This window comes from Amphiura filiformis, chromosome 20, assembly GCF_039555335.1.
Source record: "Amphiura filiformis chromosome 20, Afil_fr2py, whole genome shotgun sequence".
NCBI lineage: Eukaryota > Metazoa > Echinodermata > Ophiuroidea > Amphilepidida > Amphiuridae > Amphiura > Amphiura filiformis.
Window position 1 is genome coordinate 44,515,084 of NC_092647.1, and position 56,718 is coordinate 44,571,801.

At 35.6% G+C, this 56,718-nt stretch overlaps 3 protein-coding genes across 3 annotated transcripts; all 3 read left to right on the plus strand.

Moving 5' to 3' along the window:
- The first annotated feature begins 5,978 nt into the window (after positions 1 to 5,978).
- On the plus strand, positions 5,979 to 16,468 carry LOC140141788 (leucine-rich repeat-containing protein 72-like). The gene is made up of 7 exons (XM_072163651.1): positions 5,979 to 6,132; positions 10,074 to 10,147; positions 11,448 to 11,574; positions 12,433 to 12,571; positions 13,281 to 13,370; positions 14,858 to 15,056; positions 16,014 to 16,468. The coding sequence occupies exons 1-7, from the start codon at positions 6,097 to 6,099 to the stop codon at positions 16,183 to 16,185; spliced, it is 837 nt and encodes a 278-aa protein (XP_072019752.1). The 5' UTR covers positions 5,979 to 6,096; the 3' UTR covers positions 16,186 to 16,468.
- Positions 16,469 to 23,061: 6,593 nt separating this feature from the next.
- LOC140142343 (uncharacterized) lies at positions 23,062 to 29,642 on the plus strand. Its single transcript, XM_072164313.1, has 5 exons — positions 23,062 to 23,181; positions 23,398 to 23,673; positions 26,582 to 26,656; positions 27,681 to 27,767; positions 29,545 to 29,642. Exons 1-5 carry the CDS (start codon positions 23,142 to 23,144, stop codon positions 29,640 to 29,642), a joined length of 576 nt encoding a protein of 191 aa, XP_072020414.1. The 5' UTR covers positions 23,062 to 23,141.
- Positions 29,643 to 30,404: 762 nt separating this feature from the next.
- Positions 30,405 to 47,011, plus strand: LOC140142004 (lactadherin-like). The gene is made up of 4 exons (XM_072163907.1): positions 30,405 to 30,688; positions 33,171 to 33,270; positions 41,048 to 41,276; positions 46,827 to 47,011. Exons 1-4 carry the CDS (start codon positions 30,478 to 30,480, stop codon positions 46,995 to 46,997), a joined length of 711 nt encoding a protein of 236 aa, XP_072020008.1. The 5' UTR covers positions 30,405 to 30,477; the 3' UTR covers positions 46,998 to 47,011.
- The last annotated feature ends 9,707 nt before the right edge of the window (positions 47,012 to 56,718 follow it).

A 56,718-nucleotide genomic window follows, 5' to 3' on the forward strand; every position in this document is an offset into this window, starting at 1 on the left:
AAAAATAAAAGCTGAATAGATCGGTCACGTTTTTGAGACTAGGGACCGTTCACAAACACATGTTAGGGGGGCCTGATGCAAAAAGGGGCCCTGAAAATGTTGACCCTCCTATCCTATAGGGAGGGCCCTGAAAAAAATGACCACAAATTTTCCTGGGAAAATTGAGTTTATATGCTTTTCTATGGGGGTTGACCCATAATTTTCATGTCAAAAAGGGGGGGCTGAAATTTTCGAGGTCTGTAATTTTTTTTTTGCATCAGCCCCCCCTTACAAGTGTTTGTGAACGGTCCCTTATGCCTATATCACATAAATTATTTTAATGTACGGTATTGTGTTGTTTTCGGTCTAAATTGTTTCAGTTTTAGGCCTATTATTTTGTTTGTCATCAACAAGGAAACTATTTAATATTAGGCCTACTAAGCAGAATTAGGCCTATGTTTTGAATGTCACACACACAACTCTGAACTATATTTTTAGCACGATTTGCTCAAAGTTGACTTTTCAGAGGGGGCGAGGGAAGAAAGCAACTCAAAGGGAAATATTTCATGAAAATGATCCAAAATGGGGACGGTTACAAAAGTACATATTAGTTAATATAATCATGATAATGCATAAAAATGACGGATACGGGGAGCTAGACCGGGTCATGGAAAGAAAAATAAAGGGGGTCATATAATTTTTTCACCAAAATGTATAGGGAGTCACAAGATGACCACAGATAGTGTGTTTATACATAAAGACTGATTTCAATACAATTTTAGCCTGTTTTAGGGGTAAGGTGTCAGGCCCCGTGTTGAAAAATTTTGTTGCCAGAATAGGGGGTCGCAATTTTATTGACGCCCATTTTGTAACTTGATTTGGGACCCTTGATGCATGTCCCCCTCCCCCTCCCTCTCCCTTCCCCCTCTTGGCTAAGCCACTGGGTATTATTTTGATTAACTTTGTTTACAAAGCTATTAAGAGAGATATGGACCCGGTGGGGTCACTCCCTGGCAGGGGGGACACATAGGACCGTTACCAAGTACAAATTACCCCCTTTTGCAGTCAATTTCAAGGACAAATCATGAAATTTTACCCCGTTTTTTACTCTAAAACAAGGACAAAATGGTACTCTGAAACACCCCTATTTTTTAGATTCCGAGGACACATTTGCTATTTTGACCCTATTTCAACATTTCAAGGACGAGGATTTTATGAATAGTTTTTTTCATCACTAAATTCAAGTAGGCCTACATGTAGTACCCCTCGCATATAAATTGGCTATTGCAAAATTTGGGGTGAGTACGAAGTAGGAAACCAAATGTATTCCTTATTTATCTGGCCAGCTATCCACATGATCGGGAGAAAACAATAAGAACCCCTTTTTTTTCAATTTCGTGGACATTTGTGCGATAAAACACCCCTATTTTCCAATTTCACAGATAATTTTGTCCGCGGACAAGCCCTAAAAATTACCCATTTTTCCGCGATTTTGGTAACGATCGTGCGGTCAGTATTGCAAGTTGAGTGACCCCACCGGGGATATGGAAGCCCCCTTGCAAGAGTTGGTGTGTACATGACATTTTGGAAATCCCACCAAGTTGATCAGAAAAACGAATCCAATCATACGTCGTATATCTAATTTTGGATCTTTGGAAATCCCAATTCTCCCTGTAGCTGGAGAAATTCCAGTTACCCAGCAAACACAAAAACGTTTTAAAAACGTTTTAAATAAGTTATATTTTGGCTTTTGGTTTAGGTATAAACGTTTTAATAACATTAAAATGTCGGGTTATATAAAGGTCATGATAACGTTAAAACGTTTTGTATGAAAACACACTACAGCAATATTTTAAAATGTTTTCATTTTTGCCAAATATTGTGTCAATACTTAAATAACATTATGTTGAAATATTTGAACCCAGCAAACACAGAAATGTTCTTAAAATGTTTTTTTTTTTTTTTTTTAATAACATTTAAATGTCGGGTTATATAAAGGTCATGAAAACGTTTTTAAAACGTTATTGAAAATATTTTTGGCAAACATTTTTCGCAAAATATTTTTTAACCCCAAAATAACATGCTGTTTAGAAAGTTTTGTATCAAATTTTCAAGAATGATTTTGGAATGTTATTAAAACGTTTTATACCATTTATATAACCCGACATTTAAACGTTTTCTGTAAAACATTTTTGTTTGCTGAGCAGTAGATTATCAAAAAATGTTTTTTAAGGTTATGAAAACGTTTTATACTTAATATACCCTTTATATAACCCGACATTTAAACGTTTTCTGACAACCTTTTATAACCTTTTTGCGAATGATGTCGAAAACGTTTTGTGTTTGCTGGGTATTTCCTGTTATATAGTGTCCTTTTCTGTCTGCAACACCTCCAATTTACTCTAGGGCTCACATGCCTTCCCTAATTTTAACCAAATTTGATCACAAGCATCAATGCCCGTGACCACACGTGTCACATCACAATCGTGGGGTCAAAAGTCAAATTTGTTTGGTAAAAGTCAAATGTGATTTCAGTTCAAAATGTCCCTTCTCCCACAAATACCGTTGAAGTGTGACGGGATGTACGTATATTTTGACAGAAAATGACCACTATATTTGACACATAAGCACATCAGCCAGTATCTGTTGTTCACTAATTTGGAGTTTCAAGATCATTAAGTAGTAATTTTCGGTCAAACTACCTCTCCCACAAATAACATGCCAGGATGATGCCACTTGCACACTTGTATGTGTCTATATAAATAAATAAACATGCTATGTCACCCAAAGACCCCTTTATTCCTTTAGATTTGTCACCCAAAGACCATTATTTTTCCATTTGAACAGCAACGAGTCATCTATCACTACTTCTTTTAAAATAACAAAGCCGTTTCCCAGCAAACACAAAAAAAATTTAAAACCGTTTAAAATAAGATATATTTTGGCTTTTGGCTTAGGTAAAAACGTTTTTATAACATTAAAATGTCGGGTTATATAAAGGTCATGAAAACGTTTTACAACGTTTTGTATAAAAACACACTACAACAATATTTTAACAATGTTTTCAAAATGCTAACTATTATTGCAAACATTTTTTACCAAATATTTTGTCAACACTTAAATAACATTATGTTAAAATATTTGCACCCAGAAAACACAGAAATGTTCTTAAAATGTTTTTTCAAAACGTTTTAATAACATTTAAATGTCGGGTTATATAAAGGTCATGAAAACGTTTTTAAAACGTTATTGCAAATATTTTGGGCAAACATTCTTCGCAAAATATTTTTTCAACCCCAAAATAACATTCTGTTTTTAGAATGTGTTGTATCAAGTTTTCAAAAATGTTTTTGGAATGTTATTAAAACGTTTTTATCCCCTTTATATAACCCGACATTTAAACGGTTTCTGTAATACATTTTGTGTTTGCTGGGCAGTAGATTATCAAAAAATGTTTTTTAATGTTATGAAAACGTTTTATACCCTTAATATAACCTTTATATAACCCGACATTTAAACGTTTTCTGACAACCTTTTATAACCTTTTGCGAATGATGTCGAAAACGTTTTGTGTTTGCTGGGTAAGTTACCATGCTTTCTGGTAAAGATTTTCTCTTGGCAATTTTTCAAGCGAGTTAGGGCCTATAGGCTCTCTCTATAATGTGTTGGTTATAGTAAAGAGGTGGGCACGTACTGTGATCCAGTGAATCCGATTTTACATAGCCAATAATGTGCTATTATTCCGGCAATGTAATTGAAGGAGATTTTGAGTGCAAAAAAGTGCTCTTCTCTTCCCAAAAGAGGAATATTTCCTTATGATGTCGACTTGATGAAACCGCAACACGTCTGTCAATAGGCCCTAGGTCTGAATGGGAACAGGTGGAGCAACCTTTTATTTGTGGCCTGTTTTCTGAAGCTAGAAAGTGAGCGATTGGTGAAAGCGTGATCGAGCAGATGATTTTGGAGATTGTCATCTGTGCGAGGATGTTATATGCAAAGGATAGATAAATTCAAGCATTTAGTGGACTTCGCTGAACAGTGATCTTCGCATGCAAATACACTCCTCAAAAGAATTTAGGTGGCTGTGTACTCTCAGACATGTATGTAGTAAAAGTGCAATAACTTTGTAATTATTCGCGCAAAACATATAAAAGTATACATTTTTATGAAGGCAAGACATCAATAAATCTTAATATAAATACAGATTTGGGGTAAAAACAACAATTTTGAAGAAAATCATAAAAAGTGAGTTTTTGGCAATATTTGTTAGGTACATCATAACAAAAAACACTCTTTCCAAAATATTTTATTTTGTTTTTAGCTCAATCTTGAGGCTCCATTCCAAAAACGGTTTTTTTATTTTTTTTATATTGCCCTTATTTTTTGAGATATTGACCATATAAGGCATCAAAATGAACTTTTTAAAATTCAAAACGCCTATTTGCACAAAATGATGCCCAAAATTGGAAATAGACCAAAATATAAAAAAATGAGAAAACCGTTTCTTGAGTCGATCATGCTTTTTACGATGATCATATTTGCTTACCTATAGATGCTGTATTTATTGAGTTATCGTGTACCTAAATCGTCATTTTACCGAGAAAATGAACATTGAAATAATGGCCGTTGAAGTTTAAAGTGGTCACATTTTGCACTTTCATCGAATCTCACAGGAGAATGCGACAGTTTTCGTTTTTGTAACTTATATTACGTGAACATCGGGTAAATCCACAGCCCCTTGAGAAGTTTGAGCGAAATCCATTCATAACTTGACATTTAAATCGGGGAAAGAACTTGAAAAAACCCACATTTTATCAGCTAAAACGGAGCCATTTGACCACTAGGTTTTTGTGAAATCAGTGCTTCCGTGGTGTTTCCATAAGATGCGCCACGCATGTAGATAAGCGTCGCGTATTTGTGCGTTAACAAATTGCGCGATACGCAACGCGATGAGTTGTTGCGCGCGTGTACCTTGCTGGTACAACAAATATTTTCTTTCCTTTTCAATTTCAAACACGAGTGGAATAGTGAAATAAAAGCCTTAAAATATTGCAGTTGGAGTTTACAAATCTGGATTTTCATTCCTTGTATTTATAAAAAACATAACAAGGTACAAACATATCATAAAAACTCAATTTTGAGAAAGAAACAATGGCTAGAGTACACAGCCGCGTTAAAGGATCAGTTGAATAATCAGCATTTTTGACAACATTGGATATGATGATGATATTATTAATAATTGTGCTTGATTTCATTATAGGCCTATCACTTGTTCCCTAAGTTGCAGACAAAAATGTTCCCCTCCCCTCAAGATGTGGGTGATAGCGGGTATTTGTAATGAGTGAATTTTGTTTACAACTTAGGGAACAAGTTATGTAATGAAAGATCAAGCACAATTATCAATAATATTATCATCATATCCAATGGTGTGTTTTTTTCAAAAATGCTCATATATTCAACTGATCCTTTAATTCTTTTGAGGAGTGTATATAGTGAATCAGGATTAGTCAATGAGCATGATGAGTGCAACAGAACTTTATATTTTGTAACATTCCTCGATCTTAAGGGGGTACTACACCCCTGTGGTAAATTTGTGACTATTTTTTGCATTTTTTTTGCCTATTAAGGTGCCTGTATAGTAGGGCCTACGGTACATGAGACACAACTCACTTTTTCCTCTTCGACTTTGCCAAAGGTTGGCAATATCCCCCCGTTTTGGTTTGCCAAAAAATTCTTCCCTCCTTGGGCTCCTTTAAAATAAAGTAAATATTGCACAGACGTGTTAAAGTGTGTATTTTCTAGCTTCTTTCCCTCAATTGAGCATGTTGAGTAGAGTTAGAATATCGACTGACTGGTATCAACTGCACCGTCAAAAATTGGTGCACCTGCCCTCTTACGTCGGAGTACTTTGCTAGACTTATGCACACGCTCATTAAAGCTATGGTAAGCGCAATGCAGATCATGCGACTTATAAAGTATAGAGAGCGACTAAGTAATTGATTGTAAATAGAGTCAAAGTTCATATCCTGGGAGATGGACGCCGCCGAGATTTACAAGGCTTGAAAACGGAGTTTCGAATAGAAATTAACCAATTAAAAACCACGTATTTTGGGCACCATGGCCGAAGAAACTGATAAGGAAAGATCTAAACAGGTAGCATTTAATGTTCCGTAAATATAGCAATTCAAAGTGTCGTAATCCAAACAAAAGCTTAAGCTTACAATAGTCTTGGGTTTATAATAAAGCATGCAAAAAGTGCACGATTTCCTGACGTTGCATTTACAAATATTGCAGAATTAACTTCAATTCTTAGCAGGTGGGTCAAAATTTTGGGGCTTTTATTATCTTAAAAATATAAAAGAATAAAAATTCTTATTTTATCATCAATTAATGATAAAATTTCAAGTTTTGTCTCGTCCACATGCATGTGACATGGACGCAAAATACTTCATTAGCCATGTGAACTTGCGTCCAAATTTGTAAAATACGCGTCTGGACGCAATGACGCACACTAACGGGAAGCCTGGCTAGGTGAATTCAAATTTGCCATCAAATTGCATCATTTTATATTAAAGCCCTTGAGTAAACAAAGCCAAAAGTAACTGAAAACCTTTTTTTCATAGCACTTTCCGTAGCAAAGTTACATCTTGTCAAACAAAGATTGACTTTCATCAAAAAGATTCAGCTAGCAAAATTCCCCAAAACGGCATTTCGGGGGTGTTTCTAGATCTTAGTCTCATTATGATAGCAGCTTTTTTTAATGGAACTGCTATCAAAATCCTCTAAAATTCCATGTGCGATTGTCTTATCACCATAAAAAATCATATATTTGGGTCATGTGAAGTATAGAAAACATATTTATGTAGGTTTCCTTCTTCGGCCATTTGTTTTAAATTTCTATGTAAATATGCATTGACATTGTCGGCGAATTTGGCTGACTAGCAATGTGTTAACTAAGGTTTGCCTGGCATACCTACAATATGGATCTACTTCATGCCAGTGAAAATAACCAAGTCCAAGTGCCGGTGAAAACAACTTGCGGAGATCAATCAAAATAAGGGATCATGTCACAAAATGCACGCAAATCTGTGTGCAATTCTGGTGGCAATATTGCACACAGCCTGCAAGCACTGATAAAAATATCCGCGTGCAATTGGGCTTTGTATCAAACCCACTGTAGGCTGCAATTATCTGGCCCAGTATGGTCCTTTTCCCAAAGGTAATCTGGAGTTGGAGGAGGAACTTGACCTTATACTTAACCCTCCCCATAAAAATATATTCCCAGTGCACATTCTCAGATTTGGCTGGCAAAGTTTATAAACAGTTTGCCTATGTTTTACAATAATATTATAGGGTCTATGATTTTACCACAGATGTGATATAATGTTATAATATAAATTTTGTTACAAAATAGAAAATGTGTGAATTATGCATTTTATTCTTTATATTATCCCACCTAAACAGTCTTTTTGAGTTAGGTATTCCTTATATGTATTGCACTTGGACATAAACTATATCTTATTACAATAGCAATGCATTCATTTTAAACATGAATTTGAGAATGATGAAAATTTTCTTTTAATGCACAAGTGATACACAAAAATAAACAAGAGTCTTCCACTCTTCGAAGGTAAGACAATAGTATATATTTGGGTAAATTTTAATGTATCAACCAAATAAGTCTTATAGCTTCTTATTCTTTAAAGTCAACAGAGGCAGCACTTAATTAATTTAAGTTTTTAATTAATAGGTTATAATTATAGAGGCACGGGCACTGAAACATTTCAACATCCCATTATGATTGTCAAGCAATATGTGTTCTCTGTTGATTAATATTTTATTTCAAATACTGACAGCTAACTTACAGTTCCCATGTAAATACAGCCAAATTAAAAAATCGCCATTATAGTTCCATGAGTTTATGGCAAAATGATTTATATAATAATTTTCTATACACTTTCCTTCGAAGGTTGATGCCAAATTTGATATCAAAAGCTTAATCATCGTGAGCATTAGGAACCGTTGGAAATTCGTACAATACCACATTGTCTTCAACATTGACTGGTATTAAAACCATTGCAATACTAATGAATAATAACACAAAATGCTATAAATATAAAGGAAACAATTTCATAAATATAAAATAGGACAAGGTCTATTGTACAGTATAGAGAGCTGTGCAAAAATTCGAGTGTCAAATATTATCCATCATTAGTTTTATTGGTAACTATTGTAGGTCAAGTATGATACTGTATGGAACCAAATTGCTGCCAATTAAAGTACCAATATCTGGACATATCATGGTTTTGGAATAAGTTTAATGCCATTTGTGCCTTATTATTTTAAAATGACTGAACACAAATCAAGAAAAACATTACGAAACTACATTTCAAGTAGTAAAAAACTGTTAACAAAATACCAAAACATTTTTGCCGTTTAGCATTATGTTAATATGTTTCCTCTAGTTTAATCAAAACTTACTCAATATGATTTTTGTTTTCTGGATCAAAATTCAAAGCGGTCAGCGAGGCGCACCAGATAGGACTGGTGGATTTTGTAATGTCAGAGAGGGGTTGTTATGGTCCCATATAGATATGTAATAAAATGGAATGGCAGAAGAAAATTATGAGAATGACAACATCACTACAAGCATGTGTCAAATATCACTGGTTTGTGTTGCACTGACTGTGAACTCCCTGAGGTAATTACTACGCTATTAGCATGGTTAGGGGAGAGACCAGTTCACAGTCATCAACAGGTCAACCTCCTCCAGCGTGCCAGTGCTAGGTCGCAATTTCCAGTGCAAGATGTTATTGCCTGCATGCAAATAGCATTATCAGTGTGTGCAATTTTGCACTCTAGCCAGCAAAATTGCACACAGAAACTGCGTGCATATTGTGACATGACCCCTAAGGTCAAGACAGTGCGCCCACTGCGCATCCAACTGATCGCAAGTATAACACCTGGCGCCAAGTGTGTGCTTGGAATGTTTTGTTTTGAGCTGCAAGTTGCCATGGAAATTTGCTAAAAATATAAACCCAATTCTGCTCTCTCCTATAAGAGGGGAATCAAGCAATTTGTGGCACACATTCTTGGGGCACCTTTTAAATAAAACGCTCTAAAAAGGCTTAGGAAAACAGTACGAAAACGCTTAATTTTCAAATTGTCCTGCTCGCAACACATATCTAGACCATTTTCCTGTTAAAGGTTTGCAAATTGGGATCCCAAAAATTTGGCATGTGCAAAAACTAGGGGGCAACAACTTTTTGGCAGGCCGAGAGGGGGGCAAGCAATTTTTGGCAGGCGAGCAAAAAGTAATTTTTGGCACACCATTCGGGAAAATCTCTGATCAAACTTACTCTATACTCTTGTCGTCTTTTCAATCGTAGCATCAAATTGTTCAATTTCAATAAAATTAATTCTTTAAATGTTAAATGAAAGTATTACCTTAAGTTTTATATGGACTCTCATTTCAATAATACCTTTTATTATCAAAATCATCGCAGATAATGCGCGATCTCAATGTTGTTAAGAAAACATGCTATTTACACAAAAATGCTGACTTCAGCAATAGCTAAGTAAAAGAACGTAAATATCAAGAGTTATGTTTCAAGGTATGACGTCACTGTCCTCACATTGATGTGCCAAGTATCACTCTCCGGTCCATCGCACTACATGACCAAAGATGAGTTTGCTGTCAGAAGTAACTACAAATTTCGAACGTTTGAAGACTTATTCTCAGGTTGTAGGAAGTGCCATAGGGTGTCTCCAGTGTAAACTGTTTTCATTAGTACATGTCGCATAATTGACAAAATGACAATAATTGACAATCTGTTTGACCACCGGTGATCCATATATTCATACATTGCTTACGGTACCTGTGTTTTTATATCATTGTATTTGTGGTGAAAATGATGTGTAATTTGCAATCATTTGGAGGAAAGATTTCCTCATTCCAATGGCTAAAGTACAGATGTGAATGCACACTAAACCGCGGCGACACACAGCACTTCTTGGATCTTCCGGTCAGAGCCGGAAGTTTGCCATACTGCCAATAACTAAACAATTTCTCCCATATAAAATTCTTATTTCAGCTTATTGTAGATCAGATGAAAAGTCAGAGATTGACCAAAGATTTGCAGGTTACGCAATTATTTCTTGCTGAGAGGTAGGTGCCAAAGAACGATACTAAGCAATATTCAGGTGGTGAGCGCCGTGCATTCTCTAAATTCAATACATTTCCGTTGCAACCGTGTAATTGAATGGGATTATTTTTGAAATTTTAAAACGCTTGAAATATCACAAACAAGTAGGCCAGTGTTAATAAATAATATTAATACAAGCTAAAACCATTGGGGTTTGATAATGAACCCCACAAAACTAACCGGGTCCGAGTGTATGGAACATGCCATACGGCTGAGCGGTTTTACTGGTTCTCTCCGACCATTATGCCACTAATATTGGAACATTGCTATTTTTTAAACAAAAAATGTTAGTTTTCACTGTCAGATATGTACCCTTTTAGGAAACAAACAAGGTTCTCCATTTAGGTTGGTCAGTTTGATGTGTTATGAACACATACAGTATGAAGATCTCATACGTGCTAGACTAATATTTCGATTGTACAGTACAGTATGATTTAAAACATGTACTCCATCATCATATCTCAAATACAGCACCTAATAATATTTGCAAGGTACGTATATTAGATTAATTTAGATACATTACAATTGTGTAAAAATCAGAATTCAGAAACTCCATTGTTTAATTATATTGTGAAAATTGTGATTTTAAAAGTAACAAATTTGGTCAGCAATTTGAATAATAAAAGCTATATACTGATGCGGGATTTTCTTATTATTGCAGTTTGACCCACTTCTTTATCAGCAGCTTCACATTGCAATTTTTAATTTATTTCTGACAATAATTGAAAAAAATCTCAAAAACATGAAAAAAAAAGAACTGTGCTCAAGATGCAAATTTGGTTGAATAAAGTACATTGTATGAACCAGTCAAGTCAATTATGCAAGTTGTGTACATGCAGCCCTTTTAACCCCCTGGACACTACTGGTTATCTAACAGCATTTCTGATTGGTTGATAACTTGAAATGCTCATTTCAATTGCCAATTATGACTAGGCTTAAAAACTATTTATGCTCAAACTTACATTTCCAGATGATCTTATTTAATACCCTTCTTGATTGGTTCAAAATTGGATACAATAATATTTATTTTGGCCATTCGGCAGGTAGTTCTCACAGGGTCAAACCGGAAATAATGCACAACAATGATCTGGTACGCCACTCCTGTATGCACCCTCTGACATATTTTAAGAATGGTGCATACTCACAGAATAAAACCAGACTTATTGTAATACGTAGCCTAATAATAATATTCTTGTGCCATTGGAGTGGAAGTGTTCATAAATAACCAAATTCATATCCCTGGTTGGTGTTTTTCTTATTCAGTGGTCTGTGTGATGTTTGTGATCTGGGTCAGTTTCGAGATCTACAGGAGGTATGGGCGAATGGCAACAAACTAAGACGTATTAGTTTCCTGACCATTAATTATCGCATTTCACATCTCTTCCTACAGGTAATTAGGTTTCTTTGTTTGGTTGGTTGATTTTTTTTTGGGGGGGGGGAGGAAAGGGGCAAAAAACAATATATACTCCATATACCTTCCTCGTGTCAGTAAAGTAAAATCAAGTTTTGAGATTTTCTCAAAAACTGTTAATTTTTGCAGGAATCTGTTATGCTAATAATAAAACTTTAAATGTAATGAGTAAAAGTATATGAAAGTATACATTGTCAGAAAGGAAATAAAGCAAAGGAATCCAATAAATTTTATTGGACTCCTTTGCTTTATTTCCTTTCTGACAATGTATACTTTCATATACTTTTACTCATTACATTTAAAGTTACAATCAAAAACAATATCTAAATTACTGACTCAAAAAAGGTTTATCAAGCAGTCATATCTACAGGTGAATTAGGTAATTCTTGACCAAGTTTGAACACTCGGAACATTAGTGGCTCCTCGATAAACACACATACACATAGCGCGGTACAGAAAAAAAACATACACACGCCTTACATTGCGTACACGCTTCGAGCTTGGCCAAAAATTACTTAATTTACCAGTAGTCTACTGCACAGAATCAGTGGATAGTATGCTGCTTGTGGAATCATCCTGAAATAGGGCTAGGTTGGAATTTTGGTATATGCATGGGTCATTTTTTCATGTGTAGCCAAAGTTTCTGAAATTTGCCAAAAATTTTGACAATTTGAATTCAAATTGACGGAACAATCAGACTTTTGGTATGTAGCATTTGGTCCAACTGATGGATGGGGTCCATTTTCAAATTTTTAGCGGCACTGGCATCCCTATCCAAGCCAAATTTGATAAAGCAAAATGCACTACAAATTGTTTTGTTTGTTTCTTTTTTAACAGGATAATGAGCTTGTAGACATTTGTGGTGCATTATCTCATCTGACCAATCTTCAAGTATTGATGTTACAAAGTAACCAGCTTACTAAACTTGAACCTACTATCAAGGAATTCAAAGTAATGCAAGCATTACATACACTCAGTAAGTATGCATGATGTATTTCTCCGCGCAGCGTCATAGCCTGGCAACTTCCAGGGGGCGGGGCAATTTTGACAGAAATGGTCAAAAATATGCTAATAAGTACAAAAAGGCTTAAAAAATCTTTATTATCAGGGCGGTCGGCATCCCATAGGGGGAAACAATTAAAACTGCTCACTGGGAGCAGGGGGTGGCTATAGCACTCCAAAACTCCGGGAGAGTGGGAGCTTAGTGAAAAGGTGGGTATGAGGTGTCCATCAACTTTATGTTGCATTTTCAGACTTTGGTATAATTTTGTGTGCGTTCAATAAAACTGACTTAGCATGCTTAGAGATGGGGTAAATTCTATGTAGATTCTTCATTGTTTTTTGATAAAATGATGTCAAAATTGGGCAAGTGTACCGTTATTGAAACAATTAGCATATTTGGGGATTTCTTTTTCATGTATATTTTTAGGGTATGTTTAAGAATTCTGCACATAATAAACAAATAAAACTGGAACACCCCTAATGCTCAGCCCAGGTTTGTTCATAAGCAATATTAAGTTTGCAAAAAGTTACTGAAAGTAGGTCCAAGATCAATAGCTTTTATTTAGAATCTACCTAAAAATTGAGGTGTAATAGTGAGCATTAAAAAGAAATTAATGTTGACACAAGTCTTCATATATGAATGCCAATCACTAATTAATGATTCTTGTTAACTTTTTTTTCAGATCTATCTAACAATCCTTTAGCACAGGAGTCAGAATATAGACATTATACCATTCATTATATTCCATCTTTAAAACTTCTTGACAGATCAGGTAAGTTTCTACATCTTGTAATTCCCAGTGGCAGCACCAGGGGGCCAGTCAGAGCTCTTGCCCCCCATCAGAATTCTTTTCCCCAGCCCCCCCCAGTAAAAAACAAAAAATACAAAAAAAATCCACCTTTTGCAGCAATTTTGCATAAAATTTGTTGATTGTGCCAACCAAAAATCACTTTACCCCCATCCCCATCTATCAGAATTCTGATGACTTGCTTAATTGGGCTTATCCATTTTAAGTGCGTGCTCCCCCATGTGGAAGATTTTCAAAATATATTTCCACAGGGGGAGTGTAAATTTCAAATGGAATTATGCCATTAACAAATTCTATTTGTAACTCACCCTCCCTCTGTGGAAGATTCAGGTTAAATCTTTCTCCGAAAGTGTAATAAATTCAAATGGAGCTGCCTAATGTGTTCATTCCATTTGGCACCCATACTCCCCTTGAGCAAAATATTTCCAAAATCTTCCACAAGGGGATTGTGGATTTTAGATGGAATAGCCCATGGCATTTGCTGGCATAATGTATGAGAGAAAACAAAAGTGGAAAAAAAAACAGATTTGTTGCAGCGAATTTTGCCAATGCAATTTGCATTTCTATTTATTGAATTTTAGATCACTACTTTATAAAAAAAACCAAAGTGAGTGAGGTCTTCATGTTGTCAGTGTATATTGTGTGTGGTTAGTATATACACATGACATGAAAACATTAAGCTTTTTCAGTTTCACTACATGGTGATGGTGTACACCTTAGTGACCCTTAGGGCCACCGAGAGTAGGCCGGGGGTTAGATAACAATTCAGGGCCTTATTTTTGACATTCGGCCTACTGCAAATGGGCTCAATTTTGGCTTTGTGTCTCTCAGCTATACTGATGATCCTCAGTTCTAACATTTTCATATACTTGTTTTCTAAAAATGTTTAAAAATCAATCATGCTAATGCAAAGGGATTTGCATTCAGGACAGCATTTGAGCTTAAGATACATTCTATATTAATGAATTGTATGCACTGCAGGGTCTTAGCTAGAAATTGAGGTTTGCCCCTCATTTGAATACAAATGCCTGTCAGATGTCCTAATTTGAACTTTAAATCATTTATCAGACCTCTACAGGTCACTGGGGGTTCAAAGTGTTCAAATATGTCTTGCTATGGCCTTGTTTTGCAAAGCTGGTCTACTAAAAAGGTCAACAGCCTTTGTCAATACCTACAGCAGCATCATCTGTACGTCAAAGGCATTTTGCCCGTCCCAAGAGCAAACTCCCCATCTAAAATGACGGCCAGACGGGTGGCTAGCTAAGACACTGATGCAGGGATATATGATCTTGGTATGAAGTGAAAACATGTTTTTTGTCAAGTTGGTAATCTAAACAGGGTACATGAAACGTGATCATGTTTTACCTTCCATGTAACATGCAATTAGTAGGATAGTAAATGCCTAATGTGTGAGTATAAATTGATATTTTTGTAAATTTTTTCCCATCTAGAAATACTAAAAAGTGAGCGTGACACAGCTGGCAGACTATACCAGCAAGACAGACAAGCAGTAAAGGACACTATTGCATTTGGTAGACGATGTACAGATGATAGTGTCCGGGAAGAAGAGAGGTCACCGTCACCACCACCGCCGATGTCAGGACGCAATGTGGAACCTAGTAATAGGCCGGTAGCGGACAACTTTGCAAGGTGTGTTAAAATCATGGTCTTGGCTAGAATTTGACAAGCGCCCATCATTTTTACTAAAATTGCCTGTCCAAAATTTGACCCTGAAAATAACCAGACCTCTGCCCCTTGATTGATTAGTCTACTCTTGTTTTGAGTTCACAGAACTTATTCAGTTTAGCATAACACAAACATTCACTGTGCTTGTCCCATGAGCAGTGGCGTAGCGTCATAGGGGCACGGAGGGCACGTACCCCCCATCGATCTGAATTTTTTAAATCCCATAGGAAAATGGCGAAAAATGGCTTGTGCCCCCCCAATCAGACCCGGTGCCCCCCCCTCAGGCCCGGTTCCCCTAATCGGATGACCCACGCTACGCCACTGCCCATGAGCAAACTACCCGTCCAAAATGACAGGTGGACAGGTGGCTAGACAATACCCTGGTGTGTTTAATCACTCAGTAACTCCAGTCACTTGACTTGAATCAAACTAGAAGCTGTAATTAGGCCATATGACTTGACCTTACCCCCAATCCATCCCATTTACTTCTTCTGTTTACTAAAGGGAGGGGGAAAATGCTTCTTCTTATAGACTGATCCTCTAATTTTGATATTTTGAAGCAACAGGTGCAAGTTACCATCAATGTTCATATTCATCAGAACAATACCAGTGTGGAATGACTATACAAGCAATAGCACACACCATCTGTGGGGTTTTCCAAGCTGCGGTCCTGCCCACTCTCGGGACCATATAACATCCCTGTAGTTTTTATTTGTACATAGATTTTTACATGCACTTAATATAGCATCAATGCACCTGACATCACCCACTACTGTAAAAGTCTACAAGACTTTAGTCTAGCGGCAAAAACTTTTGAAGCTTTAATAATACTGGCATAATAGAATTAATTTAATGTACATAGGGCCTATTTTGATTCTGTCAAATTTTGTGAATTTTCTTATTGCTTGTTTATTTTTTCAGTTCACCAAGAGAGTCACCAGAAGAAGCTGTTGCTGAGCGAGCATTAAAACGTTCTGTTATGCAATACTCTCATTTTGATTGGTCCAAAGTACCCAAAGCTGAGGAGAAGAGACTCAATAAGGATGCAGTACCATCAAATAAATCACAAATTGTTACAGTGCGTTTCAGGTAGAACACTGTACTACTGTATGCCTGTATTCTGCAAATGTTATCCTCATATGTCAGATTGCATCCTGTATAAGCTGTACTGTTTTTTTGTATAATGGTATGGTGGGACAACCAAATAGTGGGATATACAGGGTGCACAACTTATAAGTTCCCCCCTAAATACTTTTTAAAATAAATCGAAAAATATTTAACGAAATGCAAACTTGTAAAAAGACATATGTAGCTTTATTTGTTTTACACCTATGAAACAAATTATAGCGTCACACCGTTCAGTCACAATGGTTCATTATGTAAAAAAAGAGACCGTTTTAAACAGTGTTAAAATTTGCATCTGAGTCCATAGGAGTCCACTCTCAAACAATACAGCAGGCCAGGCCTATTCATATGTTTGTTAAAGAAAACCTGACTGCTTTGGGCTCAGGTGCAACTTTTAAAATGGCCTCTTTTCTTACATAATTAACCATTGTGACTGAACGCAATGATGTGTGACGCTATAAATTGGTCCACAGGGGTAAAACAAATAGGGCTACACATATCTTTTCGTAAAATATTTTTTGACTTATTCTAAAAAGTATTAGGGGGAACTTATAAGTTGTGCACCCTGTATAATAGTACCCTCAAATAAATCGCAAATTGGGAATACAGTGTGTTTCAGGGAGAACATTGTCAACATGTACGATATGCTTTTTCTACAATGTTATCCTTATATATGCCAGACTGCTGGGTGCTGCATAAGCTGTACTGTGTTTTGACAGCTCCCAAACTGTATGACTATGAGCTGAAGCCAAGTTTAACTTATAGTATTATGAGGGCACAGTTCCATGACAATGCAATGGGCATAGTCTCAAAATCATGACATCATAGATTTGTGCCCAGATTTTGTATATTGGGTATTTCTCATTGAGTGACTTATTTTTATAATGAGGACCCAGGGTGGCTACTGGACATTGACCCCTGACCAGTGGATGTCATCCATGAACAAAAATTCATGATATAAGGGCACCTTAATTTAATAGGTTGTCTCAAAGCCTACTTATGTTTTAAAAAAACCTAATGCAGAATGTTGTTTTGGTTTTTTTTAACTCTAATTTTTTTATCAAATTATGGGATGAGATTTATGACAAGAATACACCGGCAAATACGTGTGCATAGTTTCACTGTGTTCAAGATGAAAAATTTTATTGAGATTTACGACTTAGGCTATTTTAAATCTGACAATGTCAAAAGTGAGATTTTTGTGTGGTAGATTTTTGGGAAAAAACAGTGGAAAAAAACGGAATTAACTCTAACTCAATCAAGTGAATGATTTTGCAAAGTCTTTGAAACAAACTATTAAATTGAGATGTCTTAAAAATAACCTCCACCTAATACCACAAAGTACCATTTCCACATAAATGAGTCAATCACAGATTATGCTGAAATATACAAAAATACACATATTGACTCAAGGTTCACAAAACTTTTTAACCCATTGTACATGTACAGGGTGAGTCAAAAAAAGTGCAATAGAGAAAATAATCCATTTTTATTTAAGAACCGATTTGAACCTTTTGGGTTTTAAAACTTTTTATTAATGATATATCCATTAGTGACCATGTGTGAAAAAATCAAGTAATTAGCATTTACCGTTTTGTTTTTATGACACATTTTATAGCGATACCCAATTTTATTGTTTGTCCAAGAAACATCTAAAATTTGAATGTCAGTCCACTCTGTGTATGGTAGATTAGGAACAACTGCTATTTTCTTAACCTCTTTGGCATTGAAATAAAATGGAGCACCCAAATTGTTATTATCCTTGGTCTTGTTTAAGGAAAAGAAACATTATTTGTTGTTATTTTCATTTTATCATTACTTTAAAGATGTTTATTCTCTATTAAAAACATACACATTTGTGGGCAGATTTTTTCAAATCTCGAAATGAAATGCACGCAAATTGAAGTGGAGTGAATTATAAAATATCCAGTAAGTTGGACATATTGGGATTTAAAAAAAACTGGAGTTGGAGTCGAGTGAGGTATGAAGGACTTAAAGTAATGTTAGAAAGTTTGTTTGAACAGAAAAAAGAAATTAAAATAACACAACAATCAACCTTATTTAAGTTAAAGTCAGTTTCAGAGCTGGTGCCTTTATCGTGCATTGTCTGCTCTCATTCAAAATACATGGTACCTCGTGGACAAATAATGAAATTGTGTATCGTAACAAAAGGACTCATAAAAGTTAAACGGTAGATGTGATTGACTTAATTTTTTCACAACAGGTGACTATTGAGTTTGGCATTTATAGAAACTTTCAACGTGGTTCTTACATAAATATCGATTATTTGCTCTATTGCACTTTTTTTGACTCACCCTGTATAATGAAGTAGTTGATCATGACATTCCAACCACATATTTCCCAAATAAATCTTGATTATGTACAGTACATTGCAGTTGTAAATAAGGTTTTTTTTTAAATTGAGCTCATTGCCAGTTATAAGGCTAAAAAAATAATGCTATGTATGTCTCAAAGCCCATGTCAGTTTCAAAAACGAATGCAGAATGCGTTTTTTTTAGTTTTAGATTTTTATTTTTAAAGATTTTTCAAAACTTAATTTTGAGTTTGAATGTTCAAAAGTACACAGCATGAAATTGTGGTTGATATACACAATTGTGACCCGCAGCACAAACGAGCCAGTAAATTCCTAAATTGTATTCTGTGTTACGATTGTAAAATGTGTACGAAGGTCGTATTCATCGATAACTTAAGCTGGCCCGACATTTTAATAGTCAAAAACTAATCAATAATCCTATTGTTGAAGTGGATAATAAGCTTCTACCTTAGATGGCCGGCTATAGAACTTTTAATAGCTCTGGTCTTTGTTTGCTTTTGCTAAACATGTTCAAGAGGTGGGTTACCAGGCATTGTATTTTGTACAGTTATGCATAACCAACAATTAACAATGAGAGAACTTTCTTAATCCTCGTTGACTTGGGGATGATTTGAAATGACCGCCATGACTGTTTGATATATATTGCCAGCAATGTGGAAAAAGGACACATGTAAAAACGTAAAAGCTATAATTTTGTTGAAGGAGCAAAGTTTAACAAACCATAACCCCGCTTCTGGATATCGTTTGAAGTCAAATGATATACCATTTTTAAGTTTATGATGTTTATTTTTAAACACGAAATAAAACAAAATTGACCGGGAGGAATTTACGGCTCATTCGCCGTGGGCGGTCACAATTGATCAATTGTTTTATCTAAACAAAGCGAGTATCAAATCAAGTAAAGCTTATTTAAAGTAATGCGTCTCAGAATATCATGATATTAGGGCAAAAACTAAAAAAAGTAAAAAGGAAATAAAAAATTAATTTGCTGTTTCTTCTGATATGACACGCTAAGAAAAACGAACGTGCGGCTTTGAGACCTAAGCTTTATATTTTTAGCCTAATGCATGCAAGTTGCAATTGTAGTTTCAATATTGTGAATATTAGTCAAGTCCACCTTGTGACAGATATTCTAATTATGACACTGAAAATTGAGTTGGTTGTATTTTTTATAAGTCAAAAAGATCCCAATATTTATCATAACATGTAAATATGTATATAATATATCAATAAAGATTAAAAATTATTATCAAACCCATGTTGTCCATTTTCTGTGTTTTGGAGTTTGTCTTAAAATTTTGGAAAAAAAAAATTGTATTGCCCTTTTCTGACCGACCCTAGACTATGCCATAGTCTATTGCCCTCAGAAGCAGATAGCAATTATGGTAATTTATTGCTATCAGCAGTAGATGTTAATTATCGTAATATATTGCTATCAGCAGTAGATAGCAATTATGGTAATTTATTGCTATCAGCAGTAGATGCCAATTATCATAATGCAGTCCAACCTCTCTTATACGGACCTCTTTTATATGGATCTCTCTGTTATCCGGATGTGAAATCTTCACAGGGAAATATATTTTGATGATTTACCACAGGTAATTCCATGCTCTGAATGCTTAGAATGACATCTATGTTGCAAACAGCACTCTAAAGCCATCTTCCAGTGTTATTACACCATGTTTAAACAATATTTTGTTGTCACCATTTAAGTACTTGGGACAGTCAATGCAGAATTACATGTAATTCACTTATCCGGATTTTTCACTTAACCGGACAATGCTTGGTCCCATCATGGCCGGATAAGAGAGGTTGGACTGTATATTGCTATCAGCAGTTAATGGTAATTTATTGCTATCAGCAGTAGATACCAATTGTGATAATTAATTGCTATCAGGAGTAGATAGCAATTATGGTAATTTATTGCTATCAGTAGCAGATACCAATTATCGTAATATATTGCTATCAGCAGTAGATAGCAATTATGGTAATTTATTGCTATCAGCAGTAGATACTAATTGTGATAATTTATTGATATCAGCAGTAGATAGCAATTGTGATAATTAATTGCTATCAGGAGTAGATAGCAATTATGGTAATTTATTGCTATCAGCAGTAGATACCAATGATCGTAATATATTGCTATCAGCAGTAGATAGCAATTATGGTAATTTATTGCTATCAGCAGTAGATGCCAATTATAATATATTGCTATCAGCAGTAGATGGCAATTATGGTAATTAATTGCTATCAGCAGTAGATAGCACTTATGATAATTTATTGCTATCAGCAGTAGATACCAATTATAATATATTGCTATCAGCAGTAGATGGCAATTATGGTAATTTATTGCTATCAGCAGTAGATACCAATTGTGATAATTAATTGCTATCAGGAGTAGATAGCAATTATGGTAATTTATTGCTATCAGCAGTAGATACCAATTATCATAATATATTGCTATCAGCAGTAGATAGCACTTATGATAATTTATTGCTGTCAGCATGCAGTGGATACCAATTGTGGTAATTAATTGCTATCAGCAGTAGATAGCAATTATGATAATTTATTGCTAGCAGCAGATACCAATTATCATAATATATTGCTATCAGCAGTAGAGAGAAATTATGGTAATTTATTGCTATCAGCAGTAGATAGCAATTATGGTAATTAATTACTATCAGCAGTAGATACCAATTATCGTAATATATTGCTATCAGCAGTAGATACCAATTTTGGTAATTTATTGCTATCAGCAGTAGATATAAAATATAAAATCCGAAATTTTATTTTTTTATATTGCTATCAGCAGTAGATGGCAATTATGGTAATTTATCAGCAGTAGATATCAATTGTGATAATTTATTACTATCAGCAGTAGATACACATTTTGGTAATTTATCGCTATCAGCAGCAGATAAAAATTGTGTTAATGTATTGCTGTTGGCAGCATATACTATTTATGTTGACTAGCTATCCGCAGAAGATTGCAATTTTGTCAATTTATTGCTATCAGCAATAAATAGCAATTATGGTACTGTATTGCTATCAGCAGTAGATAGCAGCAATGTGCCAATTTATTGTTATCAGCAGTAGATAGAAATGTTGGTACTTTATTGTTATAGCAATTTTGGTGATTAATTGCTATCAGCAGTAGATAGCAATTTTGGTAATTATTGCTATCAGCAATAGAAAGCAATTTTGGTAATTTATTGCTATTAACAGTAGATAGCAGTAATGTGCCAATTTATTGCTATCAGCAATAGATATCAATTTTGCTAATTTATTGTTATCAGCAGTAGATAGCAGTAATGTGTCAATTTATTGCTATCAGCAGTAGATAGCAATTGTGATAAGTATTGCTATCAGCAGCAGATTAAAATTGTGTTAATTTATTGCTATTGGCAGAATGTACCAATTATATTAATTTGTTGCGTCATTGCTGTCATCAGTAGACAGATATTGTTGTAATTAATTGCTATCAGCGGTAATGTTCCAATTTATTATTAGCAGCAGTTAGATACCAATTGTTTTGTTGGAATACTCTGCATGCTAGCCATAGGCTTCAACGCAAAAAGTCCAAGTTTTGAGATACCGTATTTTCTCAAAATATCAAGAGCTATCTCAAAAACAACTGGACCAATACTAGGCTTTTGTATATCGATGTGTATATTTCTTATACACAATTACAAATTTAGTACCGGTACTCATTTTAATGCATGGTTCATACTGATGCCAAACATGTAAATGTAATTTTTAAAGAAAATTTGAAAGGCGTCATCAGCAGTCGACAGCTGCGTGGAGACGGCATTTGACGAATGGGTAATCAAAATGCGCGTAAATAAACCATCCTTCTTTCTACATGTTCTATATTAAAATATTGTGAATACGATTAAAAGTTCTGAAGCTATAATGTGTATTTATAATTTATTGACTACTCTGTTAAATTATAGAACCTTATTATGATAATGTAACAGTCTGATCTAATGTATGTTTTAATTTTGTGTCAAATTGAAATTTTAATGATTAATGTAGATTTTAAACGTATAGCCGAATATTGATAGCAATAATGACACATTTAATCATAATAATTGACATCTAAACAATAAAATCATTCCAAAAATAGCTAAACATTGGCAACGACCAATGCACTTTAATACCGACTACTCAACCCTGGATACCAGCTTATAAATTACTGGGGAGCCCATCATGAATGGAATACATGTGATGTGATATAATTTTGTACATTTTCATTTGCAATTATGCAATATTTTTGAAACTTAATTGATAGAACACCTTCATAGGTGAACCTTACAATATCAAGAACATTTCAAAAACAGTTAATAATTACAAATATAAGGTGCAAAAAAAAGTAGTCAAAACCCTCATTTCTTTAATATACCAGGACATCATAATAAGTGGTTCCCCTGGTGTCACTATGGTAACAGACAACGCTGCTATAGTTATATCTTTGGGAGGAGTATTAGTTTCTTTCTTGCCTACCAGCGAGGAGGACGTGTACATCAAATATCAGGAATCAATTTAGATGAGACGGGAATATGACTTAGAGTTACCGAATCTTCTTCAACATGGCTAAAACGATAAAATTCGCATTAGCGGCTTTGACAGGTAAGCATCACCGAACAATAAACAAACAAGTAAACAAACAAACAAATAGAAGGATAACACGATTATTAAAGACAAGTTGGAATTTTTGTCACTAATATCATTTTATTCTTCAACATGTTCAATGAAGTCATCAAACTTAATTTTCTAAAATAAGACGAGTTGAATTTTGATGTTTTTTTAAAATGTGTGTTTGGTTTTGTAATGTTTTGAATACAGTTATCATTTGTTACTGTGGACATGGTGGAGCCATTGACTGCTTCATGGGAAAGCAACCTGACCCACGTGATCCTAAATTAGGTTTACGTTGGGTCCTGCCTTATACTAAGGACGCCTTATGTACTTGTACCAAAATTCTGTTCGGGGGAATGAACCCGGCACCTCTCCCAGGATCGGATAAATTCTTTTATACAGATGATCCATTAACACTTGTCAACAATGACAATGTCGCGGAGTTACGTGAGAAACTACAGTGTTCAAGTGCAGATTCTAAAGGTATGTACCTATCCCGTGTATTTAATAAAAATTATTTGACACCACTTTTTCAGTTTTTGAGATACATATAACTTAAAAAAGACACAACTTTTTATGAATTTTGACCCCGGTCCTATCAGGAGTGTCACCTGTCTCGGGTGGAGAGGGCGCTTTTTAGGGGAGGGGCGCTGATTATTACAAAAAATTCTGATTACCCCTTTAAAGCCAACACGTGACGGAGTGTCCTTTTAAGACCAAACGGTGAAGAAAGTGAAATTTGCTCCCTATACTTAATAGGCTGCAATACTCGCAAAACTCGCAAAAAGTGTTGGGGACACTCTCAACAGTACAGGGTAATGTAAATGATCCCAGTTTTCCCGAACAAAGTTTACTAATGTAATCTATAAGTATACCTAAAATTGGTGGGGAAAGGGGAGATTTGGAGGGTTAGGGAAGGGTTTAGGCTTGACAGCAAAAAAATGCCATTTCAGCACAAGTTAAAAATAACGGAGATTATGCTATAACATAGATAACATGGAATGATTTTTCCATACGTATCGGTGTCCCAACACATTTTGACGAGGATTGTTGATCACTAATCATGATACCGGTATTTAAAAAATTGCAACCACGAAAGAGTGTATATATCTTTAATACGAGAGGTATCCCAACTGCTTACACTTTAAGAAGATCTCATTAGATTTATTAAGTTCACTTCGAGAACTTCGAGAAATGTTAAAAGTGTAAATGTGTAATAATTTGCCATGAAATTTATATTATATCGCGAATTTCAACAAATCTAAATTGTTTGATATCAGACGGACATTCCTCGTATTCAGAATGCAATTTGGGGTGTCAATTTGGTGAATTTTCTGTTCACTGCGTTTTTAATTCCTCTTTAATTTTTAAAAGATGACAGTGTCATAGTAACACTAGATTGTATTCAAGGTAAACTCTTTCCATATCACTATTACTTGACGTTGCCATGGGTTCTGTCTTCTGATCGTAATAAATAATTGTTCCGATATAATTATGCTTTTTATCTCCAATTTCATAAATTGAACGCTCTCCTAGATTATTAATACTTTCTACTGTTTTCTAACAATGCATTAAGCATATTGAATGACGTTATTAGGTCAGGTATTAGTCTCTGTACGTTTTCCAATATATAGATATTTTAATATTTTAAAAAATCATATAAAATGAACGTTTTTCTATGATTAATTAATACTCTCAGTTTTCATCTACTATTTTCTAACAATTCACTAATGGCGTTATTATTAGGCCATGTCTACATTTTGCACTATAGGTTAATACCACTAATTAGGCCTATCTATTACGCGGTTTTAAATGGGAAAATGGCTAATTTTGGGAGGAATTTAATCATATTCAGAACTCTCACTGTTAAACACCACCAGTATCAGCCTCAGGTGAAACTAGATGATTTAGATGCCAATGAATCAATGATCAAAAACACAACATAGGTTGACCTGAGACTTTCTTGTTAGTTCTGCTAAATTGTTGGTCTAAAGAATATAAAAGTATAAATATTTAGAATGGAAAAGAAAAAAGGAAAAGATAAATTCATCTGTGATGTCAAATTTGGGCCAAAATTCTGTTGTGATTTGGTAGTTCACAGCATCTTACGAATGGTAGTGAGATTTGGCAAAAACTGCGTTCCTTAATTCATAGCGAGCGTGTAGAAGAATTAAGATATCACAGATATACTTTTATAGGTGCTGCGGTTCTTGAGTTACGTTGTAAAGAGGTCTGAAACAACAACACTTTTGTAAAACGTATACATAACTCATTAACAACAATACATTAAGCAAGTTTGCAAAGTATACGATTTGTAGAATGAACTTTTGCAAAGTATCAAGGTGTTAATTTTCAATAATATATTGATCTAGATAATAAAAATCGATTTTTAGGTTGCTTCGACCAACAATACCTCGTCTACCCTTAAGTCCATAATCTTGAATCATTAAGTTACAACAGTAGTTTGAACAGTAAATACATAATAGTCTTTAAACAGATTCATCAGGATCGTTCTTGAGAAAGGTTTCTTTTCAGATCCCAAAAAACTGATACTCTTTCAGAAATATTTCGTAGTGGTAGTGGTAGTAGTAGTAGTAGTAGTAGTAGTAGTAGTAGTAGTAGTAGTAGTAGTAGTAGTAGTAGTAGTAGTAGTAGTAGTAGTAGTAGTAGTAGTAGTAGTGGTAGTGGTAGTGGTAGTAGTAGTGGTAGTAGTAGTAGTAGTAGTAGTAGTAGTAGTAGTAGTAGTAGTAGTAGTAGTAGTAGTAGTAGTGGTGGTAGTAGTAGTAGTAGTAGTAGTAGTAGTAGTAGTAGTAGTAGTAGTAGTAGTAGTAGTAGTAGTAGGAGTAGTAGGAGTAGTAGTAGTAGTAGTAGTACTAGTAGTGGTAGTGGTAATGGTAGTGGTAGTGGCAATGCTAGTGGTAGTGGTGGTAGTAGTGGTATATAAGACTCGAAACTCGAAATATGAGGCTCAAAACTCGAAATAATCGGAAATATGAGACTCGGAACTCGAAATATAAGACTCGAAACTCGAAATACAAGACTCGAAACTCGAAATATAAGACTCGAAATTCGAAAAATTTAACTCGAAACTCGAAATATGAGACTCGGAACTCGAAAAATAAGTATAAAACTCGAAACTCGAAATGTGAGACTCGAAACTCGAGATTCGAAACTCGAGACTCGAAAATTTGACTCGAGACTCAAAACTCGAAGATAAGCAACACACGTAGTAGTAGTAGTAGTAGTAGTAGTGGTAGTGGTAGTGGTAGTGGTAGTGGTAGTGGTAGTGGTAGTGGTAGTGGTAGTAGTAGTAGTGGTAGTAGTTGTAGTACTTAATTTTCATTGAGAAAAAAACATCTAAAATGACAATTGCTTTTCTGTTTTTCCCCAGATGCCGTAGTATCATCCACAAGACAAACCATTACTAAATCGAAAAGTTCTACACAAGAACAGCTCACAACTGAAGGTAAAATGTGAAACGCCGTGTACCGTAAAACATCGCATAATTAATTATACGTGTTCGACTACTATTTCGATTGTATGACTAAAACGACGATTTTTATTCGCAATATCATGTATCAGGTTTTGTTAATACAGCATTTCAAGCCTTGATTTTGCAGGGTACCGTATGCTATATTACAGTACATTACAATCGTGTAAAATTCAGAATTTTGAAAAATATTGAGGGCGTCCTCTTCAGCAAATTTTACACAAACACCCAGATGACAGTCTTGTGTTTTGTTTGTTTGTTTTAGATGCTGTTGAATCAACCACAAGGCAAATCATTACGAATTCTGGAAGTACTTCTGCTACTGAGCAGCTTACAACTGAAGGTAGCCTAATATAGGCCTATATAAAAAAAAGTAAATTTCCGTAAAATGATCTTCGTTAAGGGCTCGGATAGCAACGTTAATGTTTTTATGGGACATGAGAGCACATCAGACATATCACATGCATTCTGAATAGGCCCATACGATAATTTTTTTTAATTCGCGATATAATACAAATTTTATGGTAAATTATTAAAAATGTATATTTTTGATATTTAACAGTCCTCGAGGTAAACTTTATAAATCTAAAGTGTATGCAGCTGGGGGAAAATGCCGACGATCATTTAAAAAATGTGACTTTTTTTTGTTTGTCTTTTTGGCCAAAAGAATGTTAAGTTTCAAGCATCTCAAACCGCATCTGAATTTAGGTCACCTCCCCCTCCCAAAAAAGAAAGAAAACATAAAACATATTCCGTATATTTCAAAATCTTCGAAAAAATTTGAGTGAGAGATTGGGTATGCAAAAAACGTTTTGTCCCATTTTTCAAAATTATGATCGAGTGAGGCCAAATATCGCACCTTGCTACGATAATCGCCTAAGTTATTTTTTGTGATTTTGCCCACTTCAGCAAACGTTGGTTAACACTAAATGCAATACGAACTAAAGCACAAAGCACAAACACCCATGTGACAAGCTTGTGTTTTGTTTGTTTGTTTTAGATGCCGTTGAATCAACTACAAGGCAAATCATTACGAATTCTGGAAGTACTTCTGCAGATTCTGCTACTGATCAGCTTACAACTGAAGGTAAAAATGTAAATTATTTCCGTACGGTAATGCTCTTTAGGCGAAAATAAAATGTCTCAAACTGCCTCGCACTGTCTTTTGCGTTTGCGTGAGGCCGAGTGGATAAGGCGCCCGACTCATAATACATAGGCCTAGGTTGTGAGTTCGAGCCCCGCTCGTGCCAACGTGTTGTGTCCTTGGGCAAGGCGCTTTATCCTCATTGCCTACTTGGGGGATGTGGTTGGGATGGATTGGATGTTTGTATAGTTGTTTGTTTCAATGTTGCAATATTGGCGCTGATTAAGCTGCTGCCTGCAAATTGCATTGTGTCTGTTTAGGTGCGTTTAAGGGCTGGGGTATGAACGTTTGGACGGTGTTTATTTTGGGACATTAGAGCACATCAGACATATCGAATTGCATTCTGAATACGAAGAATGTCATTCTGATATCAAATAATTTTGATTTTTTGAAATTCGCAATTTTATGGCAAATCATTAAAAATTGATATTTTTGATATTTAACAGTACTTGAAGTGAACTTTATAAATCTGATGATTTATACTTAAAGTGTATGTAGGTGGGGTGAAATGCCGACGATCAATTGAAAATTTTGACCTTTCGTATTGAAGATATGGATTTTTTTCCCCAAAACACCAAAAAAAATTAGGTCTTTTTGGGAAAAAAATCCATATCTTCAACATGAAAGGTCAAAATTTTCAATTGACCGTCGGCTTTTCCTCCCTGCTACATACACTGTAAGAATATATCATTAGATTTATATAATTCACTTCGAGGACTGTTATATATCAAAAATTTGAAAAATATCAAATTTTTATAATTTGTCATAAAATTTGTATTATATTGTGATTTTCAAAAAATGAAAATTATTTGATATCAGAAAGACATGCTTCGTATTCAGAATGCAATTCGATAGGTCTGAGGTGCTCTCATGTCGCACAAAAAATACTGTCGAAACGCAATAAACGCTCATTTTAGATCCCTTAATGTACAATTCTAACAATTTGACCTGCGGGTCACGATTAGAGTTTGAAATAAAAACCTTCCTTTAACCATATTACCCAATTTATTTTTTTCCAAATTAAAAGTACTGAAAATATTTCAGGTGTAAAAGAATGTCAAGTTTCGAGCATCTCAAACTTAGCATAGTTTGAGTCGCCCACCCCTCCCCCCCCCCTCAAAAAAGGATGGAAAACACGTATGAATCTGTAATTTATATAGGGGCCTACTGACAGTATGCAAATTAGCTACATGTATTTGAATGGGCCTCAACTTCGTCAATACTGCCGTTTTCTTCGTTTTTTTGCCAAATTTTTCATTTCAAAAATACCATAATGACAACTTGAATGACTTATCTTTCACTTTTAAGCAATTTATAAACAATTTAACTTGTTTACACTTTCGCCGGGATCACTGAATGGGACTTTAATCTAGACTATGGAGGCATTTTAACAGTACCCTCATTTTAGTATAAAAAGGTCCTTGAACTTTGCACAGAGTGTCTAGTTTAAAATCAATAAGACCTGTTCAAAACTCCCACCTTTGTGATCCTCTGGTAATACGGATTCAGAAAAAGTATACTTTGACATATCTGTGATGAATGGTTATGGAGTTATGAGCAAAAGAGTAACATTGTGACGTCATAGGTCCAATTTGCCCCCGCTGGAGGCGAAAGTGAAATTTGCTCTAATTTTGATGAAATTGATCTCAAATTATTTGTCTTGTTGCAAGAAACCAGAAAAAGAATAGTTTTAACTGTCTTGTGTGCGCTTTCTTTCCAGGTAACACAACAATTTGTCAAGGACAAATTGATTCAATGGAACTCAATGCGACTCAATGGGTGTCGATTAAACTCGATTTTGATATGTTTCTAACGTAACGAAACATCATACAAAGCGCTAAAGTTTATCACGAAAAGACCAATAATTTGGGACCATTTTCAACGAAATCGGAGAATTTTTCAATTTTGCTCCCTGTGGTGCCAAAATTAGACCCGACGTCACGATGTTACTTTTTGCTCGTAACCACATAACTTATACATCGTAGTAGGTCAAACTATACTTTTTCTGAATCCTTATGACTAGAGAAACACATTGATGATATTGTCAAACAAGTCCGAGCAATTTTGATCTTGACCTCTGTGTAAAAGTTCAATGACCTTTTCCCACCAAATCAGGGTAGGCCTACTGTTGAAATGCCTCCGTAGCCTATAATGATCAGCGATATAAGTAATGTGCAGCATTAACAAGTTTTAACTTTAACATGTTAAAACATGTAATGATTTGAACAATTATTATGAAATTATGAAATTTGTTGGACTAGGCCTACATCCTGTAGGCCTACTTGGGACGACCCATTAGAATTGGGAGTGGGCAGGTGGGGTTGCCGGCTGGTAGTTGGGGTTATAGGGTAATTTTATTTTCACCACAGTTTTTTTACACTAGGTATTTTGGAGGGGGGGGAGATTACTGCATTCATGCATTAATGTATTCACGGTTATGTGGACCAATTTGTTTTGTAAGTTCATTCAGTGAGTGAGGTTTTTCTCAAAAATCCTTCGGCACCTCCCGACCCCAGCCCATTTAGTTTAATTGTGCGAATGGTCATGATTAACTTGCAATATATTCCACACAGACTCAAACGTTGGTTACCTCGGCTGCTTCGTCGATACCGAATCCCGAGCACTACCCCGGAATACATTGGATGACAGCGCCATGATGACACTGGAATTGTGTTTCAAGCACTGTGGATCATCTGGACATGCATACGCAGGACTCCAGGCCAGCAGACAGTGCTGGTGTGGCTATGTCACTGATAACTACTCGCGCCATGGTACAGCAAGTGAAAACGAATGTAGTTCACCGTGTCCTGGTAATGATCAGCAGAAATGTGGAGGACATTGGAGGAATGCAGTCTATGGATTAAGTGAGTCGAATTCCTTTTTGGGCGAGAAGCGTACGCGCTTCCACCCCTGTTTTAGTTTCACTTTGACATTTTCATGACCTCTAGTGTAATCACATTTGATCATTAGTGGAAGTTGCAACGATATAATTATTATTGACAGAAGCAGCCGTAATACGCTGGCGAAGTTACGTAATAATCGGATTAACTACCATAGCAATAGGAGAAAACAATTTTTGAATATACCGCGCTGCACTGATACTTTCACGCGGTACCTCTGCATTGAACCATATCATGCTGATCACTTGCACCTGTAAGATTAGTATCTTTGAAAAGACCAGTATTGTGTTCAATCAATGATTGCAGACATACACAGGTGATTAGTTCAATCTGCTTGTAGTGCAGCGCGATATGTTCAAAATTGTTTTCACCTATTGCTATGGTAGTTAATCGGATTTATTACGTAACTTCGCCAGCGTATAGCTGCACAGTACCGATTACCAGTTTGTCGTCCACATTTACTGCAACATAATTATTTGCCTGCTCGCTGCAAAATTCGTAAGCTAGATTTCGGACATAATTTGTATGATATAATGATTGATAATGTTGATCATGGGATCATGGTGAAATGGGTGAAAAGTAAATATCATGGTCTTTTCATATGCATTGGTGCAAAGAATCAATAAGACTGTTCATGATAGCTACCATGCTATTATCATCATGTGAATGAAGTTGAAGATTTGAACTCAATTCCATAAATTATACAAAATTTTATTACAACAAACTTGAATCTTATACAGTGTGAAGATAAAATATTGAACCATAACAAGTAGCCTACATGAAGAAGTAAATACAACCCGCTTTTACTTGAAATACTAGTATTAATTATTAATTTATCACTGTTCATCGAAAGTTGCTAGTGGTATAGTGCATGCAGCTATAAAAAGAAATGGTTATTTGCAGGGGGTGTCTGAGGTGCCTCAGTCATGTCAGTCGTTAGAAAATTTTACAAAATTAGCGCCAAAATGAAGGCATTTGGTGGACATTTTTTACACTATTATTGTGTTAATTTCCAATATAAGGCCCAATTGAAGCAGTTTGCAGTTCATCATTTCTAGTGGCGTGCCTGGACTTTTTATCCAGCATGTCCAGTGAGCATTATTCTGGCCCGAAGTAAAGAACTTTAGAAGGGCATACCAGGGGTAAGTCATCTGTAGGGTAGGCAATCTTTTTACCAGTCAAGCTTACGGGGCCAACTGCGAGTATTGTTCACACAAAGCTTGTTAAATTATTTTAGTCCCCAATCAAAGGTAAATTTAAGTGTATAGAGAATGAAGTGCGTGCTGAGCGCGAGACTAAACCTATACTTAGACCAGGGAAGTATTTGCCGAAACGTAGGGGGGGGAGAGACATCATTTATATTGTGTCCTCCATCCCAAAATCCCTCCCCCCGAATTGACGTTCATGCTTGTCATTAATAATACCACAAATAAATCGGATAAACGTCACGATCAAGGACGTTCATCACTCGGTCAGCAATTTTATATTAACAATAAACTTCCAACACCAACCTTCCTAGTTCAATTATTTCAATCAAAATTTCACTCCTCTCCTAATGATAACAAATGAAAATCGAAGTAACACTGTATTATCAATATCATTCACAACTACACATACCTTTATCATGTTTATCTTGACAGTTCCTCATTTGCTCGCCCTGTTCCTTTTTAAAGGACTTTTTGTTATAGTAGATGCTATCCTACTTAGTTTAAATGTGTAAAAGACTTCCATGGTCGATTGTCACGAAAAGTGGACAAAACTTCGCGGGGCGCACTCCAATTTTAGATGTGACTCGTATGTAGGGCTGTTACTTATAAAGACCCCTTTTTCAGCATCGCTGTCACCAAAAGGCCTCTTTTTCTTTTCAAACACGTGCTCTGTCATCGAACGACCCCATTATTTTTCCATTCGATCTGTCACCCAAAGGACCATGTTTTTAACATTTGAACAGCAACTTTCATTTATCATACTTTAGTGAAGAATATAAAATGAATTACTCAACAATGACGAAAAGCGGGGAAAATGTGCGATTTTTTTCTGATTTAAATAATCAATTCTTAGTTTAGGTTTTATATCTTTTGGGAGCACAATAGGTAAAAAAGCTGTATCGGAATGTTGCATCCCATTTTAAAAGTGGGGTGCTGGAATCCTGGACGTATCAATCAAAGAGTACAAGAAGAGCTCTTGAGTACAAGGCCTAAAAAATCATAATTTTTTGGGCGGCCAGCATCCCAGCTTCTCATGTTGATTCTGTTGCCGGGGAAGCCCGGGTTGGCCGTCTGACAGGAGGTTTGCTTATGGGCGGATGCCCGCCTGCACCCCCATAAAAATGCAACTGATATACGATATAAGAGTTGAAGAGAACGAGGCCGGGTAGGGCAGAGAAAGATTAGAAAGAAAAAAATTATAACCTTACGCTTTCTATTTTGCGGCTTTCGTCCTTTAGATTGTACATGCTGTGTGAGGCCTCTTGGAATGGAGAATTATGAAATAGCAGACGACAAGATTACCGCGTCATCTTATCACAACGAGGATCGCCTTCCTCAGTAAGTTTGTAGTCAGCTTTTTGAGACCGAGAGAGGGGCATAAAATTGGGAATGTACCGACGCCCTAAAGATTTTGACAATTTTTTACCATATCTAAAACGAGTCCTCTCGCTATTCCGAAGGTTCGATATTCCGCATGTTCGCTTTTCCGAACGTGTAATTTTACCATTCGCTATTCCGAATGTAATTAAGGTTATTAATTATTTTAAACTGTTGTGATTTGGTAGTTCACAGCATCTTACGAATGGTAGTGAGCTTTGGCAAAAACTGCATTGCTCAATTCATAGCGAGCGGTGTAGAAGAATTAAAATATCACAGATATACTTTTATAGATGCTGCGGTTCTTGAGTTACGTTGTAAAGAGGGCTGAAACAACAACACTTTTGTAAAACGTACATAACTCATTAACAACAATAAATTAAGCAAGTTTGCAAAGTTTACGATTTGTAGAATGAACTTTTGCAAAACATCAAGGTGTTAATTTTCAATAATATATTGATCTAGATAATACCAATCGATTTTTAGGCTGCTTCGACCAACAATACCTCGTCTACCCTTAAAGGTTCGCTATTCCGAAAAAACAGTTCTCTATTATACGAAGGTTAATTCTCTATTCCGAAAATTCCCAAAACACAAACAGGTTCTCTATTCCGAAAATAGAAAGGTTCTCTATTCCGAATATGAAAAAAGGTTATCTGAATATTCAAATATGGGTCCTCTATTCCGAAAACGAATAAAGGTTCTTTACGCCGAAACAAGTCGCCGTGTTCTCTACTCCGAATATGAAAAAAGGTTCTCTATTCCGAATACCAATTCCGCTTTACAATGTGTTATGTGTTTTGTTTTGTTTTTGTTTTTTGTTTTTGGGGGTTTTTTTTACCTTGAGTTCTTCCAATTACTTGTAAAAGTAGAGAACAATTTGAGGTTTGTAACTGTGGAGTCTGCAATGTTTTGCATGTGAAGAACAATAGAAAATTAGCTACTTTGCATACAATTTGCATATAAGGTAGTCACCTCACCGTCATCATGCATGGTCATCAAGTATTGCCAATCCAATCAGTCGAACTGAAAATTCAACATAATTTTACCATTATGTAGGCCTACATCCAGTGTCGCCGAAGAAAACATGCCTTACTATGGGGCAGTAAAAGCAAAGAAAGGGGACCCTGGGGCCCGGAAAAGGTAAAGAAAAGATACCTTGTAATAAGGCATCCTATTTTCTTTGCTTTAGGGCCTACGGACCAACAAAGGTCTCTTTTCTTATCCATTAGGCCTATAGGGTATCTCTTCTTTGCTTTTCACGGGCCCTCGAGGTCTCTTTTTTTCTTTGCTTACTAAGCTGTTTTACATACTCACTAAGCTCTCTTCTTTCCTTTACCGGCCTCATTTCGGAATAAAGAACCTGTTTTAGATTTTGGAATGGAGAACCCTTTTTCATATTCGGAATAGAGAACCTTTTTTCATATTCGGAGTAGGCCTAGTGAACACGGTGACTTATTTCGGAATAAAGAACCTTCTTTCGTTTTCGGAATAGAGAACCCATTTTTTCATATTCGGAATAGAGAACCCTTTCTCATATTCGGAATAGAGAACCTTTTCTGTTTTCGACATAGAGAACCTTCGTAATAGAGAACCTTCTTAATTTTCGGAATAGTGAACCTTCGGAATAGCGAACCTTCGAAATAGCGAAGTTCTCCCATTTAAAACACCGGGTGAGAAAGAAACCCCTATTCATGTCGAAATTTATGTCAATAAGTCATGATTGCATGGGTGACGTGAGTTATCGAACACATAAAATTAAAGAAAACAAAAACACAATTCGATCAAAAACATTAATCACGTTGATACCGAGAACGCTTTTGTAAATGTTGAAAAGTGCAACTTTTCTAAAAGCATCGTTTTTGACAAATGTGATTATTTTTTTACCAAAGAAAAATGATTTTGAAAAAAAAAAACCTTTAAGAGGGTAGAAAAAAGATTCATCTAAGGCCAAAAAAAAAAAGGTTCGTCTCAAAGCTTAGTTTTTCCAGAAAAAATCGGCGAAAATCAGACTTTTTTTTCTCAAAATACCATGAAAAAAAAGTCGGGAATAAAAAAATAAAAAAATCGCATTTCGCATTTGTTTTTAAATTTCTCGCGAGCTTTGAGACAAACCTTTTTTTTTTGCCTAATCACAGGTTTTTAAATTATTCAAATCATTGAAATTTATGTCAAGTTATGCAAAGAAATGTTTTGTAATTTTAGCCTGGGGAGGAGTATAGCACTACTCTCGTTCTTACGAGCGTGTCGGGTTAGGTGTGCACATATTCATTCATTCATTCATTCATTCATTCATTCATTCATTCATTCATTCATTCATTCATTCATTCATTTATTTATTTATTCATTAATATTAATATTAATTAATTCGCTCATTCATTCATTCATTCATTCACTCATTCATTCGTTCATTCAGGAGCCACATTTTGATTTGATTTGATTTGACTCTGTATGTTAGCTTCCCAAGTCTAACTCGTAATAAACTGGCAGATTCTAAAATTAGAATTGTTCAGTATTGAAGTGCCATTATAAAGGGTTCACAAAAAATAACTCCCCCCCTAAAATTACAAGACATTTCTTTGCATAACTTGACATACATTTCGTTGATTTGAAAAATCTAAAAACCTGTGAATAAAGGAATCATTTTCATACCCTCCCAAAGTTCTTTCCTTAAAAAATCTTTTTGTTTTGGCCAAAAATAATCACATTTTCCAAAAATGATGCTTTCAGAAAAAGTTGCACTTTTCCACATCGTATACATTTGATGTACAAAAACATTCTCGATATCAATGTTTTGATTTATTTAATGGTGTTTTTGTTTTCTCTAATTTTTATGTATACGATTACCCAGTCACCCATGCAATCATCTTGCAGTATAAAACAATGACTAATTGACATGTACAGGGTTTTTCTAGAAGATTTTATTGAGCCGGTGTTTCAAAAATGGTAAAATCAATTGAGGAGTTACAAAACATTTCTTTGCATAACTTAACATTCATTTTGTTGATTTGAAAAATCTAAAAACCTGTGAATAGAGGCATCGTTTTTCTACCCTACCAAAGTTATCCCTTTTCAAAATCTGTTTGTTTTGGTCAAAAATAATCACACTTTTCAAAAATGATGCTTTAAAAAAACTTGCGCTTTCCAACATCCCATACATGCAATGCACAAAACTTTCTCGGTATCAATGTTACGATTGATTTAATTGTTTGTTTTTTCCTTCACCTTTTTGTCTCTGAACTCTTAGTCACCCTTGCAACCATCAGGTAGTGCAAAATAATGATTTGTTGAAGCTAATTTTGACATAAAGGAGGATGTTGAAAAGTGCAACTTTTTCTGAAAGCATCATTTTTAGAAAATGTGATTATTTTTGGCCAAAACAAAAAGATTTTAAGACGAAAGAACGTTGGGAGGGTAGAAAAACAATTCCTTTATTCACAGGTTTTTAAAATTTTCAAATCCACGAAATGTATGTCAAGTTATGCTAAAAAATGTTTTGTAATTTTAGGGGGGAGTTATTTTTTGTGAACCCTTTAGTTATGCCATTATGATATGTTGCATTCAATAATATAAGCCTACGTATACTTTACTTTTACTGTCACAAATAAACTGAGCTCAAAAAGAAACTTATAATTTTTTACAACTTGTGAATCACAAGGTCATATCTTAAAATACTGTCAATCAAAATGAACCAAACTTACACACAGGATTACCTTAATACTCCACTCAAAACACATGTCAGTAACCAAGCAGTTGTCCAACTGACACAACAGCAAAATGCACTGTTATGGGACAGCTTCCTGGACTTCCTTCACTTTCACAGCCCAACATTTCGCACCCAGGACAAAAAATCTGTGAGAATGTACACGATCCTTGCACAGATGATAAAACGGTGCTGCTTTCTGCTTTTCATACACTTTTTCATGAAACAGGGCTGGGCTGTGAATGTGGTCCAGGAAGCTGTCCCATGCCAGTGCATTTTGCTGTCAGTTGGATAACTGCTTGGTTACTGACATGTGTTAAGAGTAGAGTATTGAAGTAAATCTGTGTGTAATTTTGGTTCAATTTGATGGACAGGATTTCAAGATATGGCCTTGTGAAAAATTATAAGTTTCTTTTTGAGCTCAGTTTATAATTATATAAACTTTTTCATAACCATTTTATACTGAATGCGTTCATCATGGTAATAACGTATTTGTAGAATTTACTTTTTTTTTATGACACCAAGACCCATTTCTTCACCATTCAAGCACTGGTCAATAGTAAGACCTAAGTATTTAACTGAGGGAGTAGCATGAATTGTTTGCCCTTTACACTCAATGGTATAATTTTGCCAATTCTTCAATTTACGTTTTGTTCCAAAAAGAATGAGTTCTGTTTTACCCATGTGGGGAGACAGTTTATTATCAATGAGCCATTTGTTACAGCTTTCCAGATTGTTGCTAAGCTGCTGCCCAATTTTTAACGGATCTTTATCAGAAACCAAAAGAGCGCTATCGTCTGCATACTGAAGGAGCATACAATCAACACAATTGGGCATGTCGTTCACGTAACAAAGGAACAAAATGGGACCCAAGATAGGCCTACTCCCCTGTGGAACTCCACATGTTAAAGCCATAGAGTTGGAGTCTGAGCCATTAACAATCTGAGATCTGCAATTCAGATATGACTCAAACCATTTAGTGGAGTTCATTCCCAGACCAGTAAGCTTTTGACATAAAAGGGAGGGCGAGTTAGCGCAGCGGTAATTCCCTCGTTTTGCACCACTGAGGTCCCGGGTTCAAGCCCCGGCGCGGCCCAAGGACTCGTGTGCACTTGGTTTATCCCGATTCCCTGCTCGCTCTCGCAGGTTTTCTCCGGGATCTCCGGTTTCCTCCTGTATCGCAAAAATCGGTGATAGTTGTTTGGTTATCAAAAACTTAATTCACCCAATGGAATTTGGGGAGCTGCACAGATAATTGGTGGATGTTACAATCTAAATGCGGATAGGTGTGCGCCGTTCGGCAGCAACCTAGTTGATACGATCTGATTGTGATGATTCACCATTGCAACGAAATTACAGCGCTTTGAGTCCTCTAAGATCTGGAGAAAGGCGCTTTATAAATCCCAAATTTATTTATTATAAATTTATTTATAAAATAGAGTGAGTAACACTGTCAAATGCTTTCTGGATGTCAAGAAGCACCATTCCAGTAAACCGACCAGCACTGATTTGGTTTCTGATATGATCTTGAAGATAGATAAGACATGTGTCTATGGAATATTTATCTCTAAAACCTGACTGAAATTTAAATAAGATGTTATTTTCCGTGAGATACCTGTTAAATTGTACAAACACTGCTTTCTCCAAAATTTTGGAGGCCACAGACAAAATACTAACAGGTCTGTAGTTGCCTACTTCCAACCTGCTCTTCTTTTTATATAATGTGGCAATTTTCATTTTACTTGGAAACACTTCAGTCCTGATAGAGAGATTAATAATAGATGTGATTGGAGTTTTAATGACCTCTGCAGCATCTTTCAGAAAACGAGCCGGCAAGCCATCCAGTGCTTTTATCGATGTTAAGATTGGTTAGCTCATCATAGACAAAGGCCTCACTGACCTCATGGAGATCAAAGGATCCATTCCTAATATGACTGTAATAGCTTTGGAACCTGTTGGAATAACATCATAAAGACCACTTGGCTCACCACCAAGTTTGGCAGCAACCCCAGTAAAGAATTTGTTGAAATGATTAGCAACTTCTTTGTTCTCAAAACACTTTTTACCATCAATATCTAAAACCATATTGGTAGAGTCGTTTGTTTTGTTTTGGTACCCAAGCTCTTTGAGATTTTTCCCGAGCTTTTTAGAATCATTTTTATTTGCTTCAATCTTATGCAACATGTACTGTTGTTTAGCAGATCTTATCTCTCTTTGGACTTTATAACGTAACTTACAGTACTCTTTATATTATTCAGATATATGTTTGTTTTTATTAAATTTTGCAAGCAAACAGTCTCTTTCTCTGATGTCATCAATAATCTCACTTGTCATCCATGGTTCAGAGCGTTGTTTAATCCGAACTTCCCTTAGATTAGAGGAGCAACAGAGTCAAGAGTGTTCAAGAATACGTTACAAAATATGGACCAAGCTCTATCAACATCTTTACATAACAATATTTCAGACCAGTCAGTTTCAGGCAACTTATCAATGAAAGATTCCTTGCTGTAATTCTTTAAAGATCTTACTTTAACTCTTTCATGCTCGTTAAATGTTGGTTTGGGTGACTTCCTTGTACAGAACGTGAAAAAGTGATCACTTAACCCAGTTGTTACCACACCATATTGACTGATCACATTATCATAATTACATATAATGTGATCAAGAGCAGACTTTGTGGTAGGGGTGATCCTAGTTGGGTATGAATAAGTTGTGTATGTCCAAACAAGTGGAGCATGTTAGCATATTTGGTGTATACTCGGTCTTTACGTAAAGCGCACATGTTCATGTCACCCAAAATAATCACGTCAGAATCAGCAGGCAATTTTGAAAGGACATTCTCAAGATTGTTGATAAACTGTGAATGCTTTTCAGGCCTGTAACAGGAACCAACAATAAAAGGTTTGCATCTTGGTAGCAAAATCTCAGTCCAAATAGCTTCCATTTTGGGAATGTCTAAATCAGGCCTGGGATTAAATGCCAAATCAGAATGAATGTACACCAGGCACAAAAAGAAACTCGTCAGTTATATTCATCCTTGCTGTTCAATAATTTTGGATTATTCTGAAATATACATTTTGTTAATTGGACTTTGCTTTCTCATTTGACACCCTGTTTGTGAAAAACGAACAAGAATTGACCAAGATATGCGTCTCCAAAGCCTCAAACTCCAAAATCAAAAGTTGCATTTTCAACGATTTTCAATGGGAAAGCACACAGTGTAACAGGCACAATTGAATCGTTAAAATTGCAACTTTTCATTTTGGGGTTTGAGAGTTTGGAGGCGCATATGGTCAATTCTTGCTCAATGTTCACGAACAGGGTGTCAAATGAGAATGAAGTGTCCAAATAACAAAATGTATATTTCAGAATAATCCAAAGTTATCAAGTTATTGAACAGCAGGGATGAATGTAACTGACGAGTTTCTTTTTGTGCCTGGTGTAGATGCAGGTACCGCCGCCATTTTTGTTACGGTCCTTACGGATAACAGACAAATTAGGAATGTTGATTTCATTATCGGTGACTGAATCATCTAGCCATGTTTCACAGACAGTAATTATTTTGGCTCTAGTATTGGATGCAATCAATTTGTCCAGTTTTAGCCATTAAACTTTTTAATTTTAATACATTGATCTTATATCTATAGGTAATGAGTCAAGTAAACCAATAATCTCGTTTATATGTATAGGTCTAGCGATTCTTGAGTTAAGGTCAATAATTTATCAGACCGAAAGTGTTGGACGTTTTCCCCATAGAAAATTATGCACACGGAGCGGAAATATAATCCCTTATATTAAGCCTTGCAATCTCATTTATAGAACCCATACCATTCCTCTTGTGTGTCAGCTTTATTTGTCTCAGTAGGCCTATTTCAAACACCGCTAGGTCATGCTAACCTCCGATCCACGTTAAGTTTTAAATAGGTGTAAGAATTATGACTCACATGAACACCATCATCTTATCATACACAAAAAACTGCATTAGGCCCTATTTCTGGAAATAATTAGGATGTAAATTGATTTTTAAAATTTCAGGTATGGTAGGCTGAATCACGATGAAACGTGGACAAGTAAACCGGATGACAATGCATCGTGGATCCAGGTGAATCTTGGACAGGAGATGATTGTGACTGGGGTTGTTACCCAAGGCTATCAGAGTGTAGAATCAGGCAAGAGATACTGTGTGAAGGAATTCAGGGCAAAGACAGGGCTGACGGAGACATCACTTTCCCCCCTGCAAGATAACGCGGGAACAGGAGAAAAGGTAGGCATATGCTCGACCGTGAGCCGTTTCAGGCCGTAGTGACGTCGCGTCAGCGTGCCTGTAGCATACAAAACCAATTTTTGCATATTAGATAACTAGGGCAGATTGTTTTAGTATTTTTATAAACATTAATTTATCTCTACATGCATACACATACGCTATAGGCCCATTCACGACCCACATCATGTGACACATCGCTCACACCCCTACCATGCCTACCCGTCCCAACACATTTGGCGCACAACCAGCACTTGTTTAATCGCACCTTGTGGAACTATATATGCATGTATACATAGGCCCTATGATTGTGGATATATTTTCAACGTCTCTACGGTTCTCCACCGTAATGTAAAATTAGTATGTTATACACAACCTCCACATGTAAAATTCATCAATTCCGGGTGACAAGCATCTCCAGGTCTAGTAAAAGGTATAAGGTAATAGGGCCTAGCTATATACACTCTAAATTTTCAAAGTCGTTTTAGTGCTAGTATACTAACACATATTTGTCCCAAAAATACAAACGCATACAACGCATGTATGCTATGTGTTAGTAGGCCTATACTAGCATATAAACACTAACACATAGTTGTCCCAAAAAACAAACACATACAATACATACACATTCTAACCATTAGTACACTAACACATACACATTCTGAGTGTTAGTAGCACATAAACACTAACACATAGTTGTCCCATAAAAACAAACACATACAATACATACACATGCTAACCGTTAGTACACTAACACATACACATTCTGAGTGTTAGTAGCACATAAACACTAACACATAGTTGTCCCATAAAAACAAACAAATACAATACATACACATGCTAACCGTTAGTATACTAACATATACACATTCTGAGTGTTAGTAGCACATAAACACTAACACATAGTTGTCCCATAAAAACAAACACATACAATACATACACATGCTAACCGTTAGTACACTAACACATACACATTCTGAGTGTTAGTAGCACATAAACACTAACACATAGTTGTCCCATAAAAACAAACAAATACAATACATACACATGCTAACCGTTAGTATACTAACATATACACATTCTGAGTGTTAGTAGCACATACACACTAACACATAGTTGTCCCATAAAAACAAACAAATACAATACATACACATGCTAACCGTTAGTATACTAACATATACACATTCTGAGTGTTAGTAGCACATACACACTAACACATAGTTGTCCCATAAAAACATTCTTAGTGTTAGTATACTAGTGCATAAATACTAACACATATATATAGTTGCCCCCCCCCCAAAAAAAAATCAAAAACACATACATTAAATACACACACCAATCGTTACACATACATATTCTGAGTGTTAGTATACTCCAACCAATGGTGTTAGTATACTCCAACTCCAACCAATGGCTGCATTCCCAGTCAACATGACAACTTACAATTTATTAATGTTCTTATTTCCCATTTTTGAAGTTTGACATTTATATAAGTAGCATGTGTAGGTTTTCACCGAAATAAGTATAGTTTGGTTGGTAGAATCAAGGTACAGTACAAAGTATGTAGTATTCGATACGGAATGTTTAAGTTGCATAAGAAGTGGGCCCAATATCGACCATTGTGGAACACCGCAGGCAATGTTGTCAGCATCAGGCCTGTTCCTGGGCTTGTATTCCAAAATAACTTTGGTCTTCCTGGCATTGATCCTTGTCATGAGTTGCATGCTTTTCCCTTCTAAGATTGTAAGCGATGGAAGCCAGCCTCCCACGTTTTCTTTTCATAACAGGAGGTATGTCCTGTAGTACTCTTATTTTGCTTTCGCCTTTCATATTCTTTGGGTCCACAAAGAAATGTCGGTCACATGTATAAGCAAATCTCGCAATAATAGGACAAGGAGGCATTTTCCCATTATTGTCACGTTTAGCAAATTTTGACTGAGGTAGTCTGTGGCAATCAGTCATAACTATTCCCCTCTTCAGTTGATCATCAGATACAGAAAAGTTGTGGTGCCACACATCCATCAAGACTGATTTAATGTCCTCTGCCCTTTCTTTTCCTCCACACCATATACCAATAAGTTATTCTTTCTATAGTAATAGTAATAATGTTTCTTCCAAATCAAGTACGTTTGTATCCACTGTTGATTTGATCTTTTCCATTTCATCAAGAATTACAGCATTCATTCATTCATTCATTCATTCATTCATTAAAGGTTTATTACACAATTGTCATAGCAGTATAAAAACTGAAATGCAACAATTTTACAAAAGTACACGCATATAAAATATTAAAATACATAAGTATAAATGCTAAAATACAATGTACATATAAATACAGCAAAAACATGAAGTAAAGAGCAAATTACATACTAAAACATCCACACATTCATTTTCACCCATTCATCCACATGTACATCCCCACACACACCCCTGCATCCCATATCCACTCCTAAACTATCACTACCACAAGCTCACACCCACTGACCTTACACACCACACACCGACATCGCCTGGCTAATAATTATTTGGTGCAGCAGAGACACTAAAATGAATACACGGGATCGATACACGTGAATTGCTATGCACGATTTTGATATCAGACGAAAATCTTCGGATACCGGGTTAGAAAATGATGAATATCTCCCGTAAATGAATTTTTCTCAAGAAACCAGATGTGGTCTCATACACTTGAAAATACGTGTTGAACAGATATGATGGTCGCTAGAATGCGCTTTGAAAATTGGCCGTGCGCTTTGAACTCAAAATCGGACCAAAACTCTAATTTTATATTGCGTTGGTCCTGTATATACTACATCGTGTAGTCAGAGTCTATGAGTACAGCTGCACTCACTATACTAGGCAGTATAAAAGTCGATGACCATTGACCTCAATGGGGTATACAAGCTTATTCACGCACAACCAAGATCAATTACCCGGCTATTGTGAGTAGCCTTAGTCATGTCCCTCGACTAATTATTCGTCTCAAAGAGCTTCAAAGGTCTGAACCAAATGGCCAATCGTGCCCTGTGGATTCAACCTACCATGGCGATTTCTGCCATGAAGATATAGGGTCGATGCAGGAGGGTGAAAGTGCATATAGGAACAATGCCAAAAACTACGTCACGCCGGTCACGCTATTGTTCGACTTAAACTACATCATTCGCCATTTTGTAAATATTAACGCATGATCGTTGCTTTGAAGTTTCCACCGGATAGTCTGTGGATAGCGCAAGAGCATGCTTTGACCATGCGCAAAAAAATGAATATCATGAAGATGTTTAAGATTGATTCTTAGATGTTTCAAAAATTACCGTCATATTGCATAGATTCATCAAAGAATGGTTTGAAGTACTAACCTCATTTAGTAATTTTTAAAAATCGGGAGAATTTTACAAAATCAATGTTTTTACCTGTCGGTATTACAACTCGGGAAACACATTAGTGATGTGCCTGGGTGACCTAATCTACTAACCTTTAACGTTTCCTCTATGAACTCTAACCCTCCTGCAATATGGCGCCTATTGTCTAGAGTTAAACTACATCTTTCGGTGTGTTACGTAATACTACGATGCCTATCCCATTATATCGATCCCTGGTCGATGACACTGTGCACCACTTATTCAAACTCTATCTCTACTCATGCACTAGTGACTACATACTCAAACTCCTTCTCGGCACACACATACTTTCAAAAATGAATTACTTAGCATATTAAGATCATATTAAATGAGAGAAAATATATTGCACATAATAATGATTACTCGTTGCAGTTTTGTTGTCGATTTCAATGTTCTCAGTTCCTCTTTTATCTCTTTGATATCTCGTCGATTTTCATCCAGTTTAGTCATAATTTCTTGTTTCATTTGTGAAATTAACTGCTTCAATTCAGAGTTACTTAGATCCGAATTCCCCCATGGTCACTGTGTACAGTACGTACAATGTACAGTACGTGATTACACTTCAATGCGCTGGCGAAATTACGTAATAAATCGGATTAACTACCATAGCAATAGGTGAAAACAATTTTGAATATATCGCGCTGCACTACAAGCAGGTTGAACTCATCACCTGTGGATGTCTGCAATCATAGATTGAATACAATACCGGTCTTTTCAAAGATACTAATCTTACAGGTGCGAGTTTCAGAATGACATGGTTCAATGCAGAGGTACCGCGTGAAAGTACCAGTGCAGCGCGGTATATTCAAAAATTGTTTTCACCTATTGCTATGATAGTTAATCCGATTATTACATAACTTCGCCAGCGTATACAGTCAATGACGAATGATGAAACGAACGATGCTGTCGATCGATTTCCTTTGTCCTATATACTACACACTGTACAGAAAGTGGCGGTCGGATGAATTTTCTAGCTCAAAATCACGGTTTTTATGGGAAAATATAGCCACATCACAAGGCTCAGATAGATCTGTAAATATTTATCATCAGTTTATAAACACTCCAACCAATAGTTCACAAACACTTTTTTCAAATCAATTGGTTCAGGCATTTATATACAAACGGATCCACATAGATTATCCGTTGCAAACCTGCCCGTGAAGAAGAACCGTTTGTTTACAAACTCCTGAAACACTCCAACCAATAGTTTACAAACACTTTTTTTAATCAATTGGTTCAGCCATTTGTATACAAACGGGTCCACTGTTTGCTGCTTGATATTAAATAGATTATCCGTTTCAAAACTGCATCCATGAAAAAGAGCCGTTTGTTTTCAAACACCTGAAACCCCCCAACCAATAGTTCACAAACACTTGTTTCAAATCAATTGGTTCAGCTATTTGTATGTATACAAACGGATCCACAGTTTTGCTGCTTGATATTAAATAGATTATCCGTTGCAAACCTGCATCCGTGAAGAAGAACCGTTTGTTTACAAACACCTCAAACACTTCAACCAATAGTTCACAAACACTTTTGTCAAATCACTTGGTTCAACCATTTGTATACAAACGGGTCAACCGTTGCAAAATTTGCAGTGTAGTTCAATCACGATTCATTTCAGAAAAGCATATTAAATAACACATCAAAAGTCCCCGAAATTTAATTAATGGAACAGTGCCCAACTTCCACAATCCAAAATGGCCGCTTAAATGCGGGGGTGAAACTTCAAAGTTGGTCAAATCTTGTTAAGGGATCGATCACCCACCTTTACACAGTATTTTGTGAGACCTGAGAGCACAACAGACACACCAGGATCTGATATCAAATAATTCTAGATTTTTTGAAATTCGCGATATAATACAAAATTTATGGCAAAATATTATAAATTGATATTTTTGGCATTTAACAGTCCTCGAAGTAAACTTTATAAATCTAATGACATGTACTTTAAAATGATATGTACATACACTTTAAAAAGTGTATGTGGGGAGGAGAAGTCGGCCATCATTTGAATTGAAAAAAAATGAACTTTCGTATTGAAGATACACATTTTTCCCAAAAGACTAAAAATTGCATTGATGTTCTTTAATAATTATTGAGACAATCATAGGGCTTCTGCGACTTAATGAAATTTTAATTATTTTTGTTACAGACATTCATTATCGAATGCACATATACTACTAGTGGTGTGATGAGCGAGTTTCCTTCTCGTCCTCGAGCTCAGTTCGTTCGCATAGAACCGATCAACTGCTACCAGAGTATTGGTAATACAAACATGCTGTGTGTTCTCCGATTTGAAGTGTTGGGATGTTTCCCCCCTTAATTTTTTAAGTATCAGAGGGGAATTTAGAGAGGGGAATGGGGTGGTCGGTGCCTGGGGGTTGGTGCATGTGTTGGGGGAGCAGGGTGAATCACCACCACTACGTATCAGATAAAAGGTGAGGAACAGACCATTGCCAGAAGTAAAGGGCGTGGTGAGGACTGGTGAGATGTTAGTGGTTTGAGGTTGTCAAAACTGCAAACCAACTAACATTGAGCCATTGCTGAACAACACGCCCTTTATTTCTGGCAATAATGTATGTTTTGAACCATTTATCTTACATTATACATAATACGGCAAGCGAAATAAATATTTTTGTATCAACTTGAAATCTACATTTGAAATAATTGAGTAGTCAACCAATCCACTTGTGGTAAGTGTCATTGTAAAATAATGTAAGAAGCTATTAAAGCTACTATACTATAATAGGCTAGTTAAATTAGGAAAAATAAGGGGTTAACCCACCACTAATTGCAACAGAATCTACTTAATCACCATTCATTTCAGAAAAAGCATATTATTTTAATAAACACATAAAGGGTCCCCAAAATCCAAGTTTACAAGTTTTACAAGTTTTATTTGTCTCTATGCCACCAAAACATTTGGTATAACAGAGTTACAATAAGATATAATTATCATAACCTACAATATCATACAATATAACGATATATTAATAACAAAAGTGTGCAAAGAGAGAGAGAGGAAAAAACCCACATAATTATAGACCTATTGCAATGACATCTTTCAGAATATGAGTCAATTAAACTTTTTCATAATACAATGACAAAACTTATGACAACGTTTTGATAACCTCTCTGACTGTTTAAAAGAGTGTTCATTTTAAGAGTGTTTGGTCTGAAGTTGTAAGACTGTTTTAGGAACAGCCTCCTCTCTTCAAACAGAGACGGACATTCAAAAAGATAGTGGAACTCGTCCCCAAGTTGAGCGTTTGTGCACAAGGGGCATATTCTATTGTGCCGTTCAATACCCTGGTAACGCCATGTAACGATCGGTATTTTACTGTTATTACGTCTAAATCTACAGAGTCTGATACGGTCGCGTTGGTTGAGGATGGTGAGATATTCTTCAAACTGAACCTCTGTCTTAAAAATTCTGTAATTAGTACAATAACTTTTGGCATTTACTTCAGTATTCCATTGTTGTCTAAAGATATCGACAAGCCTTTGACCAATAGTATTCTTAAGCCAAGATCGATTAACCATTTCTAAATCTGTGTTCCACATAGGAGAGACCAGTGTTGTTAAGAACAGACTTAAGTTTTGTCAGCCACGCTGATTGATAAATTCCTTTGTCTTATAAAGCTCGTGTCAGCCTGTAGCCTATGTTTAAAACCTTGCTGTGTAGTGGAAAAGTGCCCAGTTTGCATAAATCTAAAATGGCCGCTTATGCAGGGGTGAAATTTCAAAGTTAGTCAAATCTTCTTAACAACCATACCAATGTATTGCTCTCTCTGTGTTATCTCCTAGATGTTTGATCTAAAAAGAAATATCAAGGGTAGATAGCAATTGTGGTAATTTATTGCTATCAGCAGTAGAGAGCAATTATGGTAATTTATTGCTATCAGCAGTAGATAGTAATTGTGGTAATTTATTGCTATCAGCAGTAGATAGCAAGTTTGGTAATTTATTGCTATCATCAGTAGATAGCAATTATGGTAATTTATTGGCAGTAGAGAGCAATTATGGTAATTTATTGCTATCAGCAGTAGATAGTAATTGTGGTAATTTATTGCTATCAGCAGTAGATAGCAAGTTTGGTAATTTATTGCTATCAGCAGTAGATAGCAATTATGGTAATTTATTGCTATCAGCAGTAGAGAGCAATTGTGGTAATTTATTGCTATCAGCAGTAGAGCAATTAGGTAATTTATTGGCAGTAGATTGTGGTAATTTATTGCTATCAGCAGTAGATAGCAAGTTTGGTAATTTATTGCTATCAGCAGTAAATAGCAATTGTAGTAATTTATTGCTATCAGCTGTAGATATCAATTTTGGTAATTTATTGCTATCAGCAGTAGATACCAATTATGGTAATTTTTGGATATCAGCAGTAGATATCAATTTTGGTAATTTATTGCTATCAGCCGTAGATATCAATTGTGGTAATTTATTGCTATCAGCAGTAGATAGCAATTTTGGTTATGTATTGCTATCAGCAGTAGATACCAATTTTGGTAATTTATTGCTATCAGCAGTAGATAGCAATGTGGTAATTTATTGCTATCAGCAGTAGAGAGCAATTATGGTAATTTATTGCAATCAGCAGTAGAGAGCAATTGTGGTAATTTATTGCTATCAGCAGTAGATAGCAATTGTGGTATTGCTATCAGCAGTAGATAGCAATTATGGTAATTTATTGCTATCAGCAGTAGATAGCAATTTTGGTTATGTATTGCTATCAGCAGTAGATACCAATTTTGGTAATTTATTGCTATCAGCAGTAGATACCAATTATGGTAATTTATTGCTATCAGCAGTAGATAGCAATTTTGGTTATGTATTGCTATCAGCAGTAGATACCAATTTTGGTAATTTATTGCTATCAGCAGTAGAGAGCAATTGTGGTAATTTATTGCTATCAGCAGTAGATGGCAATTGTGGTAATTTATTGCTATCAGCAGTAGATAGCAATTGTGGTAATTTATTGCAATCAGCAGTAGAGAGCAATTGTGGTAATTTATTGCTATCAGCAGTAGATAGCAATTGTGGTAATTTATTGCTATCAGCAGTAGATAGCAATTATGGTAATTTATTGCTATCAGCAGTAGATAGCAATTTTGGTTATGTATTGCTATCAGCAGTAGATACCAATTTTGGTAATTTATTGCTATCAGCAGTAGATACCAATTATGGTAATTTATTGCTATCAGCAGTAGATACCAATTTTGGTTATGTATTGCTATCAGCAGTAGATACCAATTTTGGTAATTTATTGCTATCAGCAGTAGATACCAATTTTGGTAATTTATTGCTATCAGCAGTAGATAGCAATTTTGGTAATTTATTGCTATCAGCAGTAGATAGCAATTGTGGTAATGTATAAGCTCTTTAAAATAATAATTGCTTTCAGGAGTAGATATCAATTGTAATGTATGCAGGAGTATATATCAATCGTGACAAAGTATTGCTAGCAGCAATAAATAACAATTGTTGGAATGTGTTGCTATTAGCAGTAGATAGCAATTGTGGTAATTAATTGCTATCAACAGTAGTCTCAGTAGATTGCAAATGTGGTAATATATTGCTATTAGCAGTAGATAGCAATTGTTTTAATGTGGTAATGTATTGCTCTCAGCAGTAGATATCAATTGTGGTAATGTATTGCTAGCAGCAGTAAAAACAATAGTGTGAATGTATTGCTATCAGCAGTAGATAGCAATTGTGGTAATTTATTTCTATCGACACTAGATATTAATTCTTGTAATTTTACAATCTGCAGTAGATAGCTATTATGAAAATTAATTGCTATCAGCAATAGATACCAACGGTGATGTTTTATCAGCAGTAGTTATATGGCCTGGATATTGCAATAAGGTACTACTTTCAGCAGTAGCATTTGTGCTAATTTATTGCTATCAGCTGTATAGATAGTAATAATATTTGTTTGTTGTGTGTATCAATTGCAACAACGTATTTTATTAGCAGCAGATAGTATTACTTTATTACTATCAGCTAGCATTGGTAACACTTTGTTACTATCAGCAGTTAAAACATTTTTAACAATGTGTTGTTATCAAATGCAGATAGCAATATTGTAACAATAATTATTATTATTTATTGATATTTTGTGCTATCACTATCAGCAGTAGGTATCATCGGGAATAATTACTGATCATCAGTAGATTGAATCGGTATTTATTGTTATCAATGGTAGATGGTAATCTGTCTGTATTGAGAGTACAACAGCTTCAGATTCGACGTATCCTCAAAATGTACAAAGTATAAACAAAATATTATAAAGCAACTTGAAATACAACAAAAAGTTACATATAAATTATGTAAATTGATGAAGAATACAAATACATAATAATTATATACAAGAATGCATGTTTTAAACAGGATCTTGGCAAACTTGATTTGAGTTGACTTACATAATAATAATTATTACCGAAGATGCAACCTAGTCTCTCGTCTTACTTTATGATATATATCACAAATTAGTGTAGTGCTCTCTATTGAATGCTGTTAAAATGCTATTATATTAATGTTACCCTAAACTCTAACCCTAACCCCTAACCCTAACCCCTAACTCTAACCCTGACTCTAACCTTAACCTTAAACCCTAACCATAACCTTAAATCCTAACCCTAACCCTAACCCGCAACCCTAACCCAAAACCCTAACCCTAAGGGTTGGTGGTATTGGGGCCATGTGGTTGCAGAAAGAAATTAAGCGTCCCGCACCTTTTTGTTGCATAAACACGGAGGTATAGGACTTTTCTGGCTATAGTCCCCTCTTCAGAGGGTATTTAATTATAGGTTAATAAAATAATGCGTATCACTTGTTGGGAGTGAAATTGTACAATATAATGCACGTGTACTGAGATGTTGATGTGTCTAATGCACGAGCCCCGAGTTGATGTTCATACACGACTAAAAAATCCCGTGATATTTGTTATTTTTATAACACAAATGTTTGAAAATGCAAGCAAATATAAATGCATCCACCCGCAAGACCCGTGCAATTATGCAATATTTATCAGCTCGTAATCGGCGGGCCTTTAACATCGCGGATTAATATCAAAATATCTTATTTTCAAATTTGTCTTGTGACATCTCGCCAGAAGTATCTCGAATTATTATCTCAAGTCCTATACTTTGTCTACTTTCTTCAACACACAAAATACAAACCAGACAGGTCAACTAATAGCACTCTTAACGTGGGTCTACTTTTCGACGTAGTGGTAAAAGCCTAACATTTCCCGCCTATTACGAGCTGATCAAACTAATAGTAATTTACTAACGTGTGCTCTGATTGGTTCTCATTTTCTAGGAGTGTATGAATTATAGGTTAGTGAATGCGTATCACTTGTTGGGAGTAAAATTGTACAAAATAATGCACGCGTACTGAGATGTTGATGCGTCTACGGGGGCTCGTGCATTAGACGCATCAACATATCAGTACAAGTGCATTATTTTGTACAATTTCTCGAGCAACAAGTGATTCGCATTTATTAACCTATTTCATACACGAGAAAAAATTCCGTGATTTTTGTTATTTTTAGTGACAAAATTGTCACTAAAAATGTTGAAAAATACAAACAAATGTCAATGCATACACCCGCAAGAAAAATGAACGCGTCCGAAGGCACTGCGCGTACTACGCGGAGTGCGCGTCCGTGCAATTATACAATATTTATGCACGGGTAGTAATTTACTAACGTTTGCTCTGATTGGTTCTCACTATCTAGGAGTAATGGTAATTCATTACTATCAGCAGTATATACCAATCTACCAAAAAACGTTGACAACGTAAAGAAATCAGCAAGTTTAAAAAACCCACCTCGGCTCACTTTTTGAAACTTGGTCCCATTTGTAAAAGGTATTAATTTAAACTTCATCATATTTATATAAATTTAAAACATTTCCAGAAGTGTAGTAGGCTTGTAATCTTGTTGGAAACGCTGTATTCTGTTGAAATAAAATAAAAACTCTGATTTGCTGTTGGTATTCAAAATGGGACCAAGTTTCAAAAAGTGAGCCGAGGTGGGTTTTTTTTTTTTTGTTGATTTCTTTACGTTGTCAACGTTTTTTGGTAGATTTCTTTTCTTTTTATGAATGTAACCAAGTAGCTCCAAGCTTGGAAAGTCATCAGGTTACAAAGTGCTCCATAAAACGAAAAATAGATGTTTGAAGTTGCTGTTCATGATTTATGACAATAAATAATTAAACAAAACTTTATCAGTCGTTTATTTTTAAAACTTGCTCGTCACGCGTGACTGAGGCGTACACAATGATCAATATATATTTTAATATACTTTAATTATTCAAGACAACGTAAATATGTACAGAAAATGTAAATATAAACAGCACACACCCAATGTTGACAATGCCAGAGAGAGTAAGTCCGATTTACTTCCAAGTTGGAACTGGTAAATGCGCATATATTTAAGACTATACTACGGAAGCGTCTAAATGCCCCGACTAGGCAAGATAATCGTGTTTGAATGTTTCTTTATAGCCCTGCGGGCCAACCTAGTTGGATATGCCTATTAAGCGGCGGTTATCTGCGATCTTTCGTGGTTTGTGGTTTTGATTTCCCTTATCAAGCACTGGCCTCTATCGGGAGCTAATTTATAGTTTAAGCTTGTTGGATATCCATATATTTCGTGGTTTGTGGTTCTTCGTAGACTACCCCGTAGTCCACTTGCCCATTGTGCATACTCTGGATATTGTATTTAAGCTTAAAACTCTGATTTAATTAATGTGTGCATAATTGATAGATTTTCACATCTGATCTTTTCAGTCACCCTACTCCCTCTGTTTGTTAGCTTCCCAAGTTTCGCGATTAATAAACTGGCAGATTCTAAAATCAAAATTGTTCAGTACTGAAGTGCCAATACAATTATGATATTATGATAGGCCTATGTTGCATTCAATAATATAAGCCACTTTACTTTTACTGTAACTAATATAATTATATTAACTTTTTCATAACAATTTTATACTAGTATTTTGATGTATTAAATATCAGTATAATTTCGAGTTCAACTGAATGCTTTCATCATGATTAACATGCTTTTATTTATGAAAAACTAGACTATGGCATAGTCTAGGTTCTTCGTAGCCCTGTGGGGCAATCTAGTTGCAAATACAAATTTCGCGGTTTGTGGCTCTTCATTTCGTTTCATTTCGTTTATCGCGGTTTGTGGTCTTAATTTATTGGATATCCATATTTCGCGGTTTGTGGTTCTTTATAATCTATAGGCCTGTGGGCAATCTAGTTGGATATCCAAATTTCGCGGTTTGTGGTTCTTTGTAGCCCTGCGGGCCAACCTAGTTGGATATGCCTAGTAAGCGGCGGTTATCTGCGATCTTTCGTGGTTTGTGGTTTTAATTTCCCTTATCAAGCCTGCCCTCTATCGGGAGCTACTTTATAGTTTAAGCTTGTTGGATATCCATATTTCGTGGTTTGTGGTTCTTTGTAGCCCTGTGGGGCAATCTAGTTGCAAATACAAATTTCGCGGTTTGTGGCTCTTCATTTCATTTCATTTCATTTTATCGCGGTTTGTGGTCTTAATTTGTTGGATATCCACATTTCGCGGTTTTTGGTTCTTTGTAGCCCTGCGGGCAATCTAGTTGGATATCCCTATTCAGTATCGAAGTTACGTAATGTTACTATGTCAACGGGATCACGCGCTAGAGTAATGAACCACGATCGAAATGATCACCACATAAAGTATATATGGCACTCGAAGGCATACCAAAGTAGCGTGATCCGGTAACCAAGAGAATTACGTAACCACTTCGATGCTGAATTAAGCGGAGGTTGTCGGCGATCTTTCGCGGTTTGTGATTTTAATTTCCCTTATCAAGCCCTCTATCGGCAGTTAATTAGTTTAAGCTTGTTGGATATCCAAATTTCGCGGTTTGTGGTTCTTTATAGCCCTGCGAGGCAATCTAGTTGCATATTTCACGGTTTGTGGTTCTTTATAATCGATAAGCCTGCGGGCAATCTTGTTGGATATGCAAATTTCGCGGTTTGTGGTTCTTTGTAGCCCTGCGGGGCAATCTAGTTGGATATCCCTATTAAGCGGCGGTTGTCAGCGATCTTTCGCGGTTTGTGATTTTAATTACCCTTATCAGGCCCTGCCCTCTATTGGGAGCTAATTTATAGTTTAAGCCTGTTGGATATCCATATATATACGTCTAGCCCTCTTCTTTTGTTCCATTATCTATTGTATTTCTTTTGTTCAAAGTCTGGTCAACTGTTGATTATATCAAGTAATGTGGACAGGTCAAGATAATCTGGACAGGTCAAGATAATCTGGACAGGTCAAGATAATCTTGGTCAGGTCAAGATAATCTTGGTCAGGTCAATAAATTTTGAACAAGAGACGTACATGTTCATATTTAGAAACACTGGCCACATTATTTGATTTTTGGACATTTCAACAAACTTAAAATGCATCACATTACATTATGACGTGATCAAACAAGAGAGGGCTCTAATTTTGACTTTTACATATTTTACACGATCAGCATAAATTATTATGCAAGTTTATGCATATTAGAATAACACCAAGAACACCTCTATTGAATAATGCAAATTAGTTTGTATTATGTCTCTTAAAGCCTGTATAATTAGGACGGGGATGTCAATCTACCTTTGTCCCCCCTTTCCCAACTAACGCAGATTCCGACAAAGTAGGTAACAAAACATAGCCATGAGGTCTTACAAATTAAGTTCAACCAAGGATATTTTGCACCTAAAATGCAGTACATTACAGGCCACAAGACTAGATGTAGAAAAACTAGTAACTACAACAATCCGCGGCCTAACCCCAACCAAAATAGGTCGAGGAGGGTACCCAGGAATATGCGTTGATTTTGTTCAGGACATTTGTTGTATAAGTATATTAAAGATAAATATATATTCTATGGTGTTAAATGAGTTACCGTCATATCTAGGTAAAACACACCCACTTTTTAATTTGACCTTTGAACTATTTACATATTCATTATTAATATTACGAATATATGTATAAATATGTATAAATATGTATAAAGAATTAATAAGGCTATCGAGTGAATTGAATAGAATCTCCCGTTTAACGCGTTAAATAGATTGAAATCAATGCTGTATTGATTTGATTAAATCACTTACAATAAGACTCATAGACTCGAACGCAGGACACATGAGGAGAATATTACACTGTCCCAGTGTGTTTTTATTTTGGAAAAACCCTAAACTTACACAAGATAATCATATCAGCTTTTCTTTTTGTCTTTTGGAAAATGAATAAACCATAACAACAAATTCGTTTATTTTGGCTCACCGTATATGTAAGATAAACGGTTCAAAACAGACCATTACCATAGATAATCGGTGTCTTGTTGAGGTATGGTTCACATGTTAGTCGCTCGGAAGGCTCGACCCCTTCGGGGTCTCGCCTTCCGAGCGACTAACATGCTCACCATACCTCAACAAGACACCGATTATCTATGGTAATGGTCTGTTTCTCACCCTTTATCTACTACTTCGTGGTGTGTGATTCTTTGTAGCCCTGCTGGGCTATCTAGTTGGATATCCAAATGTCGCGGTTTGTGGTTCTTTATAGCCCTGCGGTGAAATCTAGTTTGATATCAATATTCAGCGGCAGTTGTTGGCGATCTTTCGCGGTTTGTGATTTTAATTTGTGACAATTTATAATATTTATTGCAAATATAATTTCAGATTGAACTGTGAACTGTGAACAGAGCCAATGATAAATGTGTTTTAAATAACGAAGATGTCATGATAGTCAGGCATGGTGAAAGCATCTGGATGGTGAAAGTAGGCCTAGGCCTAGGCCTAGATGAGAATAAAAATCAGACATGTTTGTTTGATGAAAAAAAAATAATATCATAATAGCAATGGATGTTCGAGATGGTGTTATTCTTGATTTATGACAATACATTGGTTAATAAAACATTAAGAAAAAAAAGTGGTGGGAAGTTTCGAACCTGAGCAAAAATTCATAAATGGATTAGAAGTCCAGGACC

What these genes read in the sequence shown, in the direction of transcription:
- LOC140141788 (XM_072163651.1), top strand. Translation starts at nt 6,097, where the DNA reads ATGGCCGAAGAAACTGATAAGGAAAGATCTAAACAG. An exon ending in ATAAGGAAAGATCTAAACAG is followed by an intron (nt 6,133 to 10,073) that starts GTAGCATTTAAT and finishes TTCTTATTTCAG; the next exon opens with CTTATTGTAGATCAGATGAA. An exon ending in GCAAGCATTACATACACTCA is followed by an intron (nt 12,572 to 13,280) that starts GTAAGTATGCAT and finishes CTTTTTTTTCAG; the next exon opens with ATCTATCTAACAATCCTTTA.
- LOC140142004 (XM_072163907.1), top strand. Translation starts at nt 30,478, where the DNA reads ATGATGACACTGGAATTGTGTTTCAAGCACTGTGGATCATCTGGACAT. An exon ending in AACGAGGATCGCCTTCCTCA is followed by an intron (nt 33,271 to 41,047) that starts GTAAGTTTGTAG and finishes TTAAAATTTCAG; the next exon opens with GTATGGTAGGCTGAATCACG. An exon ending in ACGCGGGAACAGGAGAAAAG is followed by an intron (nt 41,277 to 46,826) that starts GTAGGCATATGC and finishes TTTTTGTTACAG; the next exon opens with ACATTCATTATCGAATGCAC.
- LOC140142343 (XM_072164313.1), top strand. Translation starts at nt 23,142, where the DNA reads ATGGCTAAAACGATAAAATTCGCATTAGCGGCTTTGACAG. An exon ending in CGCATTAGCGGCTTTGACAG is followed by an intron (nt 23,182 to 23,397) that starts GTAAGCATCACC and finishes TTTTGAATACAG; the next exon opens with TTATCATTTGTTACTGTGGA. An exon ending in TGATCAGCTTACAACTGAAG is followed by an intron (nt 27,768 to 29,544) that starts GTAAAAATGTAA and finishes CTTTCTTTCCAG; the next exon opens with GTAACACAACAATTTGTCAA.